This window comes from Pinus tabuliformis, chromosome 5_2 (genome assembly GCF_031772625.1).
Source record: "Pinus tabuliformis cultivar Carrire ecotype Pingquan chromosome 5_2, CPIR1, whole genome shotgun sequence".
Lineage (NCBI taxonomy): Eukaryota > Viridiplantae > Streptophyta > Pinopsida > Pinales > Pinaceae > Pinus > Pinus tabuliformis.
The window spans coordinates 509468893-509540981 of NC_142306.1; the positions used below are offsets into that span (position 1 = coordinate 509468893).

The 72089-nt window shown below is 37.3% G+C and overlaps 1 pseudogene; it reads right to left on the minus strand.

Moving 5' to 3' along the window:
* Positions 1–11509: 11509 nt before the first annotated feature.
* LOC149159916 (arginine decarboxylase-like) lies at positions 11510–45900 on the minus strand (annotated as a pseudogene).
* Positions 45901–72089: the final 26189 nt, after the last annotated feature.

Here is a 72089-nt window from a genome sequence, read left to right on the forward strand (position 1 = left end):
AGCTAGAAACTTCGACTCTTAATTTAGAAAACTTTCCATAACAACACCAACGTGACTAGAACATAGCTTAGTCACTCCAGTCGGAGCTAGGGATAATCCTAATCTTTCCACATCGGTGTGCGAAGACAAAGGTCATTAGCGCCAGTCTTGTAAACCAGGCAAAATAGAAGTTTCATGGGAAATGGTGCAAAATGGAATTGATTTGGTCATGTACAGGGACACAATGGGAGTTTCTTCATGAAGGCAAATCATGTGGGGTTAATTGTAGAGGTCCTCCAGGATCAAGGAACGGGGAGTACAGGGACAATGACAAAATGTTGTGTAATAGGCCCTACTATGGAGGAAGTGAGGAATTAGGAGGAGCTAGAAGGTCTGCTGGTAGTGAGTATTTATTCATGGTCTAGTAGGCGGAGAGATAGAAGGACTACAAAATACTAAGGGGGTGTGCCCTAACTGCCACTAGTCCTAAAGGTGATTCCTATCTCTTATTTCTGGTCTCTTTATCACTCTTAATTATATCTATTTTGCTACATCCATCTCAAAATTTTGGTTTTCACCACCTCTCATTTTTTCAACCATTGAAATATAGAAGTGATGACCCATCTGCTAGTCATTTTTCTCAAGACAAAGGGGATTTTAGGTAGAATCACCATTGATGTTGGAAAGGTCACACCCTTGGAAAAGTGTGGCTCTTACTTGTTTGGGGTGGTGCTTGTTTCCAAACATAATGTGACTACTAACATTAGTAGCTTGGATGAAGGGATGCTTGGGTATGGTGTAAGGGGTTGGAGGTATCACAAAATTATTAAGGAATTTAGACTTCTGTGATCCATAACATTATTTAGATAATCTTCGGCAAAATCACATAACCAATCTTATGTCGACGCGTTTCGAACCAACCAGTGTGGTTCATCGTCAGGACAAGTTGAAGAACCAATCCGGCTAAGCTGAATAAATAGAGTGTGCAGAGACTCCAACGGCTATATTGCCAACTGCTAATTTTGACCTAAGGATCCTAGTCAAACCCCTAACAATACTATAAATAGCTACAACAGGTAAATTTGTTAATTTATATCTAAAATTAAAATCGATTTGATATATTTTTTTTTTTTTTTTTTTTTAGTATATAATATAATATCATATTTACTATAATGGTCATATGTCTATAATTATTATTATTCTAATATTATTTAAATATTATGTCATTCTTAAATTTAGTTATATTAGGTAATTTTTCTATAAAATATACTATTCTACATTATATAATGGTCCATTCGAGTAATATAAGTTTATTAATAAATCTATATTTACTGAAAAATTCTTAATTCAATATTAATAAAAACAAACAAATAAAATCCCTATTATCATTCTTAGACTAATATATATGAACATTATTAATTATAAAATTAGTTATATATTTATATTTAATACATATTAAATAAATAATATACACATAAACTATATTGAATTTATATTATATAAAACAAATAAACAAATATATTAATTTTATATAAATTAATTATATTATTATAATATAACAAATATATTAAATCTGCCATATATTTATATTTAATATATATTAAATAGATTAATATACAAATAAATTTATATTATATATAACAAATAAATTAATCTTGAATTTATATTCTATATAACAAAAATATATTAAATTAATATAAAATAAATTTATATTATTATAATATAACAAATATATTAACTTTATATAAATTATGTTAAACTTATATTATATATAACAAATAAATTTATATTTAAATTAATGATTTATATGCACTCTACATTCAAAGGACAAACTTGCCAAAAGAGAAATTAAAGGAGGAGGAAGACAGAAACCCTAAGACCTAACCCAAAGAGGAATGAGGAGGCTAGGAAGACAGGGCTGGGACCCAGCAACAGCTAATCTTCCAACCATCATCCCTATTAAGATTGTTCGGCCTTTTCTCAATCTCCAGGGCCTCTCTAAATTTGCGATGGTGAAACTGCGCAATTTTGGCAATGACTTGAGCATCCTCTATGCATACATGATGCATAGTCTTCCCCGCATGCTCAGCCAGGGCCGAGGACTTGGTCCTACCATGTCTTAGGTCAGCCGAATGCTCGTTGATCCGCTGATTGATAGACCGACCAGTTTCACCAATATAAGGGGTCCCACAGGAACAGGGAATGACATAGACACCCTTCATGCTCTTAGGGTCAACCGGGTCTTTTACAGACCTGAGGGAGCCACAGATAGTATTGAGAGGTCTAAAAGTGGCGGATACATCATACTTCCTTAGAATCCTCGCAATCCTGTCCGTGGTCCCTTGGATGTAAGGAAGGTTCACACCCAGGACATGATCTTTAGGAACCCTTCGGGTTGAAGGCTCCTTCTTGGCCTCGAGGAAGGCTTTTTGACTGAGGTACATGACCAAATAGGCACCTCGGTCAAAAAGCCTTCCTCGAGGCCAAGAAGGAGCCTTCAACCCGAAGGGTTCCTAAAGATCATGTCCTGGGTGTGAACCTTCCTTACATCCAAGGGACCACGGACAGGATTGCGAGGATTCTAAGGAAGTATGATGTATCCGCCACTTTTAGACCTCTCAATACTATCTGTGGCTCCCTCAGGTCTGTAAAAGACCCGGTTGACCCTAAGAGCATGAAGGGTGTCTATGTCATTCCCTGTTCCTGTGGGACCCCTTATATTGGTGAAACTGGTCGGTCTATCAATCAGCGGATCAGCGAGCATTCGGCTGACTTAAGACATGGTAGGACCAAGTCCTCGGCCCTGGCTGAGCATGCGGGGAAGACTATGCATCATGTATGCATAGAGGATGCTCAAGTCATTGCCAAAATTGCGCAGTTTCACCATCGCAAATTTAGAGAGGCCCTGGAGATTGAGAAAAGGCCGAACAATCTTAATAGGGATGATGGTTGGAAGATTAGCCGTTGCTGGGTCCCAGCCCTGTCTTCCTAGCCTCCTCATTCCTCTTTGGGTTAGGTCTTAGGGTTTCTGTCTTCCTCCTCCTTTAATTTCTCTTTTGGCAAGTTTGTCCTTTGAATGTAGAGTGAATATAAATCATTAATTTAAATATAAATTTATTTGTTATATATAATATAAGTTTAACATAATTTATATAAAGTTAATATATTTGTTATATTATAATAATATAAATTTATTTTATATTAATTTAATATATTTTTGTTATATAGAATATAAATTCAAGATTAATTTATTTGTTATATATAATATAAATTTATTTGTATATTAATCTGTTTAATATATATTAAATATAAATATATGGCAGATTTAATATATTTGTTATATTATAATAATATAATTAATTTATATAAAATTAATATATTTGTTTATTTGTTTTATATAATATAAATTCAATATAGTTTATGTGTATATTATTTATTTAATATGTATTAAATATAAATATATAACTAATTTTATAATTAATAATGTTCGTATATATTAGTCTAAGAATGATAATAGGGATTTTATTTGTCTGTTTTTATTAATATTGAATTAAGAATTTTTTAGTAAATATAGATTTATTAATAAACTTATATTATTCGAATGGACCATTATATAATGTAGAATAGTATATTTTATAGAAAAATTACCTAATATAACTAAATTTAAGAATGACATAATATTTAAATAATATTAGAATAATAATAATTATAGACATATGACCATTATAGTAAATATGATATTATATTATATACTAAAAAAAAAAAAAAAAAAAATATATCAAATCGATTTTAATTTTAGATATAAATTAACAAATTTACCTGTTGTAGCTATTTATAGTATTGTTAGGGGTTTGACTAGGATCCTTAGGTCAAAATTAGCAGTTGGCAATATAGCCGTTGGAGTCTCTGCACACTCTATTTATTCCGCTTAGCCGGATTGGTTCTTCAACTTGTCCTGACGATGAACCACACTGGTTGGTTCGAAACACATCGACATAAGATTGGTTATGTGATTTTGCCGAAGATTATCTAAATAGTATCACAAATTATCTGGTCAGAAGTGCTAATTGGAGAGATGTGTTAGGGTGTCGAAATTCTCATGAATATGTTCCAATTAAGATGTTCCTAGCATGGGGGAGGCCACTCAAGTAGAAATAACGAAGAGGAGGAAGAGGATTTGGTAGCTCCACATAGAGACTCAGCTAGTCAAGTTGATCTACCAACCCCCTTTGACTCCATTGAGGCACAAATTCATCTCCTCCAACACTTAATATACCAAATTTCCTGGACGCAACATGAGAATCACACATGCCTATTTAGTTTTCTTGCAAATATATTTCATAATTAGAGACACATTCTAAATCTCGAGACTTTTAATCATAGGAATCAATAGGAGATTTTGGATCATATGGATGGTTTTGATACTTGCATGGCCCATGCAGAATCACACATTCATGAAGCTTTCCACTATCCATATTATAGTGGCAAAGCCACAGAGGCAAACACCTCCAACCCAATTCATATGTAAGGATGAAATTAGTATTTGTGAGCTATGGACAAAACAAGACCTTGTTTTACTTAGTTTTTTCCCTTTTTTTCTCTTGTACTTAAATGCAAACAAACCCGGTTAATGTGAGGACATTTTCTCTTCTCCTAAGAGCTTCCCATGACGTATATTTTTTATAATTTAATAGAAAACTATTGATTGGCAAAAAAAATTATTAATTTTAATTTGTTTAATTTAATTAAATATTTGAAATAAAAATTTGATAAATGAAAGATGTTAATTACAATTAATAAAAGTATATTTTATGGTCTAATTAATAAATAAAAAGACAATTTTTTAGCATTTTTTCAGTAAAATTTTCTCATAAATTATTTAAAAAATTTAAGAATCATAAATTGTTCAATCTACAAATATGGTGTGTTTCAAATGCTTTTTTAGGGTGTTGAATCCATTTTTCTTTCAAAATCACATTTAAAATAATAAAATATCACAATATTACTCTAAGTTGTATTCCGAAATTCAAATAAAATAATCATTTCATCCATGGCTTAAAATTGATAGCTATTTACCAATATTTTATGTTTTTAACCATCAAAGAGTGCCAATTTTAAAATCTACGTGACATGGCTTCACTTTGAAGACAATCGATTTGCTGAGTGACCTAAAAATTTACCCGTATTTATTTTTGTATATATATATATTTATGTGTGTGGTGCTCCAAGTATGAAAATGATGATAATGATGATGACGATGATGATTACAATGATGATGATTACTTTCCTTAATTAGTATAAACATTTAAATGTTGACTAAACTAGCAATTGCACCACATGTTGCAAAGGAAACTTTGTAAGGCTATAACATCTGAAATAATAGCATACATGAAAAAATGACATGTTATGTGATCTAGATGTCGCCTAGTTTGTACTTTGCAACATAAATTACTTACTATGAATAGGTAATAAATGAATTTAACTTTACAACAAGTTTACACATGCCTCATGAATGGAGAGCTCAATTCCATTTAAAAATTATTAAGTTTTAATTTATAAAATATTTCCAATCAACGAAATAAATTAAATTTATGAAATTTAAATGTGAAGTTTGAACTTTGAAATTAATAATTGATTCTTTACAAATATGAAATGTATAACAAATTTCTTATTCTACATTGTAAATTCTCCTTCAACTACTATATCACAACCATCTAATCTCACGACTCCCTTATCCATCTTCAAAATTTTTATGGCCACATCTACCCTTGGATCTGGCATGATCGTTCACACACAAGTAAAGAGTCCAGTCATAGTCTCACTATAGTAGTGAAAATTACCAGAGTACAACAATGTATGCTTGATAATGCCCCTTCCTGTATTAAGTGGCTAGTGGAGCATATTGTCCCATATATCATGAAGAAAATCCCATGATGTACATGAGATTTTCCACCTTATCAGGTCTCTCCCAAAGTGTTGGGATAGATTCATTGTCACTCTATCCATGGCCTCATATACGTAGGTTGGGATGGGCTTGTCACTATTAACCAAGAAATATTTATTAAAGTTTTTCACTATGAGAAAATCCATAAGGATTCTCTCGAAATAAGTGAAGGTACAACCTGTCCCCTACATTTTTTGTTAAAGATATTAGCTCACCATTCTACAAAATCAAACATTTTCATCCACTATAATAGACAACTAAGAATGGATTGATGTTGCTAGGGTGATGGCACAACACATCAAATTTCGATTATTTGTGATTTCATTGTGAAGGCATGATCATAAATGGATTTGGTGATGTTCATGTTCTCCTCATTCCCTCCTCAACATCTCCAATATTAAATGAATGAAAAATATAAAGAAAAAAATAATATGGGTCATCTCTTCATTATAAATTTTTTAAGTTCCACATAATAAACACCTTACTAGTTATGTCTTGAAGAACATTCTCCACACCTATTTCTATGTTGAATTTATCCAAAAAATTACACAAAACGAAGCATCCTCAAATTTTATTATTAGAAAAACAACACTTAAAAGGTGAAATTCAATCACTAAGGTAAATGTAAGTGATTATAAAAACACCAACCCTAAGTTACATTTTTGTTGGAAAACTAAGTTTCATATTTCAGACATCACATAATATAGAATTTTTAGTGTCTTAAATATAAAAATACATTTCAAGCACCACATCTTCTATATTAAAAATGGTCCTATTTCAATCAGTAACTAGTTGTAGATTGGTGGAATTATCATGACAACAAATCAATCGAAATAAATTTCTTGGCTCTACATGGCCTTCAAACCTCTTGACTTCTACATCAAAGTACACAATAAGGTAGTTTGCTACCTGAATTATGAGGTATGTTACAGTACATCTCTTTCATATTTCCTGGTGATCTAAGCTCATTATGACCTAAGTTCTTGAAGAAAGGTTATCAACCAGCAAGAATAATTTCATGTGGCATGTATTTTACATATAACTTTATCCATGACTCCCAAAATCCATTAGATTACCATCTAATGCAAATCAAATATTACGTTTCTATTGGAAGACAAATCAATCTTAATCAATATGTTGGTACTCCATGGCCTTCAAACCTCTTAGCGTCTTCATCAAAGTACACAATCAGATAAATATCCTAGGACATTGAAGCATATACATACCAATCTTCTCGGTAGGATTGAAATTTGATTCAATATTTGAAGGCATTGTGTAGCTGGGAGCCATGTAATCCCCTACAACCCCAGTACTTAAATGACTATGAAGGGCCATTCTACTAGGCTCAAAAGATGGGAGAGAATGTATATCTTACATTTGATGAAAAGACAACCCATTCCATGTAGAATAAAGTAAGTCTTCAGAGAACTTGACCATACTCAACTAGCAAAATTTAGTACCCAAATGGGAAAAATATACTCTAAAAATTATGGGTTCCTAAATATGTGTTTCACATAAACAATATTTGTGCATATGGATATTGGCTAAAGGCGAATCATGTGTAGTGTAAACAAAGTGTTTTCTTGATGTGCTTGGATAAAACTTCCCATTATTTCCTTCGTGTTAATATTATTTAATATTCCATGTTTGGTGGAATCAAGGAATAACCTTATTTGGGATGATTTCTAAGAAAATAATAGTGGCATTTGATTAGAGTAGTAATAGGTTTTCTAATTTCTAGATAGGTAAATGCTCATTATCAAGTTTCTAATAAGTATTTAAATACATTAACCAGTCAATTCAAGATCTTTTCCCTTTTGATCATGAGAAAAAGTGGAACTTGTTCTTTTACCTCTAACGTGCTCCACAAACATTGTATGTAATTATTCAACCACAATTTTCTATGTTGTCATATAGTTCTCCAAAATGTTAAGCTTATTGAAACCCTGTGAGCTTTCCTCATGTTCCAATGCAGTAGGTTGAAGTTTTTTTTCATTGCAAGCTTCAACACCAAAGATCCCAAGGCTCCTAGACTACTTGCATCCTCTCTCCTTCAAACATCAAATACTTGAGCTTCATGGTGATGGGTGAACTTCAGCATACAAGTTTCTCTACTCCAACCTCTCCCCTCATCCAATCTTAGTGGACAGAAAGAATGGAACTTTGGTTTTGTTAGACCTACTTATTTCTAACCTCCTATTAACAATTATTTAAATTACACTGTATAACCTATCATGAGTTATTTAGGATTGTAGTGGCACATTTGAGTTTATAAATCTAGGAAATTTACATCATATTTGAACCTTCATCATATGGAGTCTGTATATGCATAGAAATATGTATATGGATTTGAAACCAAACAACCTACAATCATTAGCCACATAATTTGTTGGAATATGGTACCTTATATTTTAACATTATCCTAGAAGAGATGATAGATTAATGTATTGTGTTGGACTCCCCTTAGCTATTGGGTAGCATTTTTTCATTATCCATGTTTCTTGTGATAGATGGAGCTGAATTGTTTGAGAAAATATTACAACCCCTAGGGACATCCCCCTCAAACTACCAAGCCACTCTTCTGTCCTATGGAAATTCAATAGGCATATTAAGAGATGACAGACAAAATAAAGGCCAGGCCGCATCATTTATCATCAGACTTACATAATCTAATTCTTGTTATTCATGTATCAGTCTCACGCCCATGTCTTTTTGTATGCAGTTCATTGTTGTAGAAAGTTAATATCCACAACATTGGGTTTGTCTATGTTTTATTTTGTAAATGTGAGCTATACTAGGGATTGTAGTTCGGCGAGGAATTTTGAAACTATCGATATGCAATATTGTTTGTAGAATTTGTGGAGATGTTTTGTACATAAAGAATTTTTTGTGCATAAGTATATTGGTTGAAGGGGGAGGATGTGTGGTGTAAACAAAGTGTTTTATTGATATGGTTGAACAACACTTCCCATTCTTTCCTTGGTGTTAATATTATTGAATATTGCATCTCTAGTGGAATCAAAGAAGAAACTTCTTTGGGTTTATCTATGAACAAACAATAATGGAATTTCATTAGTCCAGTAATAGGTTTTCTAAATTGTATATAGGGAAATACTCATTCTCAAGTTTCTAACTAGTATTTAAGTACTTTAAGAAGTGAGTTCACGATATTTTACCTTTTGATCATGGGCCATAATGGAGCTTATTTTTCTACCTCTAACATGCCCCTGACACATTGTATGTATATATTCAACCACAATTCTCTATGTTGTCATATAGTTCTCCAAAATGTTAAAATTATTGAAACCCCGTGAGCTTTCCTAATGTTTCAACGTAGTAAGTTGAAGTTTTTTTCATTGCAGGCCTCAACACCAAAGCTGCCAAGGCTCCTAGACTAATTGCATCCTCTCTCCTTCAAACATCAAATTATCGAGCTTAATGGTGATGGGTAAAATTCAACATACATGTTCCTCTAAAAAAACCTCTCCCCTCGTCCAATCTTAGTAGACAAGAACATCATACAACCCTAGGGACATCCCCCTGATACTTGAAAAGCACTAGTAGAAACAGAGGCACATACAGAGAGGGTTTAGTTGTCTAGAGTTTGTCCACAACTCTGATGACATAGACTAAGAAGCTTAGATACAAAATAAAATAGAAAGTTCATCATAAAAGGTGATTCGAAAATTCATGTTGATTTTTTAAGAAATAAGATAGAAGGCTAGCAAAATATTGAACTTATAAATTGATACAATATCAAAATAAATATACTCGTGAATAATCCAACGACGATACTGAAGGAGTGATAAGGAGGAGATCTTCTACTCTAAACTTGTTTAATCTGCTAGTTCAACCATTAATGGTTCAATATGGAGTTGATTGGCTACAATGACTCATATTAGGTAAGTTTCATTAAAGATAGGAAGTCCACTTCAGGGAATTTTTGTGAACCACATGTTACAAGCTCCAAATCCGTAGAATCATTTTTAGATTTGGGTGCTAACTAATTTACTAGGGCAATGAAATTCAATGGATTAATGGTAAATTACTAAATGTGATGATATTTTTCTGAGGGGCCATCTCGGAAAACCACGTCTCAATCTCGCTCTTTAAGTGCGCCTGATCTTGTATATTATGTGGGTTCCTTCCTTTGGACCACCTATATCAACTGGATATAAATAAAATCAATAACTTGACCTTCTATGCTTACTTATGTAAACGTGATTAGTCAAACTTTTGATATGGGAGCTCGCTCTACCGCCATCGGGAGAGGGGACAGGATATTATTATATAAGATGCAATTACGATGGGGACTATTTGTTTAAGTTAACAGCTCAGTTGATAAGGATGAGAGGGAGTGTCCAATGAGTTGTACAACTCCATTCATAATATTAATCCATTATTCCTCCTAAGCTCATGGTTCATTAGAGTGTTGGAAACTACTTCGTTATGCAAGCTTAATCTAGGGCACTTATGAAATCCTACTCTGTGCTCTTAATTATGTTACTCAATCAGGTGGCCATGCTGATTTGATGTTTTGGAACTAATATATAATTTCCTCTTTGTTTCTAGGAGAGAGACACTTGACTATTTACTTTCTGAAGCCCACCTTGGTTTTGTCCCTATTTTAGCCATAGGTTTAGTATTTGAGAAAAAAATAAAACCCTATAAAGGGAAATTCATGGCTAGATTGATTGAATTAACAGAAAGAACTTACGAGGATGGGAGGAAGAACTTTGGATTCTTGAGTAGTACTTCATTAGATGCGTTCTTAGTGCCATAAATTACATGTGATACTGATAGTGGTAGTAGTGCTTCATCAGGGTGAGCTTGCTCCCTCTCCTATAATGAGTCATCTAATGCCTAGGAACCATCTAACTCTTTTGAGCATGGACTAGTCCTAAAAGGTAGATCCTCCACAATGGTTTGTTACTATTTTTACTTTTTTGGCCAATCCAACATCCATTTTAGTTACAAATTCATATTTTAAAATGAGATATTTAAAATCAAGATTGTCTTTTTATCAGAATATTCAAGCGCACGCCAACTAACCTTCTAAATCAAGGTTACAACCAAATAAAAGGAACTCACCATTTAAAAAATACAGACTGATCTATAGAGTTAACTCTAAGAACTGACTTTACACCTGAAATATATATATATATATATATATACTTGGTTACATAACGAAGTCCAAAACATGGTTGTTGTTGTTGCTGCTATAAACCACCCTCTACATATTAAGAAAACACTTACATACCTAACTATACGTAATCCAACTGAAAATTTAGGGAAAATAAATGGTTGATTTTTTTCAACAGAACTAGAGAAGGGATACTAGGTATCATGGTCATGGTCGTGGTCGTGGTCATGGGATTCTTCATCATCATCATTGAAGACAGAAGAGGTGGACGATGAGAACGCAAGGTATGACAGAGAGTTGAATGTGGAAGGAATGGTGTTAAGGTTATAGATGGAAGAGTCCAAGTCATAGTCGTCATCCAAGTGCAGGGAGTCCTCAATGTGACACTTGGAAGAACCGATTATCATTATGGTTTCATGCATCATCAAATGAAGAAAATTATTTCAAATTACACCACTATCATCATCATATATGAAAGATTCCATATTTCCATCACTGTGACAAGTGAGGTCGATAGAATGGCACACACAATGGGCCACTCGTTGAGCCTGTGAATAGGAATCACTAGAAATAGCTTCCCAATATTCCTAAAGGGAGGGCTTGACTTGAATATTGATAGATTTATGTGACACATGGTGGGCCCTTTAGCAATAAGAGAATATACAGTATCACACATTTTGTCTATAGTGGCTGACGGTTCAAGCCCCAAGAGCCATTCTTTAAACAAATCCAAGCACCATCCTTTCATATTCTCTTTATGGATTTTCTTGTTATGGAAATCCCACATGATAATATTAGCCCTGATTGACTTATACTCACCAACTAATTCCTTAGCCAAATTTTCCACCAGAGGCTTCAGATCTGTTCCATCCACAACAGTAGATACAAAGTCCTTTTTGTCATGTAAAGACACAACAAAAAACATGAAAAGAGAATGGTGTGAAACTAGATCTCTCTGACATTCATTGCATGTGATGAGATGGTTTACCCATTTATGGTTATAGGTCATAGGTACTGCCTTCACCACATCTATTGAATATTCTTCCAGACTCTAAGAAACAAATATATCAGAATAAAAAGATTCGGTACCTTCATAATAAATACCAAGCCCTCCTCCAATGTCAGTGATATTCATATTTGTGCTCAACTTAACCAACTGATAATATATATATGTCACTTTCCTCACACCGTCATTAATAACTACAATGCTTGGGATCTGAGACGCAATATGGAAATGAAGAATCTGGAGATAACATCCCCAATTTCTACAATTTCCAAACAATGCAAACAATTTCCAAACTTGTGAGCTTAAATTTTCCCTTCTCACTATATGTGGCACCGAAATGGATGCCATGTTTGGTCCTCAACTTGGCTCAAATTCAAATAAGATGCCTCACAATTAACTTATGTCTCACACTAAGAACCAAATCCAATTCTTTGTCTTGCTCCAACACAATAATGAAATTAAAATTCAAGGGTATGGTAGTAAGCAACAACAAAATATATTCTTCATCTTTGTAATCATTACAGCCAAGACAAGTCACATGTATTAGTTTACACATGGAAGCCATGGCTAGCAAAAACTCTGGTTTCAATATAGCTCCAAGCCCAAATGCATAGGGCTTCCTAAACTCCATAATGTTCTCCATAACATATCGATCTTGATTACATTTAATAGGAGAAAAACTTGGAAGATAAGACATACGGCTACATTTGCATTGAAAAATCAAAGGTTTATTGCAAAGATTCCATGTTGTGCTTCAACAAATTAGGAAATTAAAATAAGATGCCTCACAATTAACTTATGTCTCACACTAAGAACCAAATCCAATTCTTTGTCTTGCTCCAACACAATAATGAAATTAAAATTCAAGGGTATGGTAGTAAGCAACAACAAAATATATTCTTCATCTTTGTAATCATTACAGCCAAGACAAGTCACATGTATTACTTTACACATGGAAGCCATGGCTAGCAAAAACTCTGGTTTCAATATAGCTCCAAGCCCAAATGCATAGGGCTTCCTAAACTCCATAATGTTCTCCATAACATATCGATCTTGATTACATTTAATAGGAGAAAAACTTGGAAGATAAGACATACGGCTACATTTGCATTGAAAAATCAAAGGTTTATTGCAAAGATTCCATGTTGTGCTTCAACAAATTAGGAAATTTAATAATTAGTGGCACCGACATTCCCAACCCTCCCAAATATTTTGAACCAACCACCTTCTTGATGAGCTTCATCACATTGATTTCTTCAGAAGGAAAAGTTTGATAACCATGAGGTCGAACAACCATTTTCACATTATAATTCATTACAAAATATGGATCTACCCACCACTTGAATAGATATAATATAGAAGAATGGGTAAAAAACTAGGAGATGGGTGTTGCAATAATGCTTACATCGCCACCATTGGGAAATAAGGAGGCAAGAAAAATCAGAACCAGAAGAATAGGAAGAGAGCCCTCCCTAGGCAAGCCATATCTATGAAGGAGGTTATGATGGGGAGACTCCACAATGCCCCAACGACTTAGGGGAAGCATACCTTCCCACCTTTTCATTGTCTCTCAAGATTCAGAGCGACATGGGTCATTATGGTAACGAACTTCTGGAGCAATATTTACTGTAACTCGTTATGATGATCCAATTTTGTTTTTTTGAAATCACCTAACACATCACATCAACAATGCAAGACAATACACAATGGCATATAGAGGATTTCTTATCAGAGGGAAACATCGTAAGCACATAGGGGATTTCTTCTCAGAGGGAAATGCCTTACGACATAATTATTGGTTTGAAGCATTTGCTATTTTTTTACATTGAGGTTAACCAATACAAAAAAACACAAAGGCGTGTGTTTCATTTGAAATAGGGCTTCCATAATTTTGATTTAATTATCAATAATTATTAGGTGAATTTAACCTCCACAAAATATTTTAAAATATTCTTAGTTGTATGTAGAAATCAAATGTTAAGATTTATATCCAAAGTAGTTATGCCCTTTTTTGCATTTTTAATTAAAGTGAATAATTAAAGAAATGTCATATTAACAAGTTTCAATATGAAGTGACTCATGGTTTATTAGACATATAGTATTCATAAGCCATGATACTTATCCATGGTATTGTAACAAAGCATATAAAGTGAGGGTGAATCTCCATGGTTAAGAATATTGTCACGTAATTTTTTTAAATGTATAAATATTTAATTTATATAATAATAATAAATAACTTATAATTTAGTTAATTTTTATAATCTTTTGTAATTTAATAATTTGAAATGTATCATAAATAATTATTTTGATGTTTTTCATAAATAAGTGTTGTGATGCTTATCATAAATTTAAGTTTATATTTTATTAGTGTTTACTTACTATTTAGTTTATATAGCTAAATTAATTATTATTAAAAAAAAACAAAAGACATCAAAATAGTTTAACAAAAATTATAAGATTAATGAAAAATAATTTGAGTTATATTGAGTTCTTTGAGTGAAAATGTAGACACTAGAACCAATAAAAGACTCAAGATGGAACAAGGAATAGTCACGAATATAAAACACCATATTGCATGAAGAGTGAAAATAATGAAGTTCCCAATACCATCAAATTACAGGAAGAGTCAAAATTAATATTCCCAAAAGGGTTTGAACCCCATACTCCATTTCACCATGAATAAACCACTAAAATAGTTAATGAAATCGCATTACCTAGTGGAGCGATTAATGTGAATGTATCGCTAACCCTTCTTTCACACAATGAGCGGTACCTAACATGCAATGTTGTCCATAGAGAATGGGTGATCAATCATGGGTCTATTCTACTTCTAGTAAGGTGGGAAAATTATATCCCTCATTAGAGTGCGAGGTTTTATGGTTCAGAGATTAGTTACAAAGATTCACCCACATATAGGGGTAAAATGAAACAATGTGTTTGTTTGTTGAGAAACATTTTAGGTAGATAAGTTGCAATTTTGATATTAATTAGATCGATACAACTACATTAGTAGATATGATGTTAGTAGATATGGTTGATGCACTTAAATTAGCATATTTATATGTTTATTATATAATTTATATAAATATTATTTATATATATATATATATATATATATATATATATATAATGATATTAATGTGGTTATTTTAACTAAATAATGATATTTAATGTTAGTAATGTCATTGTTTTAGTTGATGGTTTATGAAAAAAACATAATCCATAGTTAACTATAATTATCAAAATAATTATTTTGTCTAATTTTTTTCACAAAATATGCACTATGTTTATAGAAATTTTAAATATACTTAGAATCCCATGTCAAAAATATTATCTAATTATTTGTGTCCCCTTTTGCATAACTTACAGAATAAAACCTACATCTGTAGCGGTATCACAATACTCACACAAATTCTGTTAAAAACTACATTTCAGATAAGTTATTGGAAGGTATAAAAAAATGAATTTCTAATTTATCCAAGTTTAATGCCTTTACTTATTTAATGGTTTTCTCACTAGTTGCATGATATCAGGCTCATCCTTACACCTTTAAATTATAATATCCAAATTTTTCTCATGATTTATCGGACCAAAAGAAAATTTTGAGACTGTGCTACTTTTTTTTCATATTTTTCTTTTTGTTTCAAAGATTTTGGGTAGTTTAAAAATGTGGTAAATTTTTAGAATACAACCTCTTAGATCAATGCTACTATGAGTCGCATAATTGGGAAAAAATCCAATGAAGATCTATATTTAAGTAAGTTAAAAAAAATAGCAACTCACAACTATTATCACCAAAAAATTGATCATCTAGCCTAATTTACTAGATGGATCGAAGTACACCATGTAAACCCAATTTTACCATAGTAAAATTGCTTTCACTATGAGAAATTAGTTAATAAATCACCTTTGCTGTAATTTATAGTTAAACCCATGAAGAATAATTAAATAGATCACTATTTACATGATTTTATTCTAGGAATAATTAATTAAACCATTGTTCAATTATTATTCCTTGTCCTAATTGACCCAATCATGAAAAATAAACAGATAAATCATTAATTATCTTATTTTTCTCTAAGAATAATTAATTGATCACTAATTAATTATCGTTCTTTGTCAAATTTGACTAAATTCCTATAGAAATAATTAAATAAATCCTTATTTGATTATTATTCCTTAACTAATTCCTTGAGATGATAAATAAATCATTTATTTATTTATTATTTCTGAATAAAAGTTTAAATATATTTTCCCTCCTAAAAAAATATAATAAATATTCCAAGTGGTTATTCCAAGAATGGGATCAATAATATTTTATTATTGCTCAATATTCGAGGATACTCAATATTTTGCTATAAATAAAAGGGTTTTCACATTATAGAGGAGAGAGACTCTACACAAGCTGAAGATGTTTGAGGATAGCCAAGAACCCATCCCATAGAGGCTGACTGGTAACATTTATCTATTCTCTTCACAGGTGTTATAATAAAATCATTCTTTACATATTTGGTTTCCATAGGATCATTGGAGTTATTACTCTTTATTTTTGTTGTTTAACCATGATTATAACATAGATCTGGACTTTGGCAGGTTTTGTTTCTATCAGTTGCTACAAATCTACAATGTTTAGTAGCCATTTGTATTGTTGAGATTGTTTGTCATCCACAATCTTAAGTGGGTTCTTTTCGTACATCTTTGACAAGAAAACACAGCGAAAAAATTTGCAAATCCACTGGTTTTATACTTCAGATCCAGAAACCTAGGTGACCTTCAGTTTTAAGCTTAGGGTTTCTTATTTTTTCAATTCTCTTAATGTTTCCTAGTTTTTTAATGGTAGATCTATTAAATTTCTTACTTCTGCAAGCTTTTTGGTCGTTTCTGCAGGTCAAAGGAACTAGTTGCGACAAAGGTGACACTTTTTTCCGAAATTTTCCGACCGAGATCCACGGAGAAGAAATCACACTTTTTGTCCCAAAAAGTATGATTTGGAGGCTAGAAAGCATTAAACACCCCAAAAAGTGTGATCCTTATAGAGAAACATGTCAGCACCTGTGATTTTTGGGTTTTAAGGATTTTCTCAGATCGATTTCTAGGCTTTATAGGGAGTTGTCTGCTAGGTTTTCTGACCTCTGTCCCATCCCTATTATGCCTTGATCCACTCTAATTTACTCGCTGAATTCAGATTTAGCCTCCCCTAGGGCTTCTAGTATGCTTCCACCTTTCTAGGAGGAGTTTAGCTAAGTGAGTAGTCTGAGTATCTGCAGCGCTTTCAACCACATTTTCTAGATTTGTACCTTTCTGTTTCAAATATATTAAGATAGGTTGTTAACATCCATAGTTTCACATTTAAGCTTGTTTGGTCATTTTCATTAGGGTCCCATCGGTTGCCCTAGGTGGTTCACCCATCTCCCTATCTTTTTGCAGCGATCTTCCCCTCTGGTTTTTTGTTGTTGCTGCACCACTTTCCAACAGCTTAGTGTCACTTGATCCCAGTCACACTAACATTCAGATACCTTGACCATTTTAGTGTATTTTCATCGGTTTAGCCACCAACTAGCACAGTGTTTGCAAACCTAGTTCGGGTGGGGTTTAGTTAATTATTTTGTTGTTCATTTTCTGTTATTAATTTCAGTTTATTTTCAGCAAGGTTTTTTCTTTTTTTACAAATACAATCTAGGCTTAATCAATTAATACAATTGCACACAAAAGAACACCTTAAGCGAAGGGTGCTTGGTTTACACTACCAAGCCAAGACTTAACATAATAAATTTATCTCGCCGCATTGAGACAAAGATATATTGTTGATCTTCCTTCATAATTTATGTGTGACGTGTGTCCTAAAACCATTGTTCTACCAAGGAAATTGTCATGGAGACTATTAGGCCTTTACCCCTAGTTTGCACTTCGGCATATTACCCCTCCCCATCAGGTTCAAGTTTATAGCCCTCCGTGTCCCCACACCAACTCTTCTCTTGGTTCATTTGATTTCGAGCCCCATTCATCGCATATTGTCACCATGTCTGGACCCATAGCTGGTGCAAGAACCCAACCTTGTGTTGGCTCTGATTCTATCCCGGTCGTCACATCAAGCGAAATAGTCCCAGGAACTATTTCAGCAAACCACATGCTCCCCTTTATGGCTGGGTTAAGTCTGCTAGATTTTAACTAGTTGATAAACGACCACATACACCATGATGCTAGTTGGCCCTCTATGTCGACTAAGCTTCCCTCAGACATCCTGAAGCTTGAGGGTAATGTTGGAGAGTATCCTACCAACCATGTCTGATCCTTTCACATGTGGTGTTCGTCCAACTCCATAATCGATGACTCCATTCATCTTTGGCTATTCCAACACATGCTCACTGGAGACGTTGTAAAATGGTATGTAGACTAGACCTCCACATCTCATTCTATCTTCGTGACACTTACTAGAGCATTCCTTTCATATTTCTAGTCACCTCTCCAGTACGACACTAGTACGAAGCTATTGACCTCACTCCATCAATCCTCTGCCACTCACCTTTCCGACCATGTTCAAGAGTCGTATCGAAGGAGGACCACATTTGGTGCCCACCTTTTAAAGACCATGTCTATCTAGATTGGTTTCTTAGGAGCCTTCGAACACCGATTGGAAAAGATGTCACATCCCATTTTCCTCAAACCGAAGAAGGATCTCCCTAAACCACCCTGAGATATGACCTAATTTAAGCTCAATCCGGTTATGTCTATACCGTCATTCTAGACCTCCCTCATCCTGGAAGTGCCAATGCACAGGGGCATCTCACGTTGTCGACGGTTTCATTGGATCCCTTTCACAATTTTAACCACATACTCAGCAATGTTATGGCTACCCACACGGGGGCACTAGTTCCTCCAGCACTTGTACCCCTCCTGCTAGCAACATGTTTTAAGGGCCCCAACCTGTCTACCAAATTTTTTCTCCTCCTTATGCACAACCTCGCATTCCAGGCCCTCAAGTATTAGCACCATAGGTTCCCATGCATCCTTAGCTCCAGTAACCACTGCTCCCTCAGGGTCAAGTGTTTGTGTAGTAGAGAGTAGTCAATCCCCAAAATTCAATGAAAATGAATAAGGGGAAGGGTAACAAGGGTAACCATGGTAAGGAAGGTAATCAACCTAGTGAACCCCGGTGGAAGTAGCCTAATGCCAACAAACAACAACAGGGCAGCCAGCCCAAGTAGAACAAGGTTATTCATATGAACAAGCCTTGTGGATGTTGTGGTGTACATGGAAATTATACACATGAGTGTCCTCTCTTACCCCATATGTGCCAAATGCGGGAAGCTCAAGCAGGTTCTAGAGGTTAGCAAGGATTTGTTGCTACTAAAACTCATTCAGGTTAAGTACCCCATCCCCCCCAACCTTTTGATCCTAGTGACTCCCAAATCCTTATGATGAAATCTGATGAGATTAACCCATCCAATATTAACTTGCAAACTCAGTCGCTTCAATATGACAAGCCCTCGACTCCGTCTTCCATTGAGTCCAAAACCAAAGTATATGTTGAGCTTCTTATGACACCAAATGGTCTGTTACAGATCCCTCAACCTAAAGTTGAGGCAATTCCTAAGATCCCAAAGGGACCATTACATCATAATGTGGATTCTGACACAGTTTCCCATACATATAGTATAGTAGAAGACTTGGCGCAATCACCTATTTCCATATCGACGCTGGAAGTCCTCCAGTCATGCCCATCTCAAAAGAAATCTTTTCTAATTGCCTCGAGTGCAATAAATCCTTCTAACAATTGTTTGATTGTCTTCCTAGTTGATACATCAGAGCACCCCCCATTTCCTTCATCTGTTGCTTTCCAAATACCAGTTAAAGTCTATAATGCCATCATCTCTTGATGCATTATTGATGAAGGCACATCCACCTGTGTGATGTCTGTTGTAATTTGGAAACAACTTAAGTCACCTGAGTTGCGCCCCTTCACCATCAATTTTCATGCTTCGGATGGACACTCCTCCCAGCCCCTTGGCATGTATCGCAACTGTCCAGTGACCCTTGCGGGCAAGACTATCCATGTCGACATTGAATTCATTGATACCCCTTTGGATTACAACATTATCTTAGGTCATACATACACATTTGAGATGTTGGTCGTCACATCTGTAGTGTTCCCAATGATGTGTTTCCCTCATGAAGGGAAGATCGTTAAAATTGATCAGTTGAATTAATACGAGCCGACATTGATACCATCCCCCAAGTCCATTATCTTGTCAATGTCCGACAAAAAGTCTTCAACTCCTCCCACAAGTTTTTCACCCAAAGTCTATAAATATTCCTCATTGTTAGGTGCTTTCCCTTGTCCTTCCCCTCCCATCTCAGAGCCTAACTCTATGAGTGTTTGCATGTTACAAGCATCATGGGCTACCCTTAAGTATTTTGGTATGCCTGATCAACAACCATCTCCTCAACACCCTACTATTTCCCTTCAACCTGAGCCCTCTGGATCCACCCCCCCAAGACCTCCTCTATTTGTGGGTGCCTCTCCTATGTTTCCACCAGGTCTCAACCATCCAGGAACTATTCTATAGTGACATTACCCTGCAGGCTAGATACCTTTCTTATCCCCCCCTCTGGAAGTATTTTCTGTGGCTTTCATGGCTTCACTGGTCCTTCCTAATATGACTTTGCGGATCCAAATATGGTACATCGATCCCCCAGCAAGCATTTTGCGTGGTCATTTAAGACCTTATCATGCTTTGACCCTAGTTCAACGGTCCCTACAAACTCTATCGCTGCTTCAGTTCCAACAAAACCTCAACAGGAACCCACAGGAATTGCGAAAGCATCCAAAAATGGGGGCAAATCTAAGAGGAAAGAACCTAAGGACAAGTCTCCCCAAGATCCTTCAGCCCCAAAGTCATCACCACCATGTTCTTTGTGTAAAGTTGTTGGGCACACCACCAATAATTGTCCTGAACTTCCTCAACTCAAACCTTTGTTTCATGAAGCATTCCCTAAGTCAAATATCATGGAAGTCCATGTTGACCTGCCAAGCCCACCTAAGAAACTCAAAACGTTGCGCACAAATCACCCTTGTGTAATGTGTGATCATCATGGTCACTACTCCCATTTTTTCCCTCTTCTCGATGAATTTCATGATTGCCTTGGGGCACTTCGCGAATACAAGGCCACTCATAGTGCATCATCTACTCTTCTACCCATGGATTCTGGTAATCCTATTCAATCAAAACAAGGGGACTTTGGTCCCACCATTGTGATCCCTCCCCTAGATGTCGAGATGACAGACACCACAAGCCATATCCTTTACCTGTCAACATCCTTGAGTTCCTCGTAGGCAAACCTTTTTGAGGTTTCTGTGCACACTTCTATAAAACATCTTTCTATAGAATCCCTGGTCTAACCATTTGTAGATCCTCCATCTACCAGCCCATCATCTACCGTTAAAGATGATGTGTATGTGAACCTTATTTCCTAGGTTGATGCACTAGGTAATGTCACCACATCATGTATTCAGTCTTCCTCTTATCCACCCATCTTCTAGCCCGATGAGGACACCATGGAAGCTATGTCTACCACTGATTACCATTGATTACCCTTGCACTTAGACAAGGGGGTATTTCTATGGAGGATTTTGAAGTCCATTTCCTTCCTAATTCTCCCCATTCGCTCTACCTCAAGAAATTTCACTCATAGCACATCCCTTTGACTTATGTGTCTTTATTTCTGCCATGAAGTTGGGTAGATTGCATCATCTCATCCGTTGTCTTTTGCACTTTTCTGATGGATCCATCGTCCACACCGTATACTGGTCATGCCAACGGTGCAAGTCGCTTCTCCGGGAATCTAGCCTTGAGAGCCTGGGCCATTTTTACCCCCTTTCATACGTTAGTCCTTTCAAACGATGTGTACATTGGATCTGCCACCAATAATCAGGTCGAATATGATTCAGTGATTAGTTTGTTAGTCGATTCCCTCGCTCATCGCATCCTTCATCTTCATGTTCATTTAGATTCCTTGCCACTTGTCATGAAATTCAATGGTATGTATCATGTGCATAACCAAGTCCTATTTAGAAAACATCTATGAGTTAAGTTGTTGGTACATGAATTTGAAACCATTACGTTCAATCATGTGCCTAGAGCCAAAATTCACTATGTAGATACCATTGCAAACAACATTCTAGATTTACATTTATCACATGTATACCACAAAAGGTAACCATAAAAAACAAATGGTGAACCATCATAATCATTTAAAATTCTTAATCACATTATGTATCATAAAATTGTTTGGAGCCGTAGCTGTAAATGCATCAGGTACGCCCATGGCATACTAGGGCGCACATAGGCCCCTACATCAACTTATCATTCTTTGGAGGATCTCATGCCAAGTTGAGCCGATACTCTTGAATCCCCTTTTCGAGCACTCGACACACAATGGTGCTCCACAAACTCATCCTACTAGGGGGCATCATTCCTACCTTTGCATACCAGATCATTCCCTCCATCACATATGTTTGTGGGTAGTATCACATGCTTGGGGGCATGATGGTTTTCCCATAGCCATCTTCTCAGTTAATTATTGGCCTCGATCCCACCGAATCTAGGTATGGTCGATTATCCTCCCATTCCTTGGATAGTTTGTCCTACAGGCCTCTCCAGAGAGCCATATGCACATCGAATATCCTAGATGTTTGATACCATATCATCAAATATTCTACTCTATGTCCACATAGTCCCCATGTTTGACTTCATGGGTGAGGATGATTCTATACCTCCTCTAGTGGTTCATTTTCGTTTTCCTCTTCCATTAATCCTTCATCAGAAACCATCATTCCAAGAAGCATTAAGGCCATCTTTAGACAAGTAATGCCACCTACTTGAAAGTCACAGATCTTGATTCTAACGGTTGGTTTTTCCACTATGATCTCCACAAGATTTAGGACCTTTTCCTCCTCTGCAAATTCACCACCTCTCACTTAACAAATGAATCCAAATTGGAGTGAAAATGTCCTTTCATAAAAAAGTACACAATTTTTCTATCGCCCATGACGACTAGACTGTAGCTCAGTTTGACTAACCGTCAGCACCGTTGGAAATCTCTAAGAGAAATCTATAATATGTCTTCCTCAATATTTAATGATTTGACACTTCACCAAGAAGCCACTTTTCCAAGAAAGATCACTTCGTTGCCTCTTAAAATCAATTTTCATCATAAAGAGACACTTTTACTTTGAGTTCCATCTCCTATTAATACTTTCATACGATATGTCAAATTTCTTCATGAGTAACCATCATTTACTCATGTTTTGATGGTGCCCACTAGGCCTAGTCTGTATGGCAGCGTCATTGGGTCACCCTTGCATTCTTGGAGTCTATTTCATGTCTCATTATATCATTTCACAATATTCCAGCCATCTTTGCATATCGTTCATCTTATGTTGCCCATTTTGGCTTCCATTCATATTGTCCCCATCCCCTCGAGAGTTGAGTCAGTCACTGCAAGGTCAACCATGCACTTTATGCTCTGACAAGGGAAGTCGTCTATTTGTCCCTAAGTCCAACTTTTTTTCCAGTATCCCTGGTGATAGTCCATCAGTCACATTACTATTTTCCCTCATGCTTTTGTGAAGTATCCTCATTGCCTCATCTATCACGGGTCCTATTTTGTCGACACCAGTAATTTATTCCAGAAGAACAACCTAGAGGGTGGTGTATCTTGGTTCCATATTCCACTATTTTTAGGTGCCTTGGATCAAGTAGAGGGTCTCTTTATTTCCCTTTGACTTGGTTCTTTCATGTCCGTGATCCATACACTTGATGGCCGAGTGATGCAACAGATTATGCTAGTGATTCCCATGCATGTGTGAGATGTTTCAGACCTCATGAGGAGGTCGCCCTTTAGGTAGGCCCCAACATGCTCAGATGCATGCCTATTATTATACAGCCTCAGATGCAGTTCCATAGAGTTGATGGGTTCGATTCCTACCGATCGCATTGTTCATAGCATGCTCATCTCCTCCAGATGAGCCATTCACTTTTGCAGAGCCCTTCCTTGTTCAGCAGGGCTTCTCCGTTTATCCTACCCTCCATCCCACCCATTGTTTTTTAGGGAAGGGGCTTTGTATCTCATGTAGTCAGATATTACTATATTCAGTCCTGGCTCATGTTTTTCTAGGTGCATTATGCATATGGGACACATTGTATTATTTTCTGTCTCTGTAATGCCAGCATGTCATGTACCATTCAGCATGTACTTCATTGCTCAGTTTTATATTTCTGGGTGAACCATTATTTTTTACTAAGTTATCTCGGAATGTATGTGTATTCCTCCCTCATCTCATTTAGGTTTGGTACCACAACATAAAATGAGACTTGCATTAGTCTCACCCCCTCTATCCATATCCTCTTTCAATTCAGCTTTATTGGTCTCTCTCTCTCTCTCTCTCTCTCTCTCTCTCTCTCTCTCTCTCTCTGACTCCCCTGTGTTTTCTAGTGATTGTGTCTTTACAACCTACTTCGGTCATATGTTTTTCTCCTAACAATAGTACGTTTGGAGGCAATCTGTTATCACTTAAAAGTTGATCATCTAGCTTAATTTACTAGATGGATTGAAGTACACCATGCAAAGCAAATTTTACCACAGTAGAATTGCTTTCACTATGAGAAATTACTTAATAAACCACCTTTGTTAACTAACTTATAGTTAAACCCATTAAGAATAATTAAATAAATCATAATTTATTTGATTTTCTTCTAGGAATAATTAATTAAACCATTGTTCAATTATTATTCCTTGTCATATTTGACCCAATCATGAAAAATAAATAGATAAATCATTCATTATCTTATTTTTCTCTAAGAATAATTAATTAATCACTAATTAATTATTATTCTTTGTCAAATTTGACTAAATCCCTTAGGAATAAGTAAATAAATCCTTATTTGTTTATTATTCCTTAACTAATTCCTTGAGTTGATAAATAAATCATTTATTTATTTGTTATTTCTAAATAAGTTTAAATACTTTTTCCCTCCTAAACAAATATAATAAAATATTCCATGTGGTTATTCCAAGAATGGAATCAACAATATTTTATTATTGCTTAGTATTAAAGGATAACTCAATATTTTGTTATAAATAGAAGGGTTTTCCATTCATTATTCACTTTTGATTATTCTCATTGTTGTAACTCTAATTATTTTCATTGTCACACACCATATTTTTGTTGGGTTTTCACATTATAGAGGAGAGACACTCTACACAAACTAAAGATGTTTGAGGATAGCCAAGAACCCATCCCATAAAGGGGTACTGGTAACATTTATATGTTCTCTCGATAGGTATTATAATAAAGTAATTCTTTACATATCTGGTTTCCATTGGATGATTGGAGTTATTAGTATTTATTTTTGTTGTTCAACTATGACTATAGCATAGATCTGGACTTTGGCATGTTTTGTTTCTATCAGGTGCTACAAGTCTACAATGTTTAGTATCCATTTATATTGTTGAGATTGCTTGTCATCCACAATCTTAAGTGGGTTATTTTCATACATCTTTGATAAGAAAACACTACAACAACAACTCATGTTAACATTTTCAAATTCTAAAAATAAAGATAAAGACGAACCAAATAAAAATGAACATTAAGCAAAAATATTCTCTATTATTAAGAAAAACAAATTTCTATTACCATAAAAAAAGTAACAATATCTCATATATATATGAACTATTATAAAAAAATTCTTCTGATTTTTCTAGACTAACTAACATCGTCGGCCTGTCAGAGACAAAGCCTATCTAACCCCGCCTAATAACACCATTACATCTAAAGCTAGTGCATCTTGTATGGAATTAAAGTGTTTACTCCACCATCGAAGAATTATGCCAACTGACAAGATCTTTTGCTCCAATTGTAGCTATAAAAACAACTTAACTAGGTTTAAATGTAGAATAATTAACAACTAATTTCAACTAACTTATATTATTCATTTGTATATAGAAAGCATGAACTCATGTAGTCATAATTGGTTGGGTACATGAAATAAATCTTGTAGCTTATTTTTGAACATATAATATGGATTATTGAGTTATTGAAGACTCTAAATACGTCTACGTGCACACACAACATGCCATATTCAGCCACAAATACATGATTTCCATTGTAGGAAATTACATAAGAGTAAAACTAGAGAAGTCCGAAACTCCGCAATGCTCTCCAAAAGACATTGATCTTGATTTCATTTAACAGGGTAAACCCCCTAAAAATAAGACTCATACTACTACATCATCGTGACAAAATAAAAGGCCTATTGTGGAGATTCCATGTTTTGCTTCAACACATCAGGAAACCTAATTATAAGGAGTGTTGACATTCTGAGCCCTCCCAAATATTTGGAACTAACCACCTTCTTGACGACCTCCATCACATCGAATTCTTTATAAATGAAGAGTATGATAACCACATGGTAAAAAAACCATGTTCCCTTTCTCATTCACCACAATATATGGAGCTACCCACATCTCGAAGCTATACAACATTGAAGAATGGGAAACAAACTAGGAGATGGGTGCAGCAACAATGCCTACACCACTGCATTTGGAAAAGAAGGGGTTGGGAAAAGTTGGAACCAAGTGAACAGGAAGAGGGCCCTCCTCGGGAAAGACATAGGTAAAAAGGGGGTTATGATGGGGAGACACCACAACACCTAAGCAAGCCAGGGTCGGCAACCCTTCTCACCATTTTACCGTCTCTCGAGATTCACAGTAGTGTGGGTCATTATGGTAACAAACTTTCAAAACAATGTTTACTATAACCACTTATGATGATCAGGCGGCGATTTTTTTTTTAATCGTCTAACATATCAAATCAACAACGCAATACAATACACAATGGCACATAGTGGAGTTCATTTTAGAGATAAACACCTCATGGTGTAACTAATAATAAAAATAATAAAATTGAATTTTTTATATCATAATACTGTTTTATTAATGAAATTTCAAATAATTTTTTGGACAAAAGAAAGTCATAATATATAAAGTCAACCTAATGTTTGTGGTTCATAATTCTATATAATGTGCGTTCATTCTAGAAGGAAGTGAGAGATGGGAACGATGAAAGCGCTGAATGGAAATATATTTTGAAATCCAACTAACTTGGTAGTGACCCCACTTTGATTCTCCTGGTTTAGAAGGCTCGAGCTTGAACCGAAAAACTAGAGTCGCTAGTCATTTTACAATAATAGTTCATTCCCACTTCAAATATATACTAGACACAGTCACACACACACACACACGCACACACACAGAGATATATACGGAGATCATCTTGGGGAATAAGGATAATATTAAAAACGTCATTATTTCTAGATTTAAGGAAAAGTTGTGGAGTGATAAGGAGTTAGAGGGGAAAATAAACTTAAGATACTATAAATAGGTAATCATCCCTACACTTGCTAACCAAAACCACCTTTTTGTCTCAACATGTTCTAAAAAGAGAATGAATATTGCAAGGATCAGGACTAGTTCTCATGAAGTCTAGAGTGGAACTGGATTTTCGTCTCTTCCCAAGATACCTTGCGACGAGAGAATATGCCTCCTCTACAATACTACGAGATTCAAAGATGAAAAGAACTTTCTCTTAGATCATCAGACCCTTACTCACATCCACTCTCATTTCAAAAACATTTTTCCCACTACCAACCTCCTTGACTTATTTAATTAGCAAAACTATAGTGACCTCAGAATGCTTCTTTCCCTCCTTTTTGATCATAGAAATAAAATTTCTAATAATCCTAATTAACTTCTCCTTTCTTAAGGTCCCATAGACCATATTAGTCTTCGTGGATGTTAATCATCATCATCATCACATATATATATATATATATATATATATATATATATATATATATATATATATATATATATATATATATATATATATATATATATATATATATATATAGAGAGAGAGAGAGAGAGAGAGAGAGAGAGAGAGACATATATCACATTAAAGTATATAACATATAAATAGTAGTTATCATTTAAGATCTATTTTACCATATAAACTAAAATAATGATTCCACAATCATATTTAAATTTAATTAATAATCCCATGAAAACTTAATACTTACAATAAATTTAGAGTATAACAAGATTCCTAGCCACCGATATTCACTCCACTTTACCATGGATATTATTAACTTCTAAATAGAATTTTTACAATACTATGGGCCAAATGTTTAATGTTAACATAATTTTATAACATTTTTTTAATTAAATTTAAAATAAAATATTCTATAATTACTTTTGAGATATATCTAAACCTTTTATACTCATTAATACCAAAAATACTCCATGGATATTCCATAAAGATTAAAACAAGGTGAAGTAAAATTAAATATGTGAATTCCTTTATATATAGAGGTGTAAAATTTATATAAAGTAAATAATATTGTTAAGAAAAATGATATATCCATCTTAAGTAAGGATCTAGCAAGATATTAGAGGAATTGAATATCTTGAGATGCAAACCTTTCTTCAAATTTTTCAGTCAAGAAGAAGCTTGCATCATGAGAATTTTGATCCCTCTAAGTGGGTGGTAAATCTCGAGTTAAGATGGACCTATGTTGGTAGATGAGCATCAACTAGATTAAGAATAATATATGTTGCTTATCATTTAATTTTACCTTTTTCAGCCAACCAGTGTCCTATAGTGTGAAACTTGTCTGAATATTGTAATTAATATTTTAATGTTAAACTAAACTTGATTTAGTTGATATTAACTTGAATTGACCGATGTTATGGAATCAACTTTTTAGATGTTGCAAATTAATATGTTTAAAATAGATAAGAGAATTATGTTATGTCTTTTTGAAAGCGTAATCGTAATAATAGTTATTGTTTTGTTTAGCATGAGGAAGATGTGTAATTCTTTTAGTGGTCAACTTCGAGTTGACAAATTTGTCTAACTAATCTGTAAATAAGAAACTAATATCAACTATAATAGAAAACAAAAATGAATAACCATATTTGGTTAGATTTAATTAAAACAATTATAAATCATCAACAATCACATGCTCATTGTCCTAACCATAGACATGCCCGTGAATAAACTCCACAACAAAATTTGATGTATTGAGTTTGAAATAATTTATCTATACAAAGGAGGAGCACGTAGGAGACTGTTATGTCTAATTATGTGTCAATAACTCCTCAATGAGTTATCAAAAATAATTAAAACTATCACCTAATCAATTATGTGCAATACAATCTCAAAGCATTAGTTTAACAACCACCCCTCCCCCCCCGGCGCCTTAATCCGAAGGGAAATTTGGCATGCCAAGTAACATTCTGAACTTTCCAAACCTTTTACATCCCAATGCTTTGGTAAAGATGTCTGCATATTTCTCTAAAGTAGGAAAATGGTTCAGATGAATGTTTTTGGCCTTTAAATGACGTCAAATCAAGTGATATTGTGTGTTTATATGTCTTTTTCGATCATGGAATCTAGGATTATTGGCCAACTGAATCGCATAAGTTTTGTCAATAAAGAGAGGCATTGAAGTCTTTTGTTTCTCCTACAAATGTTCAAGTTTTCTTTGAAGCCAAATTATTTCTTTTATATCTTGAGATGAAATAAAAAATTTAGCATCATTGTTAGAATCAATAGGTACAAATTTCTTTCATGATATCCAAGTGATAGATGTTGATCCAAGATTTATCAAATAACCAGAAGTAGACACCCCATGATTTTTATCACCATCGACAACAACATCTAAATAACCAGTGAGATGGAAGTTTGATACTTTAGAGCATTTTAGGACATACGACTGATTTCCTTTTAAATATTTGAGCACTCATCATGTTGCAACCCAATGAGCTTCACAGGGTTGATGCATAAACCTAGAAAGTATCCCTATAACAAATTTTATGTTAGGACGAGTAGTAGTAATATAAGTCAAACTTCCAACAAGTTTCCTATATTCTACTGGATCTTTGAATGGAATGTGTTCATTTCAAGTAAGCTTTAGGTTCTATTCCATTGGATTATAAATAAGATTACAATCCTGGATTCCAAATTTATTCAAAAAATTGTCCAATATATTTTTCTGAGAAATAAAAATATGGTTTTGTTTTTTATCAATTTAAATTCGTAAATATAATGAAGTAAACCCAAATTTGTCATACAAAAAAATTTTCGTAGCTCCTTTTTAATAAATTCTATATATTCATCATTGTTCCTCCTGATCTTTAAATCATCAACATAGAAAATTAGATTCACAACTGATCTTCTGACTTTTTTGATAAATTAAGTTGCATCATGTAGATCTAAATTATTATCATTCAACATAAGAAGATGCCTAGTTATCTTTTCATACCATTCCTAGGGTGAAAGAAAAGCGAAAGTTCTAATAGCTCCCCATTTACCTATAGGAGCAATGTTTTTGTATAATCAACACCTTCCTTTTGTTCATACCGATTTTCTAGAAGTCTTGCTTTGTGCTTTTCATGTGAGCCATCTTCCTTATACTTAATTTTATAAACCCACTTATAACCAATGGGTTTGATGCCAATAGGAGGATCCACCAACCTCTAAGTTCCATGTTTTATGAGAGAATAATATTCCCTTTGGATGGCATCTTTCCATTCACTACAACTAATAGCGTCTTCAAGGGTAGTAGGTTCATTAACAATAGAAAAATTAAATTCACAAATATTTTGTTTAGTAGAAATCCATGTGAAAAATTCATCATCCTTTTTTGGAAATATCTTGTTTTCTGTTGATCGTAGTAGTGATTGCTATGGTGGTTGCTAATCTTGAAGTAGAGGCTCTTCAAGAGTAGTTTATAATCCTACAAAAACAATATCATCATCCAATTTTAATTTTTCGAGAACATTTAAATCATCCAAAATACTGTTTTGTAAAAACAACATTATCATGATCCAACCTTTCTTCATTCTCTCTTGAGCATGGAAAATTTACTGAAGGAAAGCCACACACCGATCTAGAATGCGAATCCCCCCTTCATAATTTGGAAGATCATTATCTCATTCATACTAAAACATTTTCGAAGTTAACTTATCGAAATGAATAAGTTGTCTATCAACAATGGAAGAATATTTAGTAGATTCAAGAAAAATTACATCTCGTAAAATATTAAATTTTTTGTTCTCCTCATAATACAACATGTAAGCTTTATATGTAGTAGAATATCCTAAGAAAATACATTTTTTATTCCTAACACCCAATTTGTTACGTTGATGTTTAGGAATCAATGCATAGAATAGAGAGCCAAAAACTCTAAAACGTTGACCAACAGGGAGACAATTATACAACATTTCATAGGAAGACTTATTAATGATCGAAGAAGAAGGACATTGATTGTGAATATACACTACACATACCATTGGTTCTCTTGAAAACATCAACTTAACAATTCTTAGAAAATTTATTGATCTCACCATATTTAGTAATGTTTCATTTATATTCTTTGCAACACTATTTTGTTGTAGGTTATGATGAATTGTACTTTGATGTTTAATTCCCTTGTCCTCCAAACATTGTTCAAAATCATGAGATGTGTATTCACCACCATTAACAAATCGTGAAGTTCCAATGTTAATTTGAGTTTCAATTTTAATCGATAAATGGAAATTTTTAAAAGTTGCAAAAAATTCTAATATTTCTCTTTCAATAAATAAGCCCAACACATCCTCATGTAGTAATAAATAAAAGTCATCAAATATTTACTACCATTGGTATATGGAACAAGCATGGGCCCACATAAATGAATGCATGAGATCTAACTTCCTAGAATCTCTAGAAGAAGAGTTATGAAAATGCTGCTTACTATGCTTGCCTAAAATACAAGCATCACATGGAGTAAGTTTTCTTTGAACAATATGAAGCCCTTTAATTCGCCACTGTTTTGTAATCTTGATACTATCATATTTTATATGACCAAAACAAGAATCCAACAACAACTTGGAAGACAAAGTATCACTTTTCTGAGTTAAAAGAGCATAATTAAATGTAGAAGATGATGTTCCATTGAGTTTCAAAATTTTATATTCTACAACACCTGCCATAACAACCTCATCATTAGAGTCTCCATGGATTTCAACTATTCCATCAAACATATGTATAAAATGTCCTTACTACCAATATTTATAAGAGATAGCAAATTTTTTTGAAATTTAGGAATATAAAGAACATCATGTAAAACATAATCAACAAGTCCTGATAGTTTTAGTCATATAGATCCAATTCATGAAGGCTTTATTTGTGATTTATCAACAAAAAAAATTACTCCATCAATATGATCATTCAGTTTTTCTAATAAATCTCTTCTAAAGGTCATATGAAAAGTGGCTCCAATGTTTAATATCCAAGTTTCTTGCACAGAGGAAAGTGTAGAGCAGAATATATCATTTATACTAAAATTACAATGTCCAACAATATAGTGGGTAGATTCAAGTGATTTTCATTTTTCTGGAGGTTGTTTCTCTTTCTTCTCATTAATATTTTCCCAAGGTCTACGACAATTAGGGGGGATCCAAAATAGCTCTAATACCAAATGTAGGTTTTAACCCCATACATAAATTACTTACATACGAATTCTAGAACACAGAAAATAAACAATGCGAGAGAATAACACATAAAACACATACACAGAGATTTTCCCCTAGATCCCAAAACAGGGACTACCAACTTGATTTTTCATTATGTTCCTTTCAATGTTACAATACATATTTATACATGTCGAAGCATCCAATACCATGGACCGAAAACCATCGCGTCCAAAACCATGTGTGAAAAATCATGCACAAAACCATAGGTAGGTCTACCCAACCTAATATAGGGTCCAAAAACAAAATTTTCTAGGGCACTGCCCCAGACCCCATAGAGTGGGGTTACCTGCACTCCTCAAACCCCATGTGACTCTCCTCGCTATGCAATTGGTGCAACGAAGGGGTGGCTATGCACCCCTTCTAACCCCCAAGTTAACTACGTGGGACAATCGTGGAAACAATATAACACACCCCAACATTCTCCCACTTGTTCTTTTCTTTCCACAGGGGGCCACAAGAGAGCTTAGTGAATTATCCAACCCTACAACACCCATTGTTTCTCTACACCAAGAAAACTTCTCAAAGCTCACAGATTTTGTCAATGCATTTGCAGTATTCTTCAATGTGTGCACCTTTACCAACAACACCTTTTTGCCTTCTATCATATCCCTCACAAAGTGATACTGAACATAAATATTCTTTGTCTTTGAATGGTATGTAGGGTTATTTTCCAAGAAAATTGCACTTTGGCTGTCACAGTCTATCCTTATAACTCCTTGTACTAACCCCATACTTGAACAAAATCTCTGCAACCAAACTACTTCCTTGCTTGCATGAGTGGCTACCATGTATTCTACCTCTGTATTTGATAGTGCCACTATAGATTGTTTCTTACTCATCCAACTAACTGCACCTCCAAATAGGTTAAACTCATACCCACTTGTATATCTTCTCTGATCCAAATCTCCAGCCCAGTCTGCATCAACAAAGCCAAGAATATCCAACACTCTATCCAATCCTAGTCTTCCTAGGTAGCACAAACCATAATCACTAGTTCCATGTGAATACCTGAAAACCCACTTCATTGTTGTCCAGTGCTCCTCCCCTGGTTTTAACATAAACCTTCTCAATACTCCCATTGCATGTGAAATGTCTAGTCTTGTACAGACATCGCATACATCAGGCTATCGACTACACTTGCATATGGAACATGGGACGTGTCTTCTTCCTCTTCTTGTGTCTTTGGACACTATTGAGCAGATAACTTTACAACTACAAGAACATGAACCTTCACTGGTTTACTATCCTGCATATTAAACCTCTGCAATATTGTCTCAACATCCTTCCCTTGGTTTAACCAGAGCTTCCTCTTTGTCTGATCTCTTTTAATTTCCATGCCCAAAATATAGTTTGCAGCACCAAGATCTTTCATGTCAAATTTGGACGACAAATGGCTCTTCAAATCCTAGATAATTTCTTTGTCATTTCCAACCAGCAACATATCATCCACATACAAGACCAAATAAATAGCACGGTCACCAATTAATTTAGAATGCACACGGTGATCTACTTTTCTTCTGGTGAAGTCAAGTCCCCATATAAATGTATCAAATTTCTGATACCACATCCTTGGTGACCATTTTAACCCATACAGAGACTTCTTTAACTTGCATACAATTTATTTCTTACCCTTCACCGCAAAGCCTTCAGGTTGCTTCATGTAGATCCCCGTGAAGAAATGTTGTCTTCACATCCATCTATTCTACCTCTAAATCAAAAGCAGTAGCAACATATAAAAGTGATCTAATAAAAGTTACCTTGGAAACAGGAGAAAAAATATCACCAAAATCAATTCCCGGCACCTGAGAATAACCTTTTGCCACCAAGCGAGCTTTGTATTTCTCCACCTTTCCTTCTGAATTTGTCTTCTTCTTGAACACCCATTTGCTACCAATGGATTTTCTTCCAGCCGGCAACTCCACCAGATCCCAAGCCTCATTTTTGTGCAAAGATGCCATTTCACCAACCATGGCCTCTTTCTAGAGTTTTCCATCCTCTGAATCTACTGCTTCCTTCACAGTTCTGGGATCATCATCAGTAATACATAAAGCAAAATTTCAATAGAAAGCAGATGGAATATACCTTTTTGGCTACCTTCTTTCTAGAACTGATCTTCTCACACCCCGAGTTTGTGGCTCTTCATCTTCTAATTCCTCCTCTACTATAGAGTCTGATTCTTCCTCCTTTAACTCAAACTCTATCTTCTCAGGTTCGTTTGGTTAGACTTCATGTTTAATAACAACTTTCACCTCTCTGAACACCACATCTCAGCTCTACACAAACTTCCTTGTTACTGGGTTTCAAAGCTTATAACCCTTTAAACCATCCTTATACCCAATAAACATGCACTTTTCAGATTTACTATCCAACTTGGTTCTTTTCTCCTTTGGAGCATGTACATATGCATCACATCCAAATACCCTTAGATGTGAAAGAGAGGGTTTCTTACTAGTCCATACATCTTGTGGAGTCTTATCCTCCAACACTGATGAAGGTGATTTGTTGACCAGGTAACATGCTATCTCCACCACCTCTGCCTAGAATTCTTGTCCTAACCTGACACCATTGAGCATAATTCTTGCCCTTTCCATCAAGGTCTTGTTCATTCTTTTTGCAACTCCATTTTGCTCAGGTGTGTATGGTGTAGTATTCTACCGTGCTATACCACACTTCTTCCAAAATTCTTCAAATTCCTTACTACAAAACTCTCCACCGTTATCTGTCCTCAACACCTTTATCTTCTTCTTTGTCTGGTTTTCCACCAAAGCCTTAAATTCTTTAAACCTATCAAAGAATTTAGATTTCTTCTTCAGGAAATATATCCATGTATTCCTTAAGAAGTCATCTATAAATTATACATAGTACACAGACTTACCTAGTGATGGAACCTTCAGAGGTCCAAACACATAACTATGCACAAGCCCTAATATTTGATTTGCCCTCTTACCACCGGAGGGGAAACTCACCCTATTATGCTTCCCATATACACAATTTTCACAGAAATCAAAATCCAGAGAGTTATTACTCATACCTTCTACCATACGTTTACCATGAAGTATTCAAAGGCCCTTCTCTCCAATATGTCCAAGCCTTTGATGCCACAACATGGTCTTCTCTCTAGAGACCAATAGATTTTCTGCTCCACTTTTAGGAACCACAGAACTATTGCACCCATCAACAACAGTGCTACCTTGCAGCTTGTACAGAGTTCCAATTTGAACTCCTCGAATCAACACCAGTGCCCCGGAAACCATCTTGCAGGTATCATTCTCGAACATCATTTCTACACCTGCATCATCCAACTTGCTTACATAAATCAGATTTTTGGCTAATGCAGGAATATACAAAATACCTAGAAGTATTCTAACCATTCCACCTTGCAACTTCAACTTTACCTTTTTGTGACCAACGATTCTAGCATTCTTGTTATCCCCCAAGAAGACATCACCACCATCATATTTCTCATACTCGCAGAACCACTCTCTATGGGGAGTGAAGTGAAGGATGCACCTAAGTCAATCAACCATACCTCATGATCTACATGTGTACTTGAAGAAGCCAAGTACACATCCCCACCTTCATTTGAGGTGGTTTTTTCCTCTACAGAAGGAGCATCATCAGATCGATTTCCTTTATCAAGAGCTTTAGATTTACAGTCCCTTTTGTAGTGCCCTTCCTTTCCTCATTTCTATCACACCACCTTTACATGTTTTCTTGGAGATTTACATCTCCATCTAGATTGAGATCTCCCACTTGATGAATTATTTTTGTTTCTTTTATGGGACTGTTCTCATACATACAACGTATCACCATTCTGGCTCTCCATATTTTTTCGTCTCATTTCCTCCATCAGCAAGGATGAGACTATTTCATCAAACTACAAGGAAGTTGCATTGCTACCTATTGCAATAACCAGACTATCCCATGAATCTGGTAGACAAAACAACAAATTGATGCACTTATCTTCATCTGAAATTTTAATATGAACAAATAATAACTGACTTACCACAATATTAAATGTGTTTAGATGCTTTGTCACCAACTCTCCATCTTTCATCCTCAAGTTATACAGCTTTTTCCATAGGAACAGTTTATTCACAAGTGACATAGATTGGTACAAAGTCCCTAACTTGTCCCGTAAAGCCTTCGCCATAGCTTCCCCTGATACATTCAACAATAATGAATCTGAGACACACAATCGTATTGTGCTCTTTTCCTTCTGATCTAACTTCTTGCATTCTTCATCGAACACTCCCATTGGTTTAGTACCCCGATCTACCATGATCCACTAATCATTATCCACCAACAAATCCTCCATCTTGAGTTTCCACAACTCAAAACGTTGACCATTAAAGTTCTCAATCTCTATCTTTCCACTACTCTCCATCTTCTTTCACCACCAGAATCGATTTCGTAGATCTCCCACTGAACAGGGTCTACTACCGGCCCGAGCAAAACCCCTTAGCAACAAAGGCATCCCCTTGAAGCCAAAACAACTCTGATACCAAATGTAGGTTTTAAACCGGTACGGAAATTACCTACATACAAATTCTAAAACATAGAAAATAAACAATGCAATAGCATAACACATAAAACACATATACACAGAGATATTCCCTTGGATCCAAAAATTAAGATTACCACCTTGATTTTTCATTATGTTCCTTTGAATGATACAATACATATTTATACATGCCGAAGCATCCAATACCATGGACTGAAAACCATCACGTCCAAAACCATGGACTGAAAACCATCGTGTCTAAAACCATGTGTGAAAAATCATGCACAAAACCATAGGTAGGTCCACCCAACCTAATATAGGGTTGAAGAACCTAATAAGGGTATCCCATTGAGTGGGGTTACCTACACCCCTCAAACCCCCTCTGACTCCCCCTGCTACGCAATTCATGCAACGAAGGGGGGGTTCTGCCCCCCTTCTAACCCCCTGATTAACTACGTGGGCTAGTCGTGGAAAGAATATAACACAACCAAACAAGTATGACCAAGTTTATGACACCTATAGGACTTAATAATTTGTTTAGAATTCTAAAAATGTTTTTGCTTCCTGTCACCTTGATGATTGTTACCCACTATCTCTAGATTGTTTCTTACCAAGACCTCTACCACTTTTTCCATTCCTATTAGATACTCCTTGAGACTTTTGTTCCTTTTGTGCGAGATACAAAGTCCCAACATTGGAATTGGGAAGTGACTCCTTCTTCGCAAAGGATTTATCTCTTTCTCTAATTTTCTCTACAAGTTTATTAAAGGTCATGGATTTCATTTGTTCACTAGCTTTGAAGAGACTCCAGGTAGTGTGAATAGGTAGGGTATGGGAATTTAATGAATGTCATGAGTTTAAATTTAACACCATCAGAATTAATATCATGATAAATGGATTTAATTTATGAGACTAACTTCATTGGACCATTTCTTTCAATCCGTTTGATATAGCTGGATCTTCCAACATTTAAGGGGATCTCCTCAGTAAGAATTCCCAACTAGAACTCAGACCCTTTGGAGTAGGATTCCCTGTAGTGAGTGGTCACGTAGTGCCTTGGCCATGGTAGAACACACAAGTAATTATGATGACTTTGGTTGGAAGCAAGTGTTTAAACTTGCAGTGAGGGAAGTGAGATGTGTCAGGGTTGTAACACATGGAGGGGAAAATAAGTGTGTCCCTTAAAAGCCTATGATAGTATGCATCCTGGAAGGAACACACAAGTGAAATGACATCACAAGATGGAAAGCATAATAGTACACAAACCAAAGTGATGGGTTATTCTAGAAACACACATTAAACAAGATTCATACAATTGCATAGAAATTAGTTCATAAGAAAATGCATAAGTTAAACAACATATATTTCTAAAGAAACTAGAATAGTCCAACTATAATAACAAAATATGTATGAAAGTGTGTTGGCTCTGTTATTACTATTTTAAGTGAAAGTTCCATCAATACATAATTGATTGATGCCAGTAGCCCTAATAGTGGAACATTACAGTTAGGAACACCTTCTCCTCCAAACAAGTATATTTGCTCTATGTTGTGGAGAAGAAAAGGCTCGTCACAATACTCCCAAGCCTTTTCTAAGCCTAAGCCTAGCCAAAAGCTTGGATCCCAAAATCCCCTTCTATGAGTTATGAGGTTCTATTTATACCAAATGGTGGGGTGACCCTTGACATTACCCTTTGTGACTCTTTGACTACCCTCATGAATCTTCAATTTCCTTTATAAATAATTCATTATATTACATAGTGATTATTCACATTCCGCTAATGACAATTGGAATTTCACTTACAACATATTTACAGATAATATACATTTTCGACATGTACCCATGTGAGACAAAATAGGCTACAGACAACCTAAGAAGGAAAAACACAATGACTAAGAAGTTTGGGAAAAGACCAACACGACAACCTCCACTTGATGACTCTTAGTGACGTAGTAATACCAAACTCCTTGATAGTGTCTTTTTGATAGGGGACTCTTGCCTCCATAACTTCTAGTTATATTGTCTCAGAACCTTTTTCCAACTCATCCTGAAGCATGTGTTTCTTGGTCTTAACCACTGCATGACCACTAATAGACTTCTACATGTTTTCTACGCTCAGCTCCAAGTAATTGGTGGTTATCTCTCACCTTATGTGCTCCATGTACTTTTCAATCTTTATATGGACTTGGTTCTTCTCCTTAGCTTCGGTGAGTGAACCGATTGACATGATCCTATGTGTTCTCACAATGACATCTAATATCTTATAAAATGACACATATGAAGCCTATATGTTATTGAAAAATGGGGCAAGCTTCTCATAATTTTGGATCTGCATCCATATCTTTAATTTGTCTAGCTCTGCCTATGGCTTGATAATTTTGAGAAAGTGAAGCGGGGCTCCTTGTATCTCATTGTCCATTATTTCACATTGGTGATAGCAGCATGTATGTCCCTAAGATCTTGGACAATATTTCCTCTCTACCACTGGAAACCATATAGATGGACAACCGCCTTATGCATGGTGACAAATACATCATAAAGTTTTCACATGGGGCCTCAAGAGTTGATACTTCAGCAACTATCACTTTCCTCATCTCTGCCACTACAAATTTCTATGCCACCTATTCATTCTCTGCTAATAGGAACTTGACATTTGAGCTCATGGCTTCTGCATAAGCCATAGTGGCATCGACCATGGTGACTGGATGCTTTCTGAAATCTGACACTATCACCCTTTCTTTCGTAAATGTCGGTGATGCGTGATCATCTGGGAAATTATTTCTCCATGCATGTATAGTTTTCTATTGCAACTCCTTGAATGATAGATTGTACACATCCATCACTGGATCATCATCAACGCGAACAATCTCTCGTTTCTATCGTAGGACTTGTTTTGATACTCGGGGTGTTGGAGACTCAAGAGAAACCTTAAGAACTCTCGACATGAGGTCAGTATCTTGTTCATGTGGCTCCTGTCCCAACTCCATGTTTGTTTCTTCAACCATTTTCTCAATCTGTTGATCAATCTCCTGATCCTAGATCTCCTCATTGTCTTCTTCATTTTCTAGGTATTTTGACTCCTCTACCTGTATGGGCATAGTTTTCTCTATCATCTTGCCTTGCCCTTCTTGTTGATCCTATTTTTGCTTCTTATCCATATCTCTCCTTCTTATCTCTTGTTCTTCCTTCAACTTCTTCTCTGTTTCATGCAACTTCCTTTCTACTTCCTTGAACCTTTTTTTTTCTCTCTTCCTTCACTCTTCTCTATCTATGCATTGTTTCCTCATTGCCTCCATTTCTAAACCTTCTTTCTAAATGGGAGGATTTTCTTTGTACTTGTAGCTTTTATTAGCCTCTGCATTCTTCAAAATCTTCCTTTTACCCTTGTCCTACATCGCTTTCCTTCTTATTGTTGATGTTGTTTTTGCTTCTGTGGTGTTGATGCCTGTAGTGCAACTTTCCATGTTGTGGATACACTGACTGGTTCATTGAGCTTGGAGTAGTTGTAACAATACCTCCAAGGGTCCACCTCTTCCTAATGACATGTCCCATGGATCCATGGATAGTACACCTTCACACAATGGTTCTTCCAAATACTGTGGGGATCATATGGATTGAAGTCTTTGGTGCCAAACTCAAACTTCTCTATTTCATTAGCTTGAAAATTTGGATCTTTAAAGCTCTTAATCTCATACAATCTGACCAACAAAGGAAGAGCGGGCCATGGTACTTTCTTCATCCTATGTAACCCTACTGATAACCTTGTGGAGATGTGCTATGCGACCTCTTGCATGACCAACTTATCTGTGGCATACCTTGGTAGAACATGTGAAGGCTTCTCTCCACTAAACATCTTGCTATAGGTGTCACCAAGTGAGGCATACTAGTCTACAATGTTGAGTATTGCCTCCATCGCTTCTTGGTACATGCAAGGTGGATCCTCCTCGAAGATAAAGTTGTACATCAAGATAATGAAATTGTAATCTAGCCTTGCCATAACTCCTTTGTGGCTACATTCAGAAAGTAAATTGCAATAAATGTTGAAGACATTATATTAGGGTGTCAATGTGCAACCCATGCCAAGAAAATGATGTTGGGCACAGATTGAATTAAGTAAATAAGAAAAAATATAGAATCTCTCTTGCTCATCATTGGGCAAATTCCAAGCATTAGTCACATGGACTCTCAACTGAAGATCTAATAAATCTGACCAAATGAATGCCCTTCTGCCATTCACCAACTGGTTCAACACATTCACCTAATTCTCTTGAAAGGTCTTCGTGATGTCTTTACTATACAATTGGCCTGAAAATATGATCAGGAGATGGTAGGACATTCTTGGTGACTTGGTCCTGTAAACATGATTGGGTGTTGATCTATACTTTGATGGCACTTCCACCCAGTGCTTTATAATATCTTTGGTGATTATAGTGTTGTTGATGGCATAGAAAAGTGTATCCATGCAGTTCACCCACTAAGGTAAGTGATACATTTGATGATAGTTCTCCATCTTGAAGGTAGAAAGTTGTGTTCCACTAGCACTACTCAATGTTTTAGTCTCTGGAATAGTGTGTGAAATAATCCAGTTGATGATGTCTACACATGGGAAAGAAGGGTACCTTCATGTAACCTTATGTAAGCTGACCAGGGGATATTGACATACAACTGTCGATCCTCTAGATCTTCTGTCAACTCCCCTACAAAGATATCATTGATTTACTACCATGTTAAGGTCATGCCATTTCTTATGAACAACTAAGTGTCCAAAGAAACCGGAAAATTCACTAACACTTGCTCAACTACTTCCCTAGTGCTACTCTCGACAATATCCTATGATGAAGCTCTCTATGAAGCCATGTTACTTGTAACTATTGGAGATTTTCTCAACTGTTATACCTAGAGACAGAGAAGACACTCATGGCATGAAAATGTTAGCTTAAAACCAAAATCACTTCAAGAAAAGACCAAACAACAAATGCTGCAACTCTTGGGAAGAATGCACAATCTAGGCTCTCAGAGCTGAGTCACTACCAACTGCTAGTGGGGAGGTCTTGTTGACTGGAACTGCACAATGCGCCATTTATTCAGGGTTAGGTGAGATGATACTGTGTGTTGTGAAATCCCAATGGCTAAGGCTCAGGACTGACTCTTGGAACTGTTTAGTGCACAACTGGAGTGAGGTCTTGGTAGCCTCTGCATAATTCTTGGAGCTAAGGTAAACCCTTGAAATCCAGTAATGCACAGTGCATGCTGGGAAGGAGCTAGATTTGAGCCAAGGAAGCGAAAGTATGCCCAATGGGATCATAAAATTGAGACGATTTAAAGGAGGGGATGGTGGTGGGTGCGTATTTGAGTGAATGATTATGCATACAAATAAAATGGGTGCAGGAATCAATCAAAAGGAAGAATAATGAAGCATGTGGAGAGAGTTGTCACAATGATGACTGTTAGTGCAAAAACTATGTAATGCATGCAATACTTGGGAAACGCAATAAAAAACTTAAAACAACACTTATAAAAGCTAAAAAAAATCAAAACGCCAATGTTCGGTCAATAAAACAAGTAAAAAAACACTCTAACAAGCCAAGCAAACAAAAGCAATAGAAAAGCAAGACTTACTTGGAAATGTTTTGATGACTATGCCAAAGGTTCCTAGATCTCCTCACAAATGCCAGAGCTCCAAGATTGAATGTGAAAATGAGCTTTGGTGGCATTCATTAAATAGATTTGGTTTATTTAGGGTTTATGATGTGGAGGCCAAAAATCTAGCAAAAAATAACACTTGGTGGAAGTTTCCAAAAATAACTCAAATGCTAACTCTGACTGCTAAAAATATATCCTTATTTTCAAGGGGTGATTTTCGACTTTTTGATTTTTTCTTTTTCAGGAATAGCTGCCATTCATTTCCCAAAGAGATTGCGCAGTTTTGAGGAGAACTGAGGCAACTCACTAGCTCATGCATGGGGTAGCTTTTGAGGGAAATCTTCTACACAATTTATGGGTTGAGTGGCTTTAGGCTACCTCTCAGCTGAATGTTGGCTATCAGCTAGTTCTGTGGAATTTTGGAGCTGAAGGCTAGATACTTGCTTGGATTGTATAATTTTCGAGAGTAAGGTTGGATGTCCTCAAGGATTGTGCATTTCACTAAGGTAGGCATGGAATTAGGTTCAAACCAAGTCAAGAGATTGGCTTGCGGGTTATACAGTAAATAGAGTAAGAAAACACAATCCAGAATTCAAAAGGTAAATTTCAATGAAATCAAAAGTACGTGGGTGAGTGTGAGAAGAGATGTTGTTATTTAGGAGGTAGGCTCGAAAATGAGGCATAGGAAAAATTTTGGAGTGTGGCTGTAGCCACTACGACATTGGCAACACACTGGTAGAACTCTAGCTCTCTATATGGACTTTGTCTCCTGTAAAGCGAGTATAACTCGTCTCGAAGTATTGTTCATTTCTTTGAGCGTCATGACTTCTTCATTAGCTTGAATTAAAGATGTACTCGACACAATTATCTTTATCGATAGCACGCATACCAATCCAAGTCAACTAAGTTGTTTCAACTGGGGATCAGGGGTATATTGGTGCACAAGTAATATAGACTGTCAATTTTTTAGTTTCATCTCTAGTGTTTCTCTACTACCAGTAGCCCTGGATAGTACCCCAATGGAGTCACTTTAGGAACCCAAGAATTTCTCTACTACTAGATGGATTGGCCAATACCCTAATGGAGTTACTTTCTTCACGTCTTTGCACAGGATGCCTCTCTCTTCTTTCACCTTTATTTTCATTTCTTTTTTCATTTTCAAATAACTAGGCATAGGAACTTATTTATTTCATTAGATGGAAGAGGGATCTCGGCTTGTTGAAAGCATAAAAGGTTGTCCCTTTAGAGAAGGATGTTTATATATACCTATGCCATACTTGTTAATGTTTTCCCCCTTCACCTTACTCTACTTGACTAATTTGACAAGGGTTAATTGAATTATAGAAAACTGATTATAGTAGGCAGTACTAGTTAAGAGTGTGTTGAAGATGTTAGGTTCTTATACCAATAGGTTTCATTTTTCATGATTGACCTGGGAAGTGCCAAATATGTTCATCTTTTCATGCTGCAAAGGTTCCATATTTTGTGAAAAAGCATTAGAGGAAAGTTAAAAAATGTAAAGAGGGTATGCCCTAAAAGAAAAATAAAAGGGCAAGAAAATCCAAGTGGTCAGAAAAAATGATAAAAATGAGCCCCAAAGAAAGACCAGGAAAGTGGCTAGCCAAGATGCCACTTCTAGCTTGATGGATGGCCCAACAGTTCAATCTGGATCATGCCATGTTTTAAATTGCTTGTTCTAGACTAGAGAATCAACATCTGTCCAAACAGTTCAAGCTTGGCAGATCACTAGCTAGGTAGAGAAATTAAGGAGCCCAACTGCTTAATCTGGGCCCTTGGAAGAAATAAGGGTAGATTTAGATAGGAGGGCAGTCAAAAGAAAAGAGGATAATCAGGGTCTGCAAGCCTAAGTGCACCCATTCAAAAGGAAGAAAAAATGTTAGGTGTTTTAGGCCGGGTAGGTAGTTTGAGGTTGCAGAAGCAAGGTTTTGGTCACTTATGATACTGTCAAGGAGAGCTCATCTCATCGATGAAAGAAATGTCAAAGCAGTTGTTTGATGGCAGAACTATGGAAGCATGTCTAACTCCCTTTCACTCCCCCCCCCAAAGTTTCTTACTAACACCCCCTTGAGGGCCTTGGGATCTGCCCAATAAGTCCTGCTTTCACTTCATTTTGTCAAATACTAAATCAAGTTTTGGGTTTTCTTAAGGAAAAGAAACCACATATCTTGTGTAAAAGTCCTCATTCCAAATTCCATTCACTTCTTACATCCAAGTTTTCCTTCATAAACTTAGCTTCATGCCCCTACAATTTCACTTCACAAGGTCATATTAACTTCTAACTCTATTATCTAGCTCCCTAGATCACTTCCTTACCCCTATTATACAAAAAATTATATAAAAACGCAAAATATTAAATATTCCCACCCCATGGCACTATAGCCATATAATTCAGTCTTGGGAAATAATAGTCCATTTGGGACTATTATGAACCCTTCCGCGTCCTAAATCCGGAATTAGTTTAACCTCTGGTTAAATTAACAACCATAATAACCCCTTCCTAAATCACAGTTCATTAACCCCTCTGCGCTCATATACATTTTCGGGTTTTCTGTTTAAATGTTTAAACTAAACACTAAACTTTACCCCCGACGCATACCCATAAAACCCATATTACCCAAAGTCTAAACCTTGGCGCATATATTATAACGTTAAATATTTGGGCGGGTCCCGTACGTTAACATCCCGCCAGATCGCAGTTCCGTCCACCGTCGGATCGGGCCCTCCCCATCCGACGGCTCTCGTTGATATCGGAGCGCCCCCGACGTACGGGAGTTAGCGTCCGATGGAGGGTGGTTTTGCTGCCGTACACGGGGACGTGTGGCCCATTCTGATTGCATCGGGCCCGCGCTGACACTTACCACCCCCGTACCAAAGGCGGTCCGATAAAACCACTTACCGCCTTCTGTCCGGGCGCCACGTCCCCGTGACGTCACCTTCACGTCAACCCGCTGTTGCTGCATGTCACTGCCACCGCATCTGCCTGCATCCCTACCCTGCCACCGTGTCCTGTGCCACGTCATCGACACAATCAACTACCACGTCACCTTGCCATACCAAGGACCCGCCGATGACGTTATGATGACGTCATCGCAAAAAAGTGCCAAAATGCCTCAAAAACCCAAATTTGCGTTAAAACTCGCGAAAGTGTCATTTTTTTTTATGCAACTAAAAGATGCAAGCTTTTGCATGAAACTTACATCCAGTTTGCATTCGACGTCCCCGTATGCAACCCAGACCTACTCGACGTGCAACCCGACCTCTTCGGCCTCCGCCTGCAGCTCTTCACCACAGCAATTTCATGAAAGAACAAGTATTTACCCGAAAAAATGCCCGTAACCCTGTTTTTCATAAATTCTCTGCAAAATTTTCCATTACACCTAAGAATTCACCAAGAAGACGTTGGCACCTGTGAGATTCTCCTCTCTGCCCCATTGTATAACTTGATTTGTGGCCAAAACCTGGCATCTCTGTCCCCTTTGATAAAATTGCCATTTCTAGCTCGAATTCCAGCTCCAATTTGCCCGCGGAACCACTAAAGACAGTTTGCTAAAGCCCTTTATTTTTCTCCCTTTCCAGTGTACTTATTGCAGAGCCCTCCACAAGTCTTCATTTCATTGAGTTTTACTCATCAATAACATCTCTGCACAGAACTTGAAACTGTGAGTTCCTTGCCCAGGAAACCATTATCACAACTCTGTTCCTTGGTGAAATACAGACCTAATCCTACTGTAATCACAATCAAAACATGGAGGCCCTTGTTGCCCTCAATATTTCACCACTAAATTCACCCCATAGACTGTTAGAATGGATTCCACTGGTAGATAGAGACTATCAAATTACTGATATGGAAGGAGACAAGCCTCATCTTCAGGTTTTCTATGAGATAAGGAACAAATTTAGAAACAAAGATGACCCCATTGCGAATATGGGAGTCCAACATGCCTATGTACTACTTGCCCTCAGTAAATGTCTTTCCTAACCTAGTCCATCAATGTTGTTCAAACTATGAGCCCTCTCAAAGGGCAGTAATGGGCCCTGCTAGTAAAGTCCTCTTCTACATTACTCCTCCGTCCATCAATGAGATTTTGCAATTCAAACCAACTCAACCTTTGGTCCCCCTTTCCATGAAGAATCCGCTAGATCAAGCCTCAAAGCTGCCCTCTGCAGAGATTGACCGAATTGCTAAGTTGTTCCTGCCACCAGACTATTACTCCAGATTCACAATTCCCTATCTCCATGTTGCATTACTAAGGAGGGAAAAATCCTTATAGATATGATCTCCTACATCCTGGGATTCAGAACAAGTGAAATTGCGGATAGCACTGTCTTCGCCTTGATGTCTATCTTCACTCCTGGACAACCCCGTGCTATCAAGTATGATTATGCCACCTTCATAGCTGATAAGATTCATGAGGAATTCATGAACCTAGAAAGGGAAAGGGTATTCAAATACACCTCATATATCGATCATTTGCTGCTATATTATCAGTCTGAAAGTTTCCCAGTCGTCCTCAAAAAATTGGATGCTAGGGGGGAGAGGAGGTCAGTCATATTTTGGTCATCAGTATTCCATCATTTTAGTTACTCCCCATACACATATTGTGAGTTCATTGACCTTTTTATCTATCCATCTACCTACTTATTATCAACAGATCCTCCTCACAGACTCACTGATGAGATGCAGAAGATTCTACAGCTTTCTAAAAGCTACAGCATTGGTGACTGGTATTTTTACCAAAACCACACAATAATAAGGGTTTATGGCTGTGAATTAGCCCCCTACCAACTGCCAAAATATGTCCCTATGAGACTCTTTGCCTTAGAATACTTTTGGCAATTTGGTAATGCAGATATGATTCATCTCCATGGCAAAAGCAAAAAGGCACAACTGAAAATCAGACATCAATTGGGCCCCTTTATTTTCAATAAGAGAGAAGAAGCATGGAAGGATGCTGAACAGATTCTGGGAGAGAAAATTAAGCTCAAACTAAGTTTCATTTGGTCACCATATGATCCCAATCACTCTATAAGTCTTAGAAGAATCAAATATAGGCTTGCAGGATATGTACATTGCAATATCCCTCAACTTGAACAATATGCCAATCAACAAAAATGGGTAGAAGGCACCCTAATGGAAGAGCTCACTGAAGAAGAAATAACAGAAAAAGCAATCAAGAATCTGGAAAAATCTATTGACTTGGAATCTTTTGGACAGGTCTTTTTTACAGCTCCTCGGCACCTTGGAGAAGGCACCTCATCTGTCACGGCCCCTCAGCAACCAGCTCAAGAAAGTGCTCCACTACCAGGGACATATAAAGGAAAAGAGGTCCAACATTCAGAAGAGCAAGTGCACAATTTAGAGCAGCAAGAAACAATTGCAGACCGGCCAGTTTCTACAGATAAATAGGGTCAAGGACAAGACCCTTTAACTCAAGCAAAAGTGACTGAAATTCCTGTGTTGCAGACACCTCTTAATGAGGAAAGGGCAAAGAAAAGGGATAGACAAGAAGAAACCCCTCCAAGGACATCCACCGAGCAGTAAGGAGAAAAGAGACAAAGGTTAAATCCTTTTTCATAAGAGGAAATTCCAGAAGGACAAACAGAATAGCCAATTCCCCCAAGCATGGAGACATCGGCCAGCTCCTTTCAGTAGGAGGAAGAGAGACAATAGGGGGTAGAGGTAAGATCCACCAGGCAACAGGGCCGATAGGGCTCTGACATTAAAAAAGCATTCGTTGATATCAAAGCTAGGAATGATCCAGTGAGATTACAGCTATACAACCAGCTAATAAGGATGGCCCCCACCAATCAGCAAAGGCTAATGGCAGCCTATGACATCCAGGAAGGGAGAATGACCCTCGGTCACTTCAGACCTACAATTCCGCAACCCCAATCAGCTGTTGACTATATTAGAACCAATCTAGAAGTGTTCGCCAAAGATATCCATCTGATGGACCAGATTGAATTGCACAAGCAGACCGGGGAGATGGTATATTCTACTTTAGCAGGTAAAACATTGTTAGCCCACAGATTGAAAAACTCTTTGCACAATACTGCTGCCCAACTAGAGTTGGAGAAAGCTTCATCACAGGCCAAGGACAATAGAATCAAATCCTTGGAAGAAATCATTATTGAGCTGGGACATGATCCCACTGATCCCAAGGGTGTGCAAGCTTTGATAAAAAAGAAAGATGAAGACATAGCCGCCCTTAGAAGACAAATCAAGCTGCCAGCTACACTGCATCCTCAAACTACAGAGGTAGCACAACAAAAAGAGGAGCAGGATGTCGTAGCTTTGCTTACGACCTTACATAAAAGTTTGGTAGAGATAGAAAGTGCCTTGGAGGCATCATTATAGGAAGACAAGGAGAATTGGCCTCTTAGCCAATTCAAGAAGCTCAGATTCTTACAACTGCTCCTCCTACGGCCACCACAATAGTCCCTCCCACTGTTACAACATCAGAAGCAGGTGCTTCAAGCTCAGCACCAATTTCAGCAACTACTTCAGCACCTACAGAGCAAGGCACCAGCTTGAGAATGGACAATATGATGAAGGAAATAGAAGCTCTGGAATTACAAATGGTGGAATTGAAAGAAACCAAGGAAAAGCTGGCTAGAATTGAGGAAAAATATGACAAGTCAAAGCAGGAAGTAGCTGAGAAGACAAGGGAAGTGAAAGCCCTGGAAAAAAGAATAAAGGAGCTAGAGAAAGAGCTTACTTTTGATAAGACTCTAGCAGATATCAAGAAAATTTTGTGGGCCAAGATTGGCCAATCCATTACAGACCAATGGCAATCCATCGAAACCATTCATGAGCAAATGGATTTGATAAGCTTGGCTCAGTTTGAAAACCAAAAGGCTAGAGCATCTTTAGGAAATATGCCTGAGCAAGCTAATAGAATGATCCAATTCCTGAATACTCGCACCAAAGGGCAGTTGGCAGCAATGGGAATCAGGAACAGGACTGAAACTATCTTGCTAATAAAAAGGGTGTTAACCCTTAGGAATTTTGTGCAGACATTAGAAAGAAAATTCCAAGAGATGCAGGCAAAGGTGGATGAGTTTAGAATAAAGATCACAGCATTACAGAGCAGAGGGCTACCTATCCTAGTAACAAGTGCTGAAAGACTGTTGTCACATGAGCATTATGCCAACAGGGTGAACAATTATGCTTCCAATCAAATCACAGCTTCCTCAAGCACATCAGAAGAAACAGGGCCTCCATCTGCACAGAGTGTCTTTGATAAATTAGAAAATCTATTCTACATTGCACATGATATAAACCATCTCTTTGAAGCCCAGCCAAAATTCTATAGATACACAGAAGCTGATGAAACACTGATAAAGATACAAAGGCATCAGCTACCTACAGAAGATTGGTGGAGAGGAATGATGGAGACATTGCTCAGGTGATTTTGGTTATTAATTCTTTTTTGTAAACTACAGTTCAGCATATACAGATGGCATGGTCCACCTGTCAAAGGATTAAAGCAGCATAAAGTAGAATTGGAATGGTAACTACAGCTCATTAAATGTAAAGAAACCCAGCACACGCAGAATGAATATGCATCAAGCAGCCGACTCACCCAGCCCAAAAAAGTCAAAACTTTCTGACAAAATAGACAACTAGCAAGCCAATATTAATTGCAGCGTTTAATTCTTCATTTACTCCCTTGGTAGAGTTGGTGATGTAATTTATTGCATGAAGACTCATCATCTAGATGTTTTGTATCTTATTTTTGTATATATACCTCCCCATAGAACGTATTTGGGGTTGGTTGGTGATTCTCTCTAAGAGCTATGTTGTAAATTTTCAGACTTTTAATACAAATTGCTGGTGAAGTTCATGGTCTGTGCACTGTCTGGATGCGGAAGTAATGAACTGCGTTCTGCTACAGAATTCCTTTGTCGTTTAATGGAACAATAAGTTATTCTAAACTGTGTTTTGTCTTTCTGTGTTTGCAAATTTCACATATGTTTCATGATCTTAGTAACAGAGAAGAAGAATAGCTCAGGACTTGTTTGAATACACCCTCTGCTCAATCTATGTTTCTAATTGTGTTTTCTTCAGAATTAGTCATAAATATGAATTCTTAGTTGCTCATGTTTGAACTAATTCTCTCATTATGGATGATGTTTAGGAATCCTTAACTGCTCCTAGATAATATTCTCACACTTTCCCTCTATCAGCATAGTGAAATATCCTTGATTGCCTTTCATTCCCTGATTTCATGCCATCGATTCCCAGATTTGAAGAATTGTTCCATAGGTGCCTATATGGCTCTGTAGCATTACCTTTTCCACAAGAAACACTTACAGTAGTATACCATCATTGACTCCATCTCCCAATAGTCTAGACTGTTCTAAAAATGCATCCCAGTTCTGTCTGAACTCATCATCCAACCAAATTTAAAACAAAACCCTGTACATCATAACTAGCCTAAAATTACTCCACAACAAAGCTAAAATATAAAGAGAGAGCCCTCTCTGGCTGCAAGTAGGCTAGGACTTGCAGCTAAAAGATTGGTTAGTGGTTACCTCGGTCGTATTCCCTTAGGAGCCTGGGAACAACCTGAGTGATAACATCATTAGCGACTCCATTGGGGACTGAATGACTGTTTTCCACTACTGTCCATTTTCTAATTTTTTTTTTTAGACAGTTCTTACAAAGATTTGACCAGTTTCCCTAGTTTGAACATATTCAAATAAAATCCAAAGTCTCCCTATCTCTAAGGAATTCTTGTAAAACAATGCCAAAAACTGTGATTATAAAACATTCCTAGAAAATACCAAAAGCAGGTTTGGAAGCTGGCTCCAGAGAAGAAAACTCGTTATACTAGGTCAGATCCTGACCCAGATCCTCTAGCTGTTTTTGAAAATCCCAACCTGATCCCTAAGATCCTTAGGAAACAAGCGGAACAAGAAGATCTTGCTGATTCTAGCCCTGAAGCAGTTTAGGAAAGTTATATTCCAACCCCTGCCAAACCTTCAGTCCATCCTCACATTGCTCCTACTTCTTCTTCTCCCTCATCCACCTCTCAAAGCACTCTCCCTACCCCTCCATTCACTGCACATATTTCAACTCCCCTTCCCGCAGTTCCAGCTGTCCCATTTCTTCCTGTTGTTCCATTTGTCCCTGTAAATATGGCAAATCGTTATGACCCTTTATAGCTACCTGCAAATCCAGGGGCTATGCCTCAGGATTATCAAAGTAAGATCACTTATTTTGATGGTACTATTACATATACTGCTCTACAACATAGAAAGAAAATGAAAGACTATTTTGAGAATTATGAGATAGACGATGATGATGTAAGAATGAAAATCTTTGTCCAAAGTTTAACAGGAGAAGTAAGAACTTGGTTTAGAGTACTTGCTGCAAATTCAATAGCCAATCTGGATGCTCTTTACCACACATTTCTCAACAGATGGGAGAAGAAAAAAGATCCACTGCATAGTTTATCTGAGTATGACACTATAAAAAGAGGCCCACAAGAAATTGTCCTAGATTATTGTGGAAGATTCAACAATGTTTACAATGCTATTCCTCAAAACCTCAGACCTCCACCTGATTTAGCTTTAATCAAATTCCCTGATGGATTTGACTCTGACATGGCATATCAAATGAGGGAAAGAGCCCCTCCGACCTTAGCATACATGCAGAATATAGCTGTTAGTGTAGAGGCAAACCTAATTGCTACAAGAAATAGGGCAAGAGCTGAAAGAAGAACTACTTTTAAAGAAGAGCCTTCAACATTTGAACAAAAATTGGATGCAATCATCAAAGGTATGGATAGACTTGGGGATAGGGTGGAAACCATCGAAAGAAAGTCTTCATGGGAAGGTCAACCAAGTACTGCTAGAAACCCAAACTTTAGAAAGAATCAAAATCCAAATGTTGGAAGGGTTGTTCCCGACCAGAACATCAGACCTCCTTTTCAAGAAAACTATGCCGAAGCCTGAACATCTAGTGAACCAACCGAGGACCCTCACATCAACTTGATGGGTTTGGACAGTGACCACCAAGTCTTTTTAACACAAGAAGATCAAAAGGCCCATAATTGCAATAAATTTCATACCAAATCAGGAGAGTCATTTGATTTTAGGGAAGGCTATGATGCAGCAGTTTATGAGGTTCACAAATAGTACAAATTAAGGAGAAGAACCATAGATGTGCCTGAAACTATCAAACCAAAGGATGCTAAACAACCAAAGAAAGTAAAAGATAAAGCTACTCTCACAGAATTCTCTGATAAAATAGACCCAAACCCAAGAGAAGTCACTGTGGAAGACATATCAGATGTACAACCCTCTAAAAATCAGACATTCTCATCCATCCTCTCAAAAGAAAATTCAAACAGTGTTCCTGAAAATATTTCTAAAAAAGAGGTACTTCAAAACAACAGTCAAAATGAAGAAAAGGTCACTGAAAATTAAGCTAAAAAGGAAAAATTTGCTGCCTATAATACAAAGATTCAGATAGAAAAACCTTTTAACATGGAAACAGAAATAGGTAAGCTGAAAATAGCTATTCCCCTTTCTGAATTGGCCAAACATGAAGTATATAGACAGCAAATCAATAGGTCACTCCAAATACCAGACAATAGGGATGTTGTAAATGTTTTAGATGATCAACCTGAATTACTTTTTGGTCCTGAAGTTGATGGAAAGACAACAAATGGAGGAGTTCCACCTTTTTATGTCAGTTCAAACATTCATGACAAAGTGTTACACAATGCAATGTTTGATTCAGGAGCCTCCCATAACCTAATGCCTAAATCCGTGATGGAGAAACTAGACCTAGAAATCACAAGACCCTACAAATATTTATTCTCATTTGATTCAAGCCAAGTCAGGTGTCTAGGCCTAATTAAAGATTTGTGTGTTTCCCTGGTCCAATACCCAACCAAAACAATTCTGATGGATGTGGTGGTAGCTGACATTCCACCCAAATACGGTATGCTTTTATCAAGATCATGGGGGGCCAAACTCCAAGGATCCTTGCAATTAGACATGTCTTATGCCACTATTTCGGTCTTTGGACAGCCAAAGAGATTGTACCGTGAAACACTAATGAAATATGTGGTGAGTAGTCAAGAAAAGCCCCAAAACTTCCCCATCTACTCTATGCATTCTGATATGGACTCATTCATTTTATATAATGCTGATATGTGTTCCACAACCGATGTCAAACTCTTAGAAGCAGCACAAACACAAGGCATAGATGAACAATCTAGTGGCCAAGAGCAAAAAATCCTTGATATGGTTAATGCAACAAATGGAAAGGACATAACAAATGACTTACAAGAACCCAATCTGCCCATGGTGCAACTTTCTAAAAAACTCAATACTAATCTTGACCATGAAATCTTATGGTACTTAGAGTTTGATGGCTCAGTAAACAAATTAGGAGCAGGGGTAGGGGTCTGGACACACAATATGAAATATGACCATGCTGAAGGTCATGCATATAGATTAAACTTCAGATGCACAAACAATATGGCCGAGTATGAAGCCCTTTTGCTAGGACTCAAGCTAATCAAAAACCTGGGTGCAACCAAAGTCTCAATTTTAGGGGATTCAGATCTAATCATACAACAGATGAAGGGAAATTTTATGACAAATGATCCTAGGTTGAGGGCTTACAGAGGTGCAGCCATCGAAATACTTAACACTTTCTTAGAATCTCAACTCACCAAAATCTCAAGAAAGCATAATTTACATGCACATAGCTTGGCAACCTTTGCCAGCACATGCAAACTACCATTTGAACCCAACCAAAATTTCACTGCTGAAATCAAACGTAGACCTACAGTCCCGGATAATGTCAAAAATTGGCAAGTCTTTGAAAGTGACACATAGATAAATAACTTCCTGACCTTGAAGGAGGAATTTTCCAGCATGAATATTGATACTAGCACTATGGATGATCAACAACAGATAGATAGAATTGAACAAAATATATCAGCTGAAACAGTAAGTCTGATTTTTCATCCAACTACTTTTAATGACAAAAATGTACAACAGCTGAAGCAAACAGACATTGATGAAATAGCTGAGGGAGAAGCTGAAGTAATTGAACTAAAAGACAATTTTCTGCCCACAGGTTTAACCCCTTTGGAGGATTTATTCGATTCAAATGATATTTCTAGGAAGCCCACAATGCAACCACTGAATGCTGAAATTGAGTACTGCAACATTGGAACCACACAAAATCCCAGAATGGTAAAACTATCCAAAGCATTGCCTGCTGATCAGAAATTGAAATACATTGACTTGTTTAACGAGTTCCAAGATGTGTTTTCTTGGGGTTATGAAGACCTCAAATCTTATGATACCTCAATAATCCAACATACTATACCCTTGAAAAAGAATTAAAAACCTTTTAAACAGAAGCTTAGAAGAGTGAATCCTATCCTTCTCCCTCTGATTGAAAAAGAATTTAAACGAATGTATGAGGTAGGAATCATTGCTCCAATTAGGTTCTCAGAGTGGATTTCAAATCTAGTGCCTATTAGGAAGAAAACGGGAGAGATAAGACTGTGTGTTGACCTAAGAAATTTGAACAAAGTCTCGCTCAAAGATCATTACCCCTTACCAAAAATGGACCATATCCTACAAAGGGTAGTAGGAGCCTCTAGGATCTCATTGTTAGATGGATTCTCAGGATTCAATCAGATTTTACTACACCCGGATGATCAAGACAAAACTACCTTTACAACACCTTGGGGAACCATCAAATATGTGAAAATGCCTTTTGGACTCAAAAATGCAGGGGCGACTTTTCAAAGATCTATGGATATAGCCTTTGCCAAAGAGATCCATGATTTCCTAGTAGTCTACCTTGATGATCTTACTGCCTTTTCAAAATCAGATCAAGAACACTTAGAACATTTGAGGCAAGTTTTCCTAATTTGCAGAAAATATGGCATATTGTTGAATCCAAAGAAATCACTATTTGGCCTAGAGGAAGGTAAGCTCCTAGGTCACATCATTTCTAAAGATGGCATTAGGATTAACCCGGACAGAATTCAAGCTATCCTTCAAGTGCCTCATCCAAGAAACATCAATGAACTACAAGCTTTTCTAGGGAAGATTAACTTTTTGAGAAGATTCATTCCTAATTTGGTCGAGCTCATAAGACTGTTAAACAATATGCTGAAGAAAGATTCTAAAGTCAAGTGGACTATGGAAGCCAAACAAGCCTTTGAGGACATCAAAAGAGCTTTGACAAATACGCCAGTCCTCACAAGTCCCAGGTTTGATAGAGATTTCATTATTTTTTCCTTTGCATCTGAGCATACAATTGTTGTTGTCTTATTGCAAAAAGATGACCAAGGGTGTGAGAAGCCCATTGCCTTTTTCAGCAAAGCTCTTAGAGATGCTCCCTTAAAATATCAGATCATGGAAAAGTAAGCTTATGCCCTGGTAAAGGCCATCAAGGATTTCAGAATTTACATTCTATACTCTCATGTGATTGCCTATGTCCCAAATGTTGTGGCTAAAGATATTTTAACTCAAGAAGGAATTGAAGGCAAAAGGGGCAAATGGATTGCTAATATCTTAGAATATGACATTGAAATCAAGCCTACAAAACTGATAAAAAGACAAGGGCTAGCCAAAATGATGACTGAAACCAATTTCCAAGCCCTTGATATCAATGAACTGGACAACGAACAGGAGATGGCAACTCCACAGATCAATCAAGCCTTTTTTACAATCTCCTTGGTATGCTGATATATGTTTTGTATTGCTAAACCTGCAAGCTCCTCCATGGTTGTCCAGAACAAAGAAAAGATTCCTAAAAATGAAAGCATCAAAGTTTTGTATCATAGACAATGTTTTGTTTTGGAAAAATCATGAAGGAATTTTACTCAATTGCCTGACATTGGATGAAAATGACAATGTCCTCAAGGAATTTCATGCAGGTGACTGTGGAGGACACTTATACTGTAAATCAACAGCTGATAAAATCCTAAGGGCTGGATTTTATTGGCACTCCCTGTTTGCTGATGTAAAAAAATTTGTAATGTCTTGCCATAAATGCGAGATCTTTGAAGGCAAGAGAAAGCTGTTACCTTTACCACTTAAACCTATTTCAACTGAAAGACCATTTCAATAATGGGGTTTAGACTTCATAGGTGAAATCCACCTTTCATCCTCTGGCCAACACAGGTGGATCTTGACTGCCATAGACTATTTTACCAAGTGGATAGAAGCCATCCCTTGTAGACAAGCCAATGACTCTATTATCATGCAATTCTTAGAAACCAACATCTTGTCCAGATTTGGTTGTCCAGATAAAATTATTATAGACAATGCTGCTGCTTTCAAATCCAAAAGAATGATAAACTTTTGCCATAAGTACCACATTACCTTAGGCCATTCCACAGCCTATTACCCTCAAGGCAATGGCCTAGCTGAGTCCTCCAACAAAAGCCTCATTAACATCATCAAAAAGGTCTTGGAGGAGAACAAAAGGAATTGGCATAAGAAGTTGGTAAATGCACGATGGGCAGACAGATTGACCACCAAAAGATCTATTGGTACAAGTCCATATGAGCTAGTATATGCTCTAGAAGTTGTTTTCCCTTCATCTTTGGGAACCCTTGTGATCAAGTTATTACAAGAAATACAAGCAGAACATAATGATATTCAAAGAAGGATCAATCAAACTATCCACTTGCAGCAAACAAGAGAAGAAGTATATCAGAGAAGTCAGGCTTTACAAGAAAAGTTAAAAAAGATGTTTGACAAAGGAACAAAAGCTGAAGATTTCTTCATAGGAAACAAAGTGATGAGATGGGACTCCAGGAGGGAAGATAAAGGGAAACATGGAAAATTTGATTTTCTGTGGAAAGGACCTTATGTTATCCATGTTGTACAAGATAACAATACCTACTTCTTGAGGTGTTTAGATGGCACAAATACTGAGGAAGGCCCAGTTAATGGGCGAATGCTCAAGCATTATTTTGATTCCATGTAATCAGCATAACACCACTGTGTATTGTACATAAATATTTGTATTTCCAACAATTTTTTATTTTCACAGCAATCAAATAAGGAACAACATGCAGCAGCTTTTGAAGAAAAAGTTAAGGAGCTACACCATTTTGGTGTATATTTTGAAATTAGCAAAGCAGATCAAGAAGAAGACTTGGGAAGTATATAGATGATGATCAATACTCAGAGAAACCAGTATAGACAGAGCTATAATTTTGCACAGATCAGCTCATAAGGACTACATATAGGATACAAAGGTTCAGATCATTGATATTCAAAAGAAGGAAATTTCAGGCTACAGCAATAGTGGAAAAACAAGGCAATCTGACCTGCTGTTCTTGGCTTTTCACCAAGAAAAGACATCCCCAATTGGAGCCACTGTTAGGTTCCTATACCAATAGGTTTCATTTTTCATGATTGACCTGGGAAGTGCCAAATATGTTCATCTTTTCATGCTGCAAAGGTTCCATATTTTGTAAAAAAGCATTAGAGGAAAGTTAAAAAATGTAAAGAGGGTATGCCCTAAAAGAAAAATCAAAGGGCAAGAAAAATCAAGTCGTTAGAAAAAATGATAAAAATGAGCCCCAAAGAAAGACCAGGAAAGTGGCTAGCCAAGATGCCACTGCTAGCTTAATGGATGGCCCAACAGTTCAATCTGGACCATGCCATGTTTTAAATTGCTTGTTCTAGACTAGAGAATCAATATCTGTCCAAACAGTTCAAGCTTGGCAGATCACTAGCTAGGTAGAGAAATTAAGGAGCCCAACTGCTTAATCTGGGCCCTTGGAAGAAATAAGGGTAGATTTAGATAGGAGGGCAGTCAAAAGAAAAGAGGATAGTCAGGGTATGCAAGCCTAAGTGCACCCATTCAAAAGGAAGAAAAAATGTTAGGTGCTTTAGGCCAGGTAGGTAGTTTGAGGTTGCAGAAGCAAGGTTTTGGTCACTTATGATACTGTCAAGGAGAGCTCATCTCATCGATGAAAGAAATGTCAAAGCAGTTGTTTGATGGCAGAACTATGGAAGCATGTCTAACTCCCTTTCACTCCCCCCCTCAAAGTTTCTTACTAACACCCCCTTGAGGGCCTTGGGATCTGCCCAATAAGTCCTGCTTTCACTTCATTTTGGTCAAATACTAAATCAAGTTTTGGGTTTTCTTAAGGAAAAGAAACCACATTTCTTGTGTAAAAATCCTCATTCCAAATTCCATTCACTTCTTACATCTAAGTTTTCCTTCATAAACTTAGCTTCATGCCCCTACACTTTCATTTCACAAGGTCATATTAACTTCTAACTCTATTATCTAGCTCCCTAGATCACTTCCTTACCCCTATTATACAAAAAATTATATAAAAACCCAAAAATATTAAATATTCCCACCCCATGGCACTATAGCCATATAATTCAGTCTTGGGAAATAATAGTCCATTTGGGACTATTATGAACCCTTCCGCGTCCTAAATCCGGAATTAGTTTAACCTCTGGTTAAATTAACAACCATAATAACCCCTTCCTAAACCATAGTTCATTAACCCCTCTGCGCTCATATACATTTTCGGGTTTCTGTTTAAATGTTTAACTAAACACTAAACTCTACCCCCGGCGCATACCCATAAAACCCATATTACCCAAAGTCTAAACCTTGGCGCATATATTATAACGTTAAATATTCAGGCGGGTCCCGTACGTTAACATCCCGCCAGATCGCAGTTTCGTCCACCGTCGGATCGGGCCCTCCCCATCCGACGACTCTCGTTGATATCAGAGCACCCCCGACGTACGGGAGTTAGCGTCCGATGGAGGGTGGTTTTGCCACCGTACGCGGGGACGCGTGGCCCGTTCTGATTGCATCGGGCCCGCACTGACACTTACCACCCCCGTACCAAAGGCGGTCTGATAAAAACACTTACCGCCTTCTGTCTGGGTGCCACATCCCCATGACGTCACCTTCGCATCAACCCGCTACTGCTGCGTGTCACCGCCACTGCATCTGCCTGCGTCCCTACCCTGCCACCGTGTCCTGTGCCACATCATTGGCCCAGTCAACTGCCACGTCACCTTGCCGTACCCGGGACCCGGCGATGATGTCATGCTAACGTCATCTCAAAAAAGCGCTAAAATGCCTCAAAAACCCAAATTTGCGTTAAAACTTGCGAAAGTGTCGTTTTTGTTTGTTTTTTATTCAACTAAACACTGCAAGCTTTTGCATGAAACTTACGTCCAGTTCGCATTCGAAGTCCCCATCTGCCACCCAAGCCTACTCGACCTGCAACCCGACCCCTTCGAACGCTGCCTACAACTCTTCACCGCAGTAATTTCTCGAAAGAACAGGTATTTACCCGTAAAAACGCCCGTAACCCTGTTTTCCATAAATTCTCTACAAAATTTTCCATTACACCTAGGAATTCACTAGGAAGACGTTGGAACCTGTGAGGTTTTCCTCTTTGCCCCATTGTATAACTTGATTTGTGTCCAAAACCCAACATCTCTGTCCCCACTAATAAAATTGCCATTTCTAGCTCGAATTCCAGCTCCAATTTGCCCACGGAACCACTAAAGACAGTTTGCTAAAGCCCTTTATTTTTCTCCCTTTCTAGTGTACTTATTAAAGAGCCCTGCACAAGTCTTCATTTCATTGAGTTTTACTCATCAATAACATCTCTGCACAGAACTTGAAATTGTGAGTTCCTTTCCTAAGAAACCATTATCACAACTCTGTTCCTTGGTGAAATACAGGCCTAATCCTACTGTAATCACAGTCAAAACATGGAGGCCCCAGTTGCCCTCAATATTGCACCACTAAATCCACCCCATAGACAGTTAGAATGGATTCCACTGGCAGATAGAGACTATCAAATTACTGATATGGAACGAGAGAAGCCTCATCTTCAATCTTTCTGTGAGATAAGGAACAAATTCAGAAACAAAGATGACCCATTGGGAATATGGGAGTCCAACATGCCTATGTACTACTTACCCTCAGTAAATGTCTTTCCTGACCTAGTCCATCAATGTTGCTCAAACTATGAGCCCTCTCAAAGGGCAGTGATGGGCCCTGCTGGTAAAGTCCTCTTCTACATTACTCCTCAGTCCATTAATGAGATGTTGCAATTCAAAACAACTCAGCCTTTGGTCCCCCTTTCCATGAAGAATCTGCTGGATCAAGCCTCAAAGTTGCCCTCTACAGAGATTGACCAAATTGCTAAGTTGTTTATGCCACCAGACTGTTAGTCCAGATTCACAATTCCCTATCTACATGTTGCATTTACTGAGGAGGGAAAAATCCTTATAGATATGATTTCCTACATCCTGGGATTCAGAACAAGTGAAATTGTGGAGAGCACTGTCTTCGCCTTGATGTCTATCTTCACTCTAGGACAGCCCCCTGCTGTCAAGTATGATTATGCCACCTTCATAGCTGATAAGATTCATGAGCAATTCATGAACCTAGAAAGGGAAAGGGTATTCAAATACGCCTCATATATCTATCATTTGCTGCTATATTATCAATCTGAAAGTTTCCCAGTCGTCCTCAAAAAATTGGATGCTAGGGGGAAGAGGAGGCCAGTCATATTTTGGTCATCAGTATTCCATCATGTTAGTTACTCCCCATACACATATTGTGAGTTCATTGACCTTTTTTCTATCCAGCTACCTACTTATTATCAATAGATCCTCCTCCCAGACTCACTAATGAGATGTAGAAGATTCTACAGCTTTCCAAAAGCTACAACATTGGTGACTAGTATTTTTACCAAAACCACACAATAATTAGGGTTTATGGCTATGAATTAAGCCCCCTACCAACTGCCAAAATATGTCCCTATGAGACTCTTTGCCTTAGAATACTTTCGGCAATTTGGTAATGCAGATATGATTCATTTCCATGGCAAAAGCAAAAAGGCACAGCTGAAAATCAGACATCAATTGGGCCCCTTTATTTTCAATAAGAGAGAAGAAGCATGGAAGGATGCTGACCAGATTCCGGGAGAGAAACTTAAGCTCAAACTAAGTTTCATTTGGTCACGATATGATCCCAATCACTTTATAAGTCTTAGAAGAATCAAATATAGGCTTGCAGGATATGTACATTGCAATATCCCTCAACTTGAACAATATGCCAATCAACAAGAATGGGTAGAAGGCACCCTAATGGAAGAGCTCCCTGAAGAAGAAATAACAGAAAAAGCAATCAAGAATCTGGAAAAATCTCTTGACTTGGAATCTTTTGGACAGGTCTTTTTTACAGCTCCTCGGCACCTTGGAGAAGGCACCTCATCTACCATGGCCCCCTAGCAACCAGCTCAAGAAAGTGCTCCACTACGAGGGACATCTAAAGGAAAAGAGGTGCAACATTCAGAAGAGCAAGTGCGCAATTTAAAGCAGCAAGAAACAATGGCACATCGGCCGGTTTCTATAGATAAATAGGGTCAAGGGCAAGACCCTTTAACTCAAGAAAAAGTGACTAAAATTCATTTGTTGCAGACACCTCTTAATGAGGAAAGGGCAAAGAAAAGGGATAGACAAGAAGAAACCCCTCCAGGGACATCCACCGAGCAGCAAGAAGGAAAGAGACAAAGGTTAAATCCTTTTTCAAAAGAGGAAATGCCAGAAGGACAAACAGAACAGCCAATTCCCCCAAGCATGGAGACATCGGCCAGCTCCTTTCAGCAGGAGCAAGAGAGACAACAGGGGGTAGAGGTAACATCCACCAGGAAACAGGGCCGACAGGGCTCTGACATTAAAAAAGCATTCACTGATATCAAAGCTAGGAATGAGCCAATGAGATTACAGCTATACAACCAGCTAATAAGGATGGCCCCCACCAATCAGCAAAGGCTAATGGCAGCCTATGACATCCAGGAAGGGAGAATGACCCTCGGTCACTTCAGACCTACAACTCAGCAACCCCAATCAACTGTTGACTATATTAGAACCAATATAGAAGTGTTCGCCAAAGATATCCATCCGGTGGACCAGATTGAATTGCACAAGCAGGCCGGGGAGATGGTATATTCTACTTTAGCAGGTAAAACATTGTTAGCCCACAGATTGAAAAACTCTTTGCACAATACTGCTGCCCAACTAGAGTTGGAGAAAGCTTCATCACAGGCCAAGGACAATAAAATCAAATCCTTGGAAGAAATCATTATTGAGCTGGGACATGATTCCACTGATCCCAAGGGTGTGCAAGCTTTGATAAAAAAGAAAGATGAAGACATAGCCACCCTTGGAAGACAAATCAAGCTACCAGCTACACCGCATCCTCAAACTACAGAGGTAGCACAACAAAAAGAGGAGCAGGATGTCGTAGCTTTGCTTACGACCTTACATAAAAGGTTGGTAGAGATAGAAAGTGCCTTGGAGGCATCATTATAGGGAAGACAAGGAGAGTTGGCCTCTCAGCCAATTCAAGAAGCTCAGATTCTTACAACTGCTCCTCCTACGGCCACCACAATAGTCCCTCCCACTGTTACAACATCAGAAGCAGGTGCTTCAAGCTCAGCACCAATTTCAGCAAATACTTCAGCACCTACAGAGAAAGGCACCAGCTTGAGAATGGAAAATATGATGAAGGAAATAGAAGCTCTGGAATTACAAATGGTGGAATTGAAAGAAACCAAGGAAAAGCTGGCTAGAATTGAGGAAAAATATGACAAGTCAAAGCAGGAAGTAGCTGAGAAGACAATGGAAGTGAAAGGCCTGGAAAAAAGAATAAAGGAGCTGGAGAAAGAGCTTACTTTTGATAAGACTCTAGCAGATATCAAGAAAAATTGTGGGCCAAGATTGGCCAATCCATTACAGACCAATGGCAATCCATTGAAACCATTCATGAGAAAATGGATTTGATAAGCTTGGCTCAGTTTGAAAACCAAAAGGCTAGAGCATCTTTAGGAAATATGCCTGAGCAAGCTAATAGAATGATCCAATTCCTGAATACTCACACCAAAGGGTAGTTGGCAGCAATGGGAATCAAGAACAAGACTGAAACTATCTTGCTAATAAAAAGGGTGTTAACCCTTAGGAATTTGTGCAGACATTGGAAAGAAAATGCCAAGAGATGTAGGTAGAGGTGGATGAGTTCAATATAAAGATCACAACATTACAGAGTAGAGGGCTACCTAGCCTAGTAACCAGGGTTGGAAGATTGCTGTCACATGAGCATTATGCCAATAGGGTGAACAATTATGCTTCCAATCAAATCACAGCTTCCTCAAGAACATCAGAAGAAACAGGGCCTCCATCTGGACAGAGTGTCTTTGATCAATTAGAAAATCTATTCTACATTGCACATGATATAAACCAACTCTTTGAAGCCCAGCCAAACTTTTATAGATACACAGAAGCTGATGAAACACTGATAAAGATACAAAGGCATCAGCTACCTACAGAAGATTGGTGGAGAGGAATGATGGTGACATTGCTCAGGTAATTTTGGTTATTAATTCTTTTTTGTAAACTACAGTTCAACATATACAGATGGCACAGTCCACCTGTCAAACGATTAAAGTAGCATAAAAGAGAATTGGAATGGTAACTACAACTCATTAAATATAAAGAAACCCGGCACATGCAGAATGAATACGCATCAAGCAACCGACTCACCCAGCCCAGGAAAGTCAAAAATTTGTGACAAAATAGACATCTAGCAAACCAATATTAACTACAGTGTTTAATTCTTCATTTACTCCCTTGGTAGAGTTGGTGATGTAATTTATTGCATGAAGACTCATCATCTAGATATTTTGTATCTTATTTTTGTATATATACCTCCCCATAGAATGTATTTGGGGTTGGTTGGTGATTCTCTCTTAGAGCTACGCTGTAAATTTTCAGACTTTTAATACAAATCGCTGGTGAAGTTCATGGTTTGTGCACTATCTGGATGCGGAAGTAATGAATTGCATTCTGCTACAGAATTCCTGTGTCGTTTAATGGAACAATAATTTATTCTAAACCGTGTTTTGTATTTCTGTGTTTGCAAATTTCACATATGTTTCATGATCTTAGTAACAGAGAAGAAGAATAGCTCAGGACTTGTTTGAATACACCCTCTGCTCAATCTCTGTTTCTAATTGTGTTTTCTTCAAAATTAGTCATAAATATGAATTCTTAGTTGCTCATGTTTGAACTGATTCCCTCATTATGGATGATGTTTAGGAATTCTTAACTGCTCCTAGATAATATTCTCACACTTTCCCTCTATCAGCATAGTGAAAGATCCTTGATTGCCTTTCATTCCCTGATTTCATGCCATTGATTCCCAGATTTGAAGAATTGTTCCATAGGTGCCTATCTGGCTCTGTAGCATTACCTTTTCCACAATAAACACTTACAGTAGTATACCATCATTGACTCCATCGCCCAATAGTCTAGACTATTCTGAAACTGCATTCCAGTTCTGTCTGACCTCATCATCCAACCAAATTTAAAACCAAACCCTGTACATCATAACTAGCCTAAAATTACTCCACAACAAAGCTAGAATATAAAGAGAGAGCCCTCTCTGGTTGCAAGTAGGCTAGGACTTGCAGCTAAAAGATTGGCTAGTGGTTGCCTCGGCCGTATTCCCTTAGGAGCCAGGGAACAACCTGAGTGATAACAAAAGATGCTAGACCCACCAACATTCAGGCGATACACTACAACCAAGAATGAAAATAGAAAAGAGTAAAGAATTTCGCTAAATCAATTATAGAAACTAAATCATTCATGCAGAAATTAAAACACTCTATCAAAATTAAATCACGCTTCACAATTATGAGAGCAAAGGTGCGCCACACACTATATTGATAACTACACTAGCTAGTCAACTACCATACTGCTAATTAAATTGGTGTAACAACATAACATAATTATGGATCTCAAGCAGATATATTCTACAAACAATAAAGAGAGAAATAATATACAGCTACTCTACTGTCGTAGTCCCTGCTAAACAGGAGGGCCCTTTGTCCCTAGAAGGGCCATGGGAATGAACACGAGATTAGTTAAAGAATCAAATTAGAAACAATAGCAACATCACAGTAGTGTCTTTTATATTAAAAATAATTAAAAGTTAGAAGATCAAAATAGCAGTACTCTCTATGTCATCCCCCGTAAACAATTCATAACTTCCAATATATGTTACATGGAATAATACCCGCGACTTTGGCACCTATAGTGTAACATCATCCTGTGGTCAAATGATAGTTTGGGATGTAACAAAAATCACTGGGTAACAATGACCTTGTAATGGCACCTGAGGTGTAACAATGGTAACCTGTGACAACAACATGGTCTAACAACAACACTTGTTACAACATCGTGGTGTAACAACAAGATCTATAATAGCACACAGAGTGTAACAACAATTTGTTCCATCTAGCTGTTAGACCGATCAGCATGGCTGTTCATTCCATAATGTCATTCTTGCAAGAAACACCTGAAAAAGAGGAGAGGATCCAAAAGACTTATCCAATGCTTACCCCAATTAGCCATAAAAAGGAATATTGCATCGTTATATTCAGAAAAATGGAAAAATAACATGATGGAAAAATAGGTTGTTTATAATAAGGAAAAGGTGATTAACATGTAAAGTTTTTTTGGCCTGGAGGGAAAAAGGATCAAAATTGGGGAAAGAATGTATAAGAAATAGATATAAAAACTACACCCAACATCTCCCCAAAACTAAAGAAATTTCATGTCCTTATGGAAAACCTTAGTTTCTCTTGATATACCTCTTATGCAAGTCCGTAAACGTATAGGCACCAGTAGTATCTTCACCACAAGACCTGTATCCCTGAGTACCCATCAACTATTGTGGCTGAGATTCCTGTTCATAGTCACACAAGTGGTAATATGACTAGTATTCCTCCACTGGTAACCAAATCAGAGTATATTTGAATCTAAGGCTGATCCAGAAGGCTCCCAATTTTTGCACCACCCAAGCATATTTCGGTACTCGGGTAACAACAACCCCAAAATCCTTGAATTGAAAAGGATCTCCTTCTTGCAATCTAGCACTATAGGCTTCGATCTGCTTAAGGCACCTTTTTAGTGCTTGACTTTTCATATGAGCATAGAGATTATGAAAATCCCCACAATCCTTTTTCTGTAACCGGTTGACGATTCCCAAATTCCTGGAGTACTCAGGAACAACTTGAACTCACCTCTCAATTCATAAACCATTCATAGTTCTTCCCTAATCCATAATGTTGTGCTTTCTTCATCGCTCTCAGCTAACTTCATGTCTAGATGCAATTCGATTTTATTCCTCATAGAATAAATAAAGGCTTGCAACTGTAAATCCCCCATATAAGAGAGAAAAGTTGCCACCATCTTTCTACTGACATATTCACACATCATGTTATGCAAAAACAACTTACAAAGTAAGCTTTGTTCATCAAAATCACAAGCATGAAAAATTTCAAGAAAAGTACGGGTAGAAGAACCCAAATAAGGCTTGTTTTCAAAGACTTCTTTTAAATGAAACAAATAGTAACGTTCCCATAGGAACACTGGATATGATGGGGAAGGCTTCTTGCATCGTAGCATGTTCAAGGCAAGCTCACGAAGCTTCGTCTTATCATTTTCTAGATCTAGAACCTATTGTTGTAACAACTGTAGTTGTACGTCTTTCTTCTTCATAGCTTCCTTATGCCTCTGCTCTTCGCATTCTCTCTCCCATTCTTCCTTTAACCATTTTTCCCTGAGTGAATTTGTCTTTTTCTTATGTGCCTTGAGAAAAATCATTCCCTCTTGTAGAGAGAGCACCCGTTGCTTCCATTTTTGTAACTCTGGTATTAACAACATTCTTTCATAACACCATCCTTCATTAGGACCTGGTGTTCTTCCACATGCACAAAGAAGTGAAGGTGTAATAGCCTCTTGAGGGTGAAATTGCTCCATTTCAAGTATTGGTTCTTATGTAACGGTAGCGTCATCAATGGTTTTGTGTAACAACTTCTTTTTGTCCCTGGTTAGCTTCCACTTCCACTGCTAGTTCTTGTGTAACAACACTGTCATCCATTAGTTCTTGTGTATCATTTTCCCCTTGGTTAGCTTATGTTTCCACTCCTAGTTCTTGTGTAACAGCCATGTCAACCACAAGTTCATGTATATCAACTTCTTCTTCTTCCCCTTGGTTAGCTTCCACTTCCACTGTTGGTTCTTTTGTAACAGCAGTGTCATCTAAGGGTTCCTATGTATTAGCTACAAAATTACTCTCTATGTGTTGGGCATGGAATCCCCCCACAGCAGGTTTTGGGGCTCAAAGCCCAAGTTTTGGTTAAAGATGTTGTAAAAATCTATGAATTGTGGGTGCATAACATGAAGTGTACAATTGAGTCATAGGGTTGTCTGCCCTAAACATTGTATTGTAAATTAGTGTAAAGTTGGCCTACCCGTGGTTCGCAGATCATGGGATTGTATAAATAGAGTGAGGCTCTAAGTTGTAAAGATAGTGATTAAGGGAGAAGAGGAAAGGAATAGTTTGAGCTTAGAGTACAGTTCTAAGTGTCTTGGGTTGTAGTAGTAGGAAGAGGCCTAGTAGAGTCCGTAGCTAAGTGCACAAACCCCTGCAGCTGAGTCCGTCAGGTGGAGTCAAGTCATGTAATTGGGACAGAAAGCTAATAAAGAGAAGTTTATTTTATTTCTATGTAACTATTGTGCATTATCTTCTTTATGTTTATATTCGTTTATGTATTGTGCGCATTGATATATGCTTTAATAACCATAATTCTCACACACACCAGTTAAGTAATCGTTTAAACAACAAGGAACTGTGGTATGATATGGGTTGAGCCTCGAGTAGGGATGCGCAAAAGCCGTACCGCAGGTAGCGAAGGGATCGCAAGTGCGTGTTGCAACCGATCAAACTGCAAACTTCTAGAAGTCCATTAGACATCCCAAGGGTGCGGAAACTTGGTTCTAGCACCCTCCCATACTACTCCGGCTGAGACCTCAGTCTGCGCTCTGCAACCTGTTTCCAAAAGGGCCATTAGTACTGGGATTTTCTTGGCTAAATCACCTCTGAACTTGGGACAGGCCCCATTAAGCCAACAAATGGTTTCGTTGCCAGGATTGGGGTCTACATAAAGGATGCATGATGTCATGCCACCGGAACCCTACAAAGAAAGAAATTGAAGAGTGGTTGGACAATAAGATTCACGAGTTTGTGGCACAGGAAAACAAAAATCCATGAGTATCTAAGGAGAAGTGGTTGGATCTCTACTTGTACACTAAAATCCACAAAATTTTCTTTGCATCTTTTCCATCTGAGCTATATGAGTGGATCACAAAGTTAGCAAACAACTAGGGAAGGTGGAAGCTCGACAAACCAATAGTGTGGACTCTAGAACTAGTGCACAGACTAGAAGCCTCAAAAGAGAATATAGCATGAGCTATGGAACACTAGCTCAACCGAATAATAGGAGGATTTATCACTAAGTTCATGGTAGAAACGACTATCAGCTACAATGAGGCAGAGCGACATTTTCTCAAGGCACTGCGAGGTAAGTACATTAAATCTTTGAACACTTGGATTAAGATGCTATTGTGTGAAAAGAGGGTTATGAAAATAAATTAATGTTTGGGACTATGTGGATTGGAAATATCTACAGAAATAGAAGTAGTGAAGAATTAAGAAACAATCCCTTAATTTCACCCTCATGGGAGAGTGAGGATGAGCTCACGAAGGTTTCTCCAAGTGTGGTCAGTTTGATAAGGTAGTGAATTCCTCGTTTACCACCTCCACCAACACTGCCACCCACTTCACCCCCCTCACCTCCATCTCCACCCACTCCACCTCTACCACCTCCACAGTTCATTATGGTGAGCATGATCAAACTACCAATATTCAAAGGAGTAGGGAATGAATATCCAAACAAATTCTGGTTCGTAGTAAGAGCAGTATGGGAAGCACAGGGCATCATGGATGATAATATCAAAAAGGCTACGCTAGTGAGTGTGCTACAGGATCGTGCATTAACGTGGTATATCAAGAATTGTAATGACCACCCGAACGTAGGAATCGCAGAGATCCAGAATGCGTTGAAGAGGGAATTTAGCAGGCCAAAATCAGAGATGCACTCAATCATCAGGTTTAAAGAGATCAAGATGCTTCCAAGCGAGACCCCCTAGGATCTAGACCAAAGGGTGAAAAGTATGATCCGCGAAGCCAATATTACTTTAATGGATGCACAACATCGCGCATGGTTTATGGCCTCACTTATGCTACACTTAAGGATGGTGCTGTCACAGCAAAAACTTTCCACCGAGGCCGAAGCGTTTGAGATGGCAATGAGGTTGCATGAGACCCCTATACAAGACCCTGGATTGGGAGTCCAACAAATCCACATGCAGCTACAAAATTTGTGTCTGGCAATGCAAAATTTGAAATAGGATAGGGCACCTTGACTAGAGACGTGTGAAGAAGTATGGTGCATAAAATGCAAAGGCCAGGGCCATGACAAAGATCATTGTCTAGTGTTCACGAACTACTTGGTAGGAGGAGGGCCAATGCCATTAAGACTGGAGGCACAGGTGGGGCCGAGAACGACATCTGCGTTATGGTGCGCGATCTAACAGATAGGAGGAAAACATACCATGGATAATTGTCATTTGTTGTAGACGTATACGCAGACATGCTAGTAGTTTTTTTGTAATTTCTATAGGTCGGTAGGCCATGATGAATGCAAATACCAAGATATGAACTAATAATGGATCGGACCCTTGCCTACAAGATGTAGGCCGAAACATGAACTATAAACCCAAATGCAAGGATTGTGCGTGCTAGGTTTTAGGGGCACAGTTAGGGTTGAGGTAGAATGGGACGAGGGAGGGGTTGCAGACAGATAATCTGTTACAATTGTAGAGGGCCAGGGAATTATGCCCACAATTGTACGAACCCAACTAGGATATCATGTTGGTACTATACTCATTTTGATCATGAGGCAGAATATTGCCCTTCACTCATAGCAAAGATAAGCGAAAAAGGGGTACTCCAACGCCCACCAATAGAAAAAGAAAAAATGATGAGGTTTGAAATGCGCGAAGAAGACCCCAATGTAAAAATGATGCTCAGGAGAAGTATGACGATAGTAGATGATAAAGGGAAGCAGCCAGAAGAAAGCGCATGGGCTCGCAAGGCTCCTACAAAGGAACTAGAGTTTTATTTAGAACGCGTGAAGGAGACATTCATGGAAGCTAAGAAGAGTTTCAAGGAGGCCTTCACTTCAGGTACTAAGGATCAACTATAACTAGGGATGGATCCTTCCATGCCCACAACCTTTCTGAAGACATGCATGAACCTGCTGCACGATAGCAAGGTAGTCAAAGGGCTATAGGAACTTATTACTAGGTGTGCAGGGTCAGGAGAATTGTGCATGGTCTTAAAACTAGGAAAGCATGCATTGCACACAAGAAGGGAAATGATGTTGATGGCGCAAATAGGTGAGTATGAAAAGGATATTTTGTGAGTCAACAGGGATGTTACATTTTCACCATCATTTTTAAATAGTGACAAGTGATCTATAACATTCGTCGACACATCGAGATCATGAGCATGAGAGAAACATGTCGGGGTTGAGATTGTGATGTATGTCATGAATGATGTGGAGAGATTGAAAATAAACTTTGAGGGCTTATCATGTCACCTAGAACTCCTTCTAGTCCCAAAAATGTTAAAGGTGTTGGACCCACCAACATTCAAGGGGATCTCTCTGGTAAGATGTCCCAACTAGGCCTCATACTGTTCGGAGTAGGAGTCCCAAAAATGGGTGGTAATGTAGTGCTTTGACTATGGTAGTACGTAGAGGTAAGTATGACGACTTTGGTCGGAAGCAACTGTGTGACCTTGAAGTGAGTCAAGTGAGATACATGGGAGTTATAGCACACGAAGAGGAAATGAAGTGTGTCCCTTAGAATCTTGTAGTAATATGCAGCCTGAAAGAAACACATGAGCGGAATGACATCATAAGATGTAAAGAAAAATAGTCCACAAATCAGAGTCATGGGTTAATCCAACAAAACACATCTAACAAGATTCATAAAATTTCATACAAAGTATTTCATAAGGAAATGCATAAGTTAAAGAAAATGCATTGCTAAAGCAACTAGAATAGTCCAACTACAATAACAACATATGCATGAAAGTGTTTTGTCTAAGTTATTATTATTATAATTGAAATTTCAATCCATGCATACACCATTGACAACCACTAGCCCCAAT